The sequence below is a fragment of the Pithys albifrons genome, chromosome 15, assembly GCF_047495875.1.
Source record: "Pithys albifrons albifrons isolate INPA30051 chromosome 15, PitAlb_v1, whole genome shotgun sequence".
NCBI lineage: Eukaryota > Metazoa > Chordata > Aves > Passeriformes > Thamnophilidae > Pithys > Pithys albifrons.
Window position 1 is genome coordinate 1,772,200 of NC_092472.1, and position 69,864 is coordinate 1,842,063.

The window sequence follows — 69,864 nt, forward strand, 5'->3', positions numbered from 1 at the left end:
AGAAACACAGCAAGCTGCACTCATCAATAAATAACTGTCAGGCCTTTAGAGACTCAAGCCAAGTTGAAATGAAATTTTTAACTTTCCCTTTCCCCACCTCATTCCCTCCCAGAGCTCTGCAATGGAAAACAAACTCATTTAGTGCCCCTATGCCTAGGATGGTCTGTTAAATCCAGGAGCTTGCAAATTCACAGGACTCAGAAAAAGGATGAACAGCTTTTCTGGTCCTCCTGCAGTGAATTTACAGACTGACCATCCCAAGGAAGGCCATGTGCCAGTGTAAGGGCAAGAATGCTGAACTCCAGAGCTCATTTCAGATGGGCTAGGTCTGCTCCCTCCCAAATGATGGCAGCTGCACAGTGCATAAGGCACACAGAAGCTTCTGATGATGCACAATCACCACTTTAATGCAAATGAACTGTTTTGGAATAAATAGCTCCTAATCTGGCCAAGTTTAGCAGAGGCAGCACTGCTAAGGACAGAATCATGAGCCTGTTTGTTAAAGACAAGGACCACCTTGCTATTCTAGTCCCAAAGTCCACCCCTGCAGTAGCCATCCAAGGGCAACATACCTGGAGTATCAGTGCAAAACAGCAGCACAGGTCAAGAGATTTGATTAGCAGAAAACTTAAGGCTGCTTCCAAGAAAGGGAAGTGTGCCAGCATCCATACAAGCTAGCAGTTACCTTTGTTATAGAGTTTCAGTCTTTGCTGTACAGATGTAATGGCTCCCAGTACTGAAAGGCGATTCACTCGAGACTTGATGTTGGAGGCGGTGCCGAACTCGTCCGCCAGCATCTTTGCCACTCGCGAGATCTGGTCTTTGGGGGGAATGATCAAGGATATCATGCTGGTACCATTGCTGAGGAGGGAAAGGAGAGGGGTTGTGAGCAGCCAGCAGGCAAAGCAGCAGTGCCTCCACACCACCCTCCCCAAGGACACTCCCTCACTGTGACCAGTGTAATCCCCTCCTGATGGACAGGAATGGGAGACGAAATGAAACAAACAGGCTCTTCAGAGGATTTGACTCCATAACCCACTGCTCAGGTTTGCCACTACCAAGCAAGTCCTCCAAAAGCTGCTTGTTTAACCTGGGATGCTACTCTGGGAAAAAAACAAGATATGTGCAGGCTGAGGGCTGGGATCTGAAGGCTGGGAAGCAGCTCCCAGCAGAGATTATTTAAAACAATGCAGCCACATACTTGAAGGACCATTCCATTTGTTCTCAGACAGCTGGAGCACCAGGCAGCCCAAGTGCTGTTTGAACACTTTGTTTTCCTCAGATTAATACAGAAAACAACACTGGAAGGATCCCTTTGCCTCAGCCAGCCTTTCCTACTTCCCCACTAGCACTCTGCTCTCCAGAGCATCTCTCCAGCTGCTTTAACCAAACTTTAACTGAACACCACTGCTGGTTCACAAGCACCAACCCCAGGCATGGAGTCAAGAGATAAGACCCCGTAAATCACAGAAAAAGCTTAAATTACATGAAAATAAGTTTGATATTCATTTTTCCTACAGCTTTGGGGTAGATCCTGCAGAGGTCCTAATCCCCCAAACTGCCTCATGTTTCAAATCCATCCAAAGCCAAAAGGAAAACTGGGGAAGTTCCCATCTGCCTCCCAGCAGGTACCTCCCATTTGCCATTGAACTACCTGAGATGTCTGAAGTGCTGCTTCTGCATTGTCTCAAATTTAACCAGACCTCATGCCTCCCATTAGAGTAACAGCATAAAAATCAAATACCTCTCTCAAGGGCAAACCAGCTAAGCCCTGTGAAAAACCTCTTCTCAGGATTCTGAGTCAGAGAGCCAATAAAGTGCTTTTCAGACATCAAAAAAGAGGGTTTTGCTCTTTTACATTTCTTAGGGGAGGAAAAGACTAACCCAGTGCCTGCCTGCTGCTGTTTCAGACTGTCATGCACTGATGTCCTGCCTGAAGTGTTTGGGCTACAAGGGCAGCAGGGAAGTGCTTTAAAAAGCATCACTTCATTAGCCTCTTTACAGAAGTTGTACAGCCCTCTCCCAAAGATCTTCAATCCAGGCCAAGTTGAAACAGATGCTGGTAGGTCAAATAAGTGCCTGACCTTAAAGACAACTAATTGGTTTTAATATCCAAGATCCCCACACACACTAATCAAGAAAGTCACAGAGACACTTGCACGCCTCGTTCCCAGGAGCTTTGAGCCACGCTGACAGCTCCCAGGCTTCCAGGTCACACCAGCCAAGAACACTCCATATCCCACTCAATTAAAGCAGTTTGCTACCCCAGTGAATGGCACCAGCCTTAGGAGAGAGATAATGGCCTATCATTCCCAGCAGGCTCCTTTGAGTAGGAGGCTGATCAGAATGAAAGCAACTCTTCCCGACTTTCCTGAAAGTAGCACTCTTGAGTTATCTCTTCCTCTGAAAGAAGAAAGTCTCAGACTTCCCAAAGATTAGAAAGCTCTGCACATCACACCCAACCTCCTGCATCCAATAAGGGCATCCAAGTGCAGCAGGTGGGAATGGGACTGTTATGCCCCTTGGGTGCCCCCTGGCTCTCCTGCTAGGAAGAGATTTCACAGAACTTTTTGTGAATTGAGGACAGGGGAAAGAGCAGACAGAGTTCTGTCACTGGTTGCCTGGAAGAAGAGCCCCCACCACCTACATCTCCTATCAGGCAGCTAGAGAGAGTGATAAGGTCTCCCCCTGAGCCTCCTTTTCTCCAGGCTGAGCCCCCTTAGCTGCTCCTGATGCTCCAGCCTCTTCCCCTCTGTGAAAAGCAAGAAGGAATGCTCAGTATGTCCTCCCAAGACCAATTCTTCAGTAAAAAGCACCAGCCAGCCCTCAGATGCCAGCCCTGGCCTCACGCTGTGTCCCACGGTCCCAGAGCTGAGCACTGAGCACCCCCAGATCCCACCAGGGCCATCAGAACTGGGAGTATTTGTAGCACACACAGCACCTTATCTACAGAGCAGCCACAGCCCTGCTCCTCGGGAACACCCTGCCCAAGGTAACACGGTGGCCTTCACGAGCCCTCGTGATTTATTACTGCAAACAAACAAATGACAAGTGTCTCTCAGACGATGCACTCCTCCTCATTTAAATCTCAAACTAGTTCAACACCACAGTACTGTGCTTGGTCCAACCCTTCAGTAAATTCCAGCACCTTCCACTACCAACATCAAGTGCCCTTCTTGGGTCTGGCATGCTCTCACCACTACACAGCCAGAGATATTTTTGGCTCCAACCAATTCCTGCAGAATCCAGCAGAATAGCTGGATGCAGCTTGCCAGGGGAGCAGCAGCAGTGGCTGGAGCACCTCGTGCCATCCCAGGCTGCTGGCAGGCCGGAGCACCAGGAGCCAGCCAGCCTGTCACCAGTGTCCCCAGGCAACCCAAGGGGGAGCCCCTGCCACACGATGCTGCTGCCACTGCCTGCTGGGCACAGCCCAGCCACCCAAGCAGCTCGTTAGGCAGCCAGGGAATTGAGGGGCACAGTCAGCACCCCCTGCTTGTCTCCCTCAAACAAGCACAAGGGCACTGAACGACCCAGAGAGGTTGAGACCAGCAAGACACCAGCTGAAGCAGATGGGCAGGCAGGAATAAGGGTGGCTGCAGAACTCCCTCACACAGCACAAACACCTCATTATCCTACCATGGAAGAGCACTTTTCCCCCTCTTCAAGCAAGCTTGGACCTGTATGTTACCTTACTGCAAGAGGACAAGGTCTAAAAAACCCTGTGGTTGCATCTGCTAAACTCACCACAGTGAGACAAAACTAAGAAAGCTGCTGTTCAAAACCACTCGGAAATAAGTAGGTTATTCTGCAGAGTAAGACAATTTCCAGGTTTCCTCTGGGTCCTTGCAGTCTCAACAAGAGGACAGGTACTTCTGCAAATCCCATCCCGACATGAGCTGCCACCAGGCTCTGGAGTGCATTTACCTGGGGACAACTAAGGTGTTTCCCCTGAATCACCCTGAGGCCTCCCAAAAGGGGCTTTTCCAGAGAGCAGACCCTGCTCCCAGCAGTGGGATGTTCACAGCCTGCCCCACACGAGCTGCCACACACACCTGGTACTGTGGGGAACTGAGTAACCCACCCAGATGAAGGGCAGTGCTCACCTGGCACCCGGGGATCCAACATGCAACGAGCTGCTGCTTCCCTGGGCCACCCCCAGGGCTCCTGAAGGAAGGCTGGACTCAGTTCCAGACATATCCTGCTCAGCACAATCCCAGTTTCAGGGCACTGCTAAGGTCTCCCCCTGGTTCAGGACAGCCAGAGCAGCTGGAAGCTGATGCTCTCAGACAGAGCTGAGCCAGGGAGATGGCAGCAGGCACAGCCAGTTGCTGTCCCTATTCTGGGCTCAGGAGTGCCTGCACAGCAGGCAGGGAACCAACCCAAGGCCATGATGGATGCTCCGAGGTGTCTGTGCTGCAGGAAGGGGCAGCCCAGCCACAGCCCAGCTCCATGTGTGCCACTGGGCAGGGAGCAGGAACAATCAGGAGCACGAAGGGCACCAGCCCACACACTACAAAGAACCACAGGGGCACTGAGGTGCCAGCCCTGGAAGGGCAGATGCCCTGTGCTGTCCGGCACTGTGGGAACTGCTCACTGTGCCAGCCCTGCCAGGAACTGGCAATTAGCTCAGATCTATCACTGCCTGGAATGAGCAGCATTAGGTATCTCCAGGATCCACTGAGGATCCGGGCTCCAACTTTTCCTAAACACTGCAGGTAGGCTCCTACTTTCTCCTACAGCCTCAGCCTGGCAGAGAGCTGCTTGGGGGAACAGGGGAAGCAAGAACAGGCACATTTTGCTCCCCCAAGACAGTGAGTTCTTTAGAAAATGAAGGTTTGTGTATAGGACAGTCTGTTCTATTATTAAAACTTGGATGTTACTACAGGAATTTCAGACAACTGTACCACAAAACACGCAGCCCTCCCAGATACAGAGACCTCAGAGCAAACGTTAACAATTCCTTGCAGCCAGTGGCAATGTGGGCAGTGCTGAATCCCCACTCACATGGCCCCAAAAGCTGAGGGGGAAAGTCCTGCCACTCCCCCTGCAGGTGGGCACTGCAGCATCCAAGCAGGTCATTTTCCCTGCAAGGTCCTCCTGTGCTGCCCAAGAGGGACCACAGAACCACAGAACGTGCTGACTTGGAAGGGACCTGCAAGGACCATCCAGTGCAACTCCTGGCCCTGCACAGGAACATCCCCAGGAGCCACACCCTGTGCCCCAGAGCATCATCCACGGCACTGGGGCAGCCTCACCTGCAATACTGGGGCAGTTTTGGGCACCACAATATAAGGAAGCTATGAAGCCATTAGAGAGTGTCCAAAGGAGGGTAACAGAGATGGGGAAGGGCCTGGAGGGGCAGCGTGTGAGGACACTGAGGGCACTTGGTGTGTTCAGCTGGAGAAGAAGAGACCGAGGGGAGACCTCAGTGCAGGGACAACTTCCTCGGGAGGGGCAGAGGAGGGGCAGGCACTGAGCTCTGCTCTGTGGGGACCAGGGACAGCACCCAGGGAATGGCTGGAGCTGTGTCAGGGCAGGGTCAGGTTGGATCTCAGGAAAAGGCTCTTCCCCCAGAGGGTGGTGGGCACTGACCAGGCTCCCCAGGGCAGTGGGCACAGCCCCAAGGCTGCCAGAGCTCCAGGAGTGTTTGGATGATGCTCTGGGGTACAGGGTGTGACTCTTGGGGATGGTCCTGTGCAGGATCAGGAGCTGGACTGGATGATCCCTGTGGGTCCCTTCCAACTCAGCACATTGTGTGACTCTTTGAGCAGATGCCAAGTGCCCAGAGCAGGCAGGGCACCACACCTGAGAGGAGCTGCCACGTGTACTCCATCAGAGCTGGCAGAGGAGCCTCCTGCTCTGGGTGTTCATCCTCACCTGCAGGGGTTTGGCTTCTACTTTCTTGTTCATCAGAAGGAACAGCTGAGCAGATCCTTAGACTTTCAGCTGAAAGCAGAAAGTGGCCTAGTGGTTTTCTAAGAGGCTCCCACCCCCTTACACAGCACTGTGCCAGTGAAATGGTTACCTGAACATGCCCCACCAAACAAACCAGCAGCCACAGCTCCCCTGGATTTGGCAGACAAGGGCAGCCACAGCCAGAAGTGTGAGCAGGAACAGTCAGTCAACCTGTCTCCTGCAATTTGGGATATGTGCTGGCACAGGAGAGCATTAATTTCACAGACATGCTATATAAATAGCAGGGACTGGCCTACCCTGTGGTATCAGAGACCTGACAAACAGCAGCTGAGCTGTAGCTGTTCCACAATGAAACATTTTACACTAATAGCACACTGTGTAATGTGGGGACACAGAGGAAAGGGAGGCCAGTCACTCTCTAGGACTCAAAATGGGCTTATTTTTACAGGGCACAGCTTCATGAGCATCTTGCTTTGCCCAGGAACCAAGGGCAGCATGAGGCCTGTATGAGTCTGCCAGAGCCTGGCAGGAGCACAGAGCAAACAGCTTTCAGATAATCTGATCCTAACCACATTCCACAGCCAGGAAGCTTTCCATGAAACAACTGTTGCCACACAGTGCTCCAAGGGATGTTACCTTCCCCAGGTAACCTCTGCTGGTCTCCATCCAGGAGGACTGTGGATTACTGGGCAGGCACAACATATTCCAAGGAGCCCAAGCCACCTGGGCAGCCAAGACCACCCAAGTTATACAATGGCTATACCAGTTCCATCACTGACACATCCACAGGCAGCTGCAAGAGAGGGGCCAGCAGTGCCACCCAAGGCACATGCCACAGGTCCAAGGGCAGAGCTGCTTCTGAACACCCACAGCACTGTGGGCACGTGATGCTTCACCAAACTGGAGGGCACAGTCCACAGAATCAGTGATGTAAGTAAAAAGTATTTTTTGATCCTGTATCTGAGCAGAGACGTCAAATACAGTGCTATAAAAAGGAAGTGTCCTTTGGAATTGGCGAGTACAAAATTGCTGGTTTGGGTTCTGTGACAACACAGAGGCCAACAGGGACTCCTGATCCACCCCAGCCCTGCAGGCAACAGCTCTGACCTTGCCACGGGGAAGCACATGCTCTCACAACTTATGAATTATGGCTGTGAAGACATAAACAGGCCACAGCTGTGCCCTTTAAAGACTTAATGTCTTTTAATAAGACAAAGGCTCAAGTCCACTTGAGATGCCAAATCTAGAGAGACAACAGCAGATGCAAAAGCTGCACAACTTTTCCTGGAAATCCTGTCAGCCTGCTAGGAAAGAGCAGAGACTCTCAGGAGTCTGTGATCCTTCCAGTGCTTCAGAGGCAACACCACCTGGAAGCCAAAGCCTGCGCTGCCTGTGAAAGTACCAGTGGATTGCTCTGCCCCAAACACAGCCAAGGTGCCTCAACCTCTCTGCTGCCTGGGAGCAACAGCCCCAAGATGTCTCCACCAGAAAGAGATGAAATCTGCCCCCTGCTCCTGCACTGGGCTCCAAGCACAGCTCGAGCAGGAGACAAGTGCTGCACAGACACCCAGACACAGCACTCAGCACTGCTGAGCTCACAGTGGGACCCTCCAGAGCTCCTCTTAGTTTAATGTGGAGCTGAGCAAAAGCCACTGTTGGCAGAACTTCCTAGAGCAGTTTCAGCAGGAACCTCACAACCCACACCTCAGTGGTGCTCTGCATTTCACCAGAGTGCACAGAACTCTGGATCATCCACTAAAACGCAACACCAACAGAAGTTGTACCTCAAAGGTTTCCAAGTCATCCAAAACAAGGTATGATGGCAATGAAGAGACCAGTTCCCAAGCAAAAGCAAGGCAGAGTTCACCTCTCTGCATCCAGTGACATCTCGGAAGGGAAGAAAAAGCACAAGATGGGGGCAGAGTGGGTATGAGAAGGGGATTGCAGAGTCAGGAGACCAAGCCAATCTTCCCTCAGAAATCATTTTCAGCATAAGCATTAAATGGAGAAATTGAGCCCCCCTTCCCAGATACCACATTCCTAAGTCTGTGAATGCCACCTCTACCCTGGACAAAGAAAAACCACTTAGCAGCACAGCATGAGACCATGCAGCTATTCCCCCATGGCTCACACAAAGCCAGACTCTCCTGCTGTAGCCCTGTTGCAGAGCCCCAGACAGGAATCTTATGTATCACTTTCTGCTAATGCTGGCAGATTGGACAGAAAGAGCACTTTGTGTAACCAGAAAGAGCTTGAAGGCAAACATTAAGACTGTCCTGGAAAGATACCCTGCCCTCCCACCCTAACCCCCTGACCTTCCCAGGGAGGAAAAGCCCCCAGATGCCACCAAGCTTACTGAGTGGCAGAACCCACCCTGAGGAGAGAAGTGAGCCTGATTCCCTCAGTGCTCCAGCAGGGCAAGCTTCCCACAGGGAGCCAGCAAATGGCTGCTGCAGCAGAGGAGCAGGCCTGGCTGGTGCTCCCCAGGGGTCAGGCAAGGCAGTGCTCCCCCCTCCCAGCCTGGCCTGCTGCCACCATGTGCCTCCTGGGCTCGGCTCGCCTCCCTCCCCGGGGACAGCGCGGAGGGGACGGAGAAGCAGGTCATGGACTTGCACTCCTCCCCAGCAGTCTGGCCAGCTATCATGTGTCTGAGGGCTGCACAGGGAGCAGGAACAGAGAGCCCCTGCAGACTGGCCCACCACACACCACCTGCCCAGAGGTCAGTGCAAGCAGCTCCATGTTCCCGGTCCCCCATCCCCAACTGGAGCAGCTCCAACCCTGCGGCTGCTGCTCAGGCCACCCCCAGCACCCAGATCCCAAATCACTCCAGGGGCAGATCCCAACCTCACCCTGCACTGCTGAAGAGCACTGAATCAGCACAAGCAGATGCTGCACACCCCAGGGGAAGGTGAATCAATGCCACCCCAGAATCCTCGGATCAAAGGAAACAGCACATAATGGCACAGGCATGTTTGGAACAGGCCCTATTGGCTGCATCTGACCTCATGCAGAAAGCCCGGATGCCCAATTACTGGGAAGTGGAACAGACATTTCTGCACTTCAGACATTTGTGACTCACTGGGAGGCTCAGTTTTGCCACAGCGCCCCTGCTCTCCCTCCTCCCTCTCCAATTATTAATGCTCCAAGTTTAAAAGACTTGTTGCATTATGCTAATGGGCCATTTGGGTACAAGATGTACACCGAGGGACTGAAACAACAAATCCAGATTTGCTTGTTAAGATGTTAATGCCTCAGAGCTACGTGGGAATAGGTGGCAAACAGGGGGGAAAAGAAATCCAGTTGCCACCAAGCCAAAAAAGTCTGTCCTCTTTTGAGGTGCTCTTTCCCATCTCCCACCACGTCATTCCTCAGGGGCTCATTCATTAGCTCGATGTGAATGATGATCCGTGCATGAATCACACCCCTCAGTAATGATTCACGCAGTTGTAGAAGAGCTACCAGGCTGCTGAACGACAGGGGGATGAGTTCTGACCTCCCGGCTGGGGTCCTTTTCAACCAGTGGCTGGAGAGCACCCTCCAAACAACACCTCCTAATTGCTGCCGTGATTCAAAAGGAACAGGTAGAACAGAGACCACAGGAAGGGTTTTACACTTGGACAGAGGCAACCAGCAGGATGTCAGCAACCTTTTGGACACCCTCCCCAGCTCCAGCTGCCTTCTCACCTGCCACAGGACAGCGTGGCTTTCTCAGACCACCCACCCTGGAACACAAGACACCACCTTAGCCCTGAGAGGTCTGAGCAGCCCTGCTCCTGTGAAATCCATGTTCACCTTCCAACCTGTGCAGACTGGCAGCCTGGAGAGGCTCCAGCAGTTGGAGCAGGGTAACAGCATGTGAGCAGCAGCTGTACATCCTACCTGGTCCCCTGCCACAGAGCCCTCAGCTGTCCTTCTGCCATGGACTAGATTTCTATCCAGCCTCTCCGCAAACATCTCCTCACAACAACAGAAGCAAAAGGCAGAATTAATATTATAGCCTTTACCTGCTTTAGGAACTCCCCTGACAAGGCACTACTCTGAGGAAGCAATCTGGCTTAGAAAAGAACTTAAATCAGAACCTCTTCCCTAAACACTCCACACTGCAATGGCAGATCATAAAGCCAAGGCAGAACACTCACTGTCAGTAAATTCTACATGCCCCCCTGCAGACCTTCCCCTTCCAGTCCTTGCCCCAGTCATGTCCCACATTCCCATCAGTGTGACAAAGAGCAGGCTACCCCAAGGCTGGCCCAGTCCAAGTTCCAGTTGAAGCAAGACTTTTCTAGAAGAGAAGTCCACTGGACACAGCAGTTTGCAGTGGAAAGATGCTCAAGGCTATGCCATGACTGGCACTAGCAGGACAGACCACCACTGCAACCCAAGAAACAGAGCAGGACTTGGAATGCCAAGGAGCACCTTGACACTGCCCTTCCTAGATGGGCCAGCTCCCCCAGGCCTGGTGCAAGGTCTCCACCACACTCCCTGTTCCAGGGTGAAAGATCCAGCTCTGCAGAAACAGATCCTGTAGTTCCAGCCAGGTGGGGGCTGGTCTCTTCTCCCAGGCACTCAGCAATAGGACAAGGGGGCACGATGGGCTCAAGCTCTGCCAGGGGCAACTGAAGTTGGAGATCAGAAAAAAATTCTTCCCAGAGAGAGTGCTCAGGGATTGGAATGGGCTGCCCAGAGAGGGGGTGGATTCCCCATCCCTGGAGGTTTTTAAACGCAGATTGGCCGTGGCACTGAGTGCCATGATCTGGTAAAGGGACTGGAGTTGGACCAAGGGTTGGACTTGATGATCTCGGAGGTCTTTTCCAACCCAATCCATTCTGTCATTCTATGGATGTGGCACTGAGTGAGAATCCACCACGTCTTGATCTACCACGTCTTGATCCAACCCCACTGTGATCACCAGTCCAGGGCACTCCGTGCCCTGGGCTGGTGATCACAGTGGGGTTGGATCAAGGGTTGGACTTGCTGATCTCGGAGGTCTTTTCCAGCCCAATTGATTCTATGACTCTATGAACAGTTAAACTGTCCCAGAGCCCAGAGCTGAGGCACAGCCACAACAAGCAGATCCTGACACAGAAGGTACAGAAAGATCTGCTGCCAGCTTGGGAGCAGGGGAGGCATTCCCTGGACCAACACATCTCTGGCAGTGCAGCCAGAAACCAGTCACAGCAAGGAAATCTCACACCAAATGCTCCTCCTGGTGTGTGACATCCCTTTAAGCCAAGACAGCTGTGCTGGTACCTGTCTGGAGCCAGTGGTGGTGTTGCACTCACTGCAGCAGAGTACACCCCTCTGTCCAGCGTGCTGTGCCTTGCATGGAGCAGGAGCAGAATCCACAACAGGTTTAATCATCAAATATTCTCCTGTCCAAGTTATTCCAGCACAGCTGCCCCTTCAGCCCCACCAGAACCCCCCACCCACCCGCAGGCAGCGCTGCAGCAGCTCCTCGGGCAGCTGGGAATGTGCTCCCTAATCCAGGGGGAATCCAGCTCACCAGTGCAGCACAGAATTCCAGCACCAGCAGCTTCCCAGGCCTTGGCTCAAAAGAAACTGGGAACAAGGTAAACCAGTGGAGGACAGCCTTGCCACTGACCCCAGTCACCCCCAGAGCACCCCAGCAGCTGGGGCTGCTGCACTGTTAACTGGGGGGAGGTGGGGGCTCAGGACACTTTGGGAAAGGCCCACCATCCCATCAGTGGAACAGCTCAAGACCATCTTGCTTGTTCTCCAGAACTACCAGGTTGTCCAGACAGGTCTCAGTCTTGCCAGCCTGCCTGGTCACAAAGGCAGCACCATCCCAGGACACCCCAAAAAAGGTGTGGAGAAGCACAGCCTCCTGTCCCTGCTCCACAAGGCTGGGAAACAGCAGCAGTGCGTGGCTAATTCCAAGGTCAGGCCTTTCCATCAGGACCAGCAAGACTCCAGATGGACTGCAGGAGAACCCACCTGCAAATGATGCTTTCTGGGAAAAGCAAGTTGGGCAAATCTTTCATGTCCAAGCAACAGGTGACCCTGTCCACCCTCAAGCAGAACTATGTTACACTCTGCCAGAATTCCCAAGTATTTTCAGGCCTCTCTCCTTCCTGGAGACTTTTTATTTCTCCCATATTTGGTTTTTCCCACATGGCAGAATATCTCAACCTGGCAGAATCCAAACCCAGGTAGGAAACAGCATTATGTTGCTTTCCCACAGCTCTGCAGACACCAAGACTTTTCCTTCTCCTGCCATTTCTCCCTCCTCCTGCTTTGATACATTTCTTCCAGTTATAACCAGAATAAGACTTAGTTTCAGCATTTGCCCTGTTCCCCCAACCTCCCAAAATACCTAATTTGGAAAAACGCTTTTCCACACACAGTTTGCCAGCCCAGCTGTGTTTGCAGGCAGAGTCTTCAGAGACACCCCACTCTTTGCCTCCTCCTTCCTGGGTTCAGTAAAATAACTACAGGGTACTGCTCCGAGCAGAGCAAGTTCAGGTAAGGGAGATGTCTCCAGGGAGCAGGTTCCTGAGGGTTCCACCATCTAAGGGAGCTCCACACCTTGCACCAGCACCTGTTGCACCCTCACCCGGGGTCAGGATGCCCACCTGGCCATGCAGGGGTCAGTCCCACTGCTGAACAGAGGTGTTTGCACAAAGAAAGCCACTGTGTCTAAGGCCTGAAACTCCCCAGGCACAATTCAAATGTAACATCTCAGGTCCTCTCCTAGCAAAGAGACTGCTTGTTGTTGCTGATACTTGATTTTGCCAAGCATTTACAGCTTAGATTAGCAAAAACCCCTGCCCATAGCCCAGCTAACTATTCAGCACTGCAGAGAGCAAAGGAACAAAGAGGGATTGTCAGTTAAGCACTGACACTGGGAAACTGCACGAAGCAACAGCAGAAAAGCCCCAAGAGAGGATAAAGGGAAAGAGTGGCTAAAGCTCCTCCTCCTTGGGCTTCTGCAACCTCCACTTGGGCAGACACAGCTGCCACTTCCTGGGGCACAGTGTTTCACCAAATCTGTTCCACAAAACCTGCCTGTGCACTAAAAGCAAAATGAACCCCTCTGCAGGAGAGAACCAGAGATGTCTGATGAAAGTCTGAGCACTCCAAGCTCTGAGATGAATGACAAGGCTGGACTTGTGTCAAGGCCTTAACTGGCTCATGACCAGCCTTTCACCTTCATCTTCTTCTGGCCAGAAGGGTTAACTGCTTGCAGCACCAAACTCAGGCCCCACTGCTGTCCCTCACACCCCTCTGCAGGACCAGCTGCTCCCCCTGCACCTCCCAAACATCAACCCATTAACTTTGCACGGGGTCAGACAGTTTGTAACTCAACTTTGGAAGAGCTGGCAGCAGATAAGAGACACTTCTGGTTCGGGAAGCAAAGCACAGATAAACAGCTCCTTCTGCTTCCTGGCAGCAGAGTCAGAGTTTGAGGTGGGGTTGGGGATGTTAAAAATTATTTTTCATTATTTTGATTTGACAGACTTTTTATGCAGATCAGTGAGAGTCTGCTTTCCTTAGCAGGGCTGGGAGATAACACAGAGCACTCCTGCTCGGATGTTACCTCGAAGTCTGAGGCAGTCCCACCCTCACTGGCCTCCAGCTGATCAGCTTCTGGTAAAGCTGAAGCTCTAATCTACTCCCTCCATGCTCTGACCAAGCACTGCCCCCTCCCTCATCTATCCCCCAGACCATAAAAACACTTCCTTGGTCTCCTGCCCACTTCACATTTTGTCAACACTCTGCAGACTTCACTGGGATTTTACCAAAACAGCTGGCTAAGAGCAGAGGTGCCCCAACCACCACATGCCAACTGAATATCTAACTCCAGCTTCCTCCATTTCCTGTCCTTTGATCCACTGCAGGAACAACCAGCACATGAATCTGGGACACTCTGCTGGGTCACTATTAGGAGGACATGAGTAAGGGCAGGTGGAGACTCCAAGGAGTCCCTGTCCCTCCACATCACTGTTTAAAGGCTTTGCCCCCTAACCCACCCCAAACAGGTCTTCTTACTCTGCAGGAAGAGGAAGCAACTCTCCCAAAAGCCGGAAAAGCCTGTTCCATTGCTCACCCCTCCTGTGCCACTGCTCGCCCCTCCCGTGCCACTGCTCGCCCCTCCCGTGCCACTGCTCGCCCCTCCCGTGCCACTGCTCGCCCCTCCCGTGCCACTGCTCGCCCCTCCCGTGCCACTGCTCGCCCCTCCTGCTCCTCTGCTAGCCCTTCCCGTGCCACTGCTCGCCCCTCCTGTGCCACTGCTCGCCCCTCCCGTGCCACTGCTCGCACCTTCCGCTCCACTGCTCGCCCTTCCCGTGCCAAGGGAGCTGGCATGGGCTGCATCCCTTCTCCCTGCTGGACCCCAGGTGGGTGATTTTGGCCACCCCTCCCTGGCAGCACAGCGGGGCATTCCCACCCACCCTCGCTCCAAGGATTGCTGCCACCAGCAGCCCTGCTCAGGTGGTGCCTCAGCACGTGTTTAACCAAGGACCAGAAGCAGCACAACCACCTCAGAGAGGTGCTGGGGCCAGGGGGCTCAGCTGAACCTCCCACACGGACTCACCGTGCCTGTGCCACGTCCAGCACAACCCCACAGGGACTCACCGTGCCTGTGCCACGTCCAGCACAACCCCACAGGGACTCACCGTGCCTGTGCCACGTCCAGCACAACCCCACAGGGACTCACCGTGCCTGTGCCACGTCCAGCACAACCCCACAGGGACTCACCGTGCCTGTGCCACGTCCAGCACAACCCCACAGGGACTCACCGTGCCTGTGCCACGTCCAGCACAACCCCACACAGACTCACCGTGGCTGTGCCATGTTCAGCACGAGGCAGGTGTGCCAGGGGGCACGGATGGGGATGAGGGAAGGCCCCTGGGCTGTGCCCCCAGAAGCCAACAGCCCCAACAGCCACTGCCCCTCAGCCCCACCTGTGCCAGGAGCTCTCCAACATCAGCTTTAACCCTCTTGTCTGCAACACTCTCCTACCTCAAACAACACGAGAGGAGGGCACACTTCAATTCAGGGAGAGCCAAAATGCCCAGTCTACATTTCCAGAACACCCCTGAGCCTCCCTCAGTGCTGTCACAGGCACCTTTTCCTCCAGCTGCAGTTGGGTGCCCGTGGCACTGCCCTCTGCACTACCAGGCAGCAGCTCTGTGCCCGCTGGGACCCCCCGAGTGCAGCCTGTGCTGCCCACAGCGTGCAAAGGCACAGCCCAGTGAGCAGCTCTGGCAGGCAAAGTCCACTCTGCCACAGGGAAGGGCAGCCCAGGCTCCTCACTCCCTTCTCCCACAGCCCCATCTCTGTCCAGCTGCATCATAAATCAGATTAAAATATATTTAGGGAGACCTGTGGGTCGAGTTCCCCTCCTGCTTGGGTTAGTTTCCAGCTCGGTGATTCCCTGGCCTGTTCTACACACAGAACAGGGAAATGGCAAGGGGCAGCTCGGCTTCTGTGAGGTGCCCCACAGCTTTTGGGGGACACAGAACGGTGCCAGTGGTGCCCCAGGTACAGTAACACCTGTTCAGGTGACCCGAGGAAACTGGAGCCACAGGGGTGGCCAAAGAGTGACCCTTCATTCTTATTTTATCACACTGTATCCTGAGACACACTTTCTTTGCTGTTTTACAGCCCACAACCTTGAGGTCTTACAATTCCTCAAGCCCAAGTGGGTTCCTGACCAATGGAATCAGCCACTGCCGAGTTACCCACCGGAATAGGCACCTTTGGCATGGGGCAGCTGCAGAACAGCCGGCAATTTTACTGCTGGTGGGAAAGAAAAGAAACCAAAGTGCCAGGACATCATAAGTGGGATTAGAGACTTGAAATTTAACACTACCCAAACTTTGGAAGAGCCTGCTTTGAGGGAAATCGAGCCGAGCCCCTCCACTGGAAGGGTGAGAGAGATCAAGTGAGTGTCAGTAAGAGAAGCACTTGGGAAGTGCTGCCTCAGCCCCCGCGTCCCTGCCCTGTGTCCCCGCTCCTTCCCCGGCCCAGCCGGTCCCTGGGGAGCAGCCCAAGGCTGCACAGGGGGCACAGGAGCGTCTCCTCCGGCAGGAATCCGCCCGTCCCCGCTGCCAGCTGGCACCAGACCGGCCAGCGGGCCCGGTGTGCGGCCGGGGGCCCGCTCTGTGCCGGCCGGGCCGGGGGCCCGCACTGGGCTAGCCCGGGACCAGCACTGTGCCGGCCGGGGACCCGCTCTGGGCCGGCGCGCGGGGCGGAGGGGCCTGGCCTGTGCGGAGCCCTCCGTCTGCCGTGCGGGGATGGCGGTGCCGCTTCCCCTGCGCGCCCGGCCCGGCCCTGCCCCGAGCGCCGCCGGCCCCGCGCGGCCGCACAAAGGCCGGGCCGGGCCGGGGCAGCCCCGCCGTGTCCCCGCTCGGGCCGGCCCCCCCCAGCACTCCCGGGGCAGCGGCCCCCGGGCCCGGCGCTCACCCGCGGGCAGCCTCCAGGCTCTTGATGAGCTTCTTGATCTTCCAGATCTCCACGTTGCGGTCGGCGGCGCTGGGATCGTCCGCCATCTTCTCCCTGGTGCTGGCGCCGCGGGCGCGGCGGGGGCCGGCGGGGCCGGGGCGCGGGGGCGGGGCCGGGGCGCGAGGCCGGGGCGGGGCCCGGCGGGGCCGGTGCGGGCGGCGGGGCCGGTGCTGGGGCCGGTGCAGACGACGGGGCCGGGCCGGGGCGCGGCGGGGCCGGTGCCGGTGCCGGAGCCGGGGCCGGGGCCGGAGCCGGAGCTGTGCGCGGGCCCGGCGGCAGGGCCGGTGCCGGGGCGGGGCCCGGGGCGGCTCCGGGCGCGGTCCGTGCCCGCTCCCCGCGGCGCGCGGCGCTGACGTCGCTCGCGGTGCTCGCGCTCCCCCGCGCCGCGCACCATGTGTTGCAATCGCCTCACATGGGGGGCCGCGCGTCACTTCCGGGACAGGGGGCGGGGCTGGCGGCGGGGCGCAACGCCATTGGCCAACGCCCCTCGGCGCGCGCGCGGGGCGTGCTGGGGACTGTAGTCCGGGCAGGGGGCCCCGCGGGTCTCGCGAGAGCTGAGCGACACCGCCCGCGCGCGCTGAGGGCCGGAGGGGGCGGGGCCTGAGGGCGGGGCCGGCCCTGAGCACATGGCGGGGATCGGGGTGCGGGGTCGGCCCGGGGAGCCCCCTCTGGGCTCTGCTCAGAGCTCAGTCACTGCACAAGTTCTTCCTCCTGTCCAGCTGCAACTCCCTGGCCATCAGTTCCTGCCCGTTCCTCTTGTGCCATTGCTGGGCCCCCCGAGCAGAGCCTGGGCCGTGCTCTGCCCCCTCCCTGCAGGCACTGCCAGCCATGGGGAGGTCCCTCTCAGGGGCTGCTCTGGAGGCTGCCCAGCCCCAGCTCCCTCAGCCTTTGCTGCTGCCAGAGCTGCTCCAGGCCCTTCAGCATCTGCCCAGCCTGCGCTGGCCCCGCTGCAGGAGCTCCCTGGCCCTGCTGTGTGAGGAGCCAGAGCTGGGCACAGCCCTGCAGATGTGCCTGCCAGGGCTGGGCACAGGGGCAGGATCCCCTCCCTGCGCTGCTGCCAGTGCTCTCCCTGATGTCCCCAGGGCTCCATTGGCCTCCTTGGCCCCCAGGACACACGGCTGGGCAGGGACAGCTGGTTGTCCTACCAGGACCCCCAGATCCTTCTCCCAGAGCTGCTCCCAGCAGGGACCCCCAGCCTGAGCTGGTGCCGGGGCTTGTTCCTCCCCAGGTGCAGGACCTGCATCTGCCTCTGTTGAATTCCAGAGTGTTCTCCTCTGCCCATCTCTCCAACCCACCCAGACCCTCCTGAACAGCTGCACGGGCCACTCCCAGCTTTGTGTCATCGGCAGAATTCCTAAAGAGGCACCAACTCCCTCATCCCAGTCACTGGTGCACAAGTAAAACCCCCCAGAACTGCTCCCTGGGGGACAGCAGGAGGGACCAGCCCCTGTGCAAGGGATGGGGACCCTCTGGGACCTGCCCTTCAGCCCCCACTGCCCACCCAGCCCTCACTGCCCCAGTTCTGAGTGCCAGAGGCCTGGCTGGACTCCAGGTGGGCAATCCCCTCTGCTCTCCCCTCACCACCCATTGTGAGAGGAATCAGGCTGGTCAAACGTGACTCACCTTCAGTGAGCCCACACTGCCCACTCCAGATCTCACTCTGGGCCACCTCAGCCCCTGTTGTACCCACCACACACGGCCCTGTGGCCCCTCCCAGCCCTGCCAGCTCACCTGGCACAGCACAGATCGATCGTGTCCCCCCCAGGTGCCCTGGCCAGACCCCCCAGCAGTGCCCGCTGTGGGGGGTCCCTCCCTCCCTGTGCCCTCTGCCCCAGGCACAGCCAAAGCCTTCAGCCCATGCTCTGGAAACTGCTGGTGCCTCCTGGCCTGTGAACATCAGTGTTTGGAGGAGGCCAAGCAGGGCAGCAGGCAGGGACAAAGGAGATGGGGGCCCATGGAAGGGTTTTATGGAGCCACAGGGTTGTCTCCCGTTTCTCCTTTCCCTGGAATCATCCCCTCCCTGCTGCCCCATTCCTGTTGGGGGTGTCCGAGGGCTGGGGCCACACTGGCACCCACAGGGGGCTGTGCCAGCCCTGCTGTGCTGCCCCAGGTGCTGCCCCAGAGGCACCAGGGGAGCAGTGACTGTCCATGGCAGGGCAGCAAGGCCAGCCAGAGGCTCAGGAGGAGCTGGAGCAGTGCCAGGGAGCCCAGGGAGGAGGGAGCCAGGGCTTCTCCTGTCCTTGGAGGTGACTGCCCCTGGCAGTCCCTGGGGCCTGGGGGCACATGGCAGTGCCAAGCCACCAAGGCCACCCTTGTGGCAGTGCTGCTGAGGCCAGTGGGGTGTGGGGGCTCACCCAGCTCTGCTGTCTGTGCACAGGGCCAGGAGCTGCAGCCAAACTCCCTCATGGCCTCAGTGCCCAGCTTTGCAAACACACAACCTGCCCTTTCTGCCCCAGAGATTCCGGGCAGGGGGGTTGGGTGTGCCATGGCCTGGGGAAAACCTGCCAGTTCTGCCAGTTCTGCCTCCAGGACAGCCCGAAATGGGACCTGCTGGAAACACAGTGATGAAATGGCACTGAAGCCACTGATGTGTTCCTTTCATTCCGTGTGGCACCGAGGGCACCCTGCTGCCCCCGAGGGGGGCACCCTGAGGGTGCTGGGCACAGGGGGCTCATGGCTCATGGCTGTGGTGTCTCTGCAGCCCCAGGGCCTCCCTGGGACGTGCCAGCTCTGCCCTTTGCCATCAGCCAGGTCCCCACCCTGCCCTGCCCTGGGCTCTGACAGGTGCTGTGCCATGGCATCGGGGAACCGTGTTCCCAGCACAGCAAGTACCCCAGCTGAGCCCACCTCCTGTGGTGCCTTTCAGCTCCCCAGCCCAGCACAAATCCCAGGAAAGCACCAGTGAAGCCCTGTCAGGAGCTGGGTCCAGCTGGGCAGCCCAAACACCTGAGCTGAGGCTGGGCTGGGACTCAGCCCAAGGCTGGGCTTTTCTATTTACCATCAGGGTCATGCAGGGAGGGCGCCGTGAATTCCTGAACTGCCTGCTTGGATTTAAAGTCCTGTTCCTCTTCAGGGGCTGAAGAAGTATTAATTTCAACACCCACAGGTATTTTTTCCATGTGCACCTGGTCCCACACAGCCCTTTATAATCCTCCTGGGAGCAGTAAGACAGTGGATTACGTGTGGCTTTAGGAGCTGATCTGCTGAGATGGAAGTTTCTGTGCCCCATGTGCCAAGGACAGTGTGCACAAATGGGCAGGGGGACAATTTGCCCCGTGCTTCCCTGGCACTCCTGCCCCTCCAGCACAATCCAGGGACTCTGCTCTCTCCCTCCTCCTGTGGAATGCTGCAAGTACTGGGAGGGAGCGGAGCACCTGCCTGCAGGGACACAGCAGATCCTCCTCCTCAGCAGGCACAGTCCCCACACAGGGCCCAGCACAGCTGTCCTGAGCCAGGGGAAAAGGCTCCCAGGAAAGGGAAAGAAGGCACTGCAGGCACGTGGAGATGCCTGTGCCTGGCTGCAGCCTCCCTCCCCTCTCCTCCCCTCCCAGGCAGGCAGGAGCTGGGCTGGGATCTGCTCGGTCCTGTTTGTGGCACAGGGTGGTGTTTGGGGCTGGCAAAGCCCAAGGGCTGTGCCTGGCACTGCCCAGCTCCCACCACCGAGGGCAGGGATGGGGGCAGGTGGGAACACGCACCACAAACGTCGTGTTTTGCCTCTTCCCCAAAGTTCTGCAAAACTTTATTACTGCACACACAGACCAGTAATTTATTCCAGAGCTGCAGCACTGCTGGAACTTCCTGAAAGTGGAAGATGAGCCTGCAAGAACCTTTCTCCCAGTGCTGCCAGTGCCTTCCCAGTGGTGGGATGGCAGCACTCAACGGCTCAGGACAGGAGTCACTCCTTCCACGAGTGGTTCACAGCCCAGCAGCTGCACCTCCTGCCTCCCTGGCAGGTTTTCCCAGCAAGAAACTGTTCTCAGCACGACACACATCACCCCATTTCACTGTTTCCTCCCCAGCTCAATAATTTAGCTTATAAAGGAGGAGCTAAGAACAGTTCATTAATAAATAAAGAACATCTATGAAAGATGTGTTTAAACTGTGACAGGGAAAATAATTCATTGCAGAGGCAAAGGCCAACCCCAATCAATGATTCAGGACCCTGGAGGCAGCAGAGGATCCATGGGCAGCTCCAGGAGCCCAGCAGGGAGGAAATGGGGTGTGAGCAGCTCTCAGAGCAGCCCTGCTGTCCTGGGCTGCCCCAGCCCTGCTGTGGGAACAGCTGGCTGCCTTCGGGGGAGGCAGCAGGAACAGCTTCCACGGAGGATGGTTTGCAAACTGTTTCACTTAAGGACATGTCCTTTCAGCCTGAAACACCCACCTCGCCCTGCCAGAATTCCTTCTCTTTTTCAGGCTGTGGTTTTATCCAGGAGATCACTTTTGACAGGAGCAGCAGCAGAAGGGAATTGAGGACAGAAGTCACCTGCTTTGTAAAGACAATTCTCAGGAGATGCCCAGCCATGTGCTCCTGTCATTGCCAGGCCCAGCCCTCAAGCAGGTGATGCTGTGACAGGACAAAGCACCCCTAAGGCTTCCCAGCTCAGACACACACAGCTCCTGGGAGCAGCAGCTCCCATGGACATGGACATCCTTAGCCACTGTTCCTCCCAACTTCCAGGAAAGCACGTGATCCAAGTACACCCCAATCTGCCACTGCTCACCTGTGGCACATACAGACCTGCCACTTAAAACCCCCAACAGAACAGGGCCCGGACCCACACACTGTGCCCCCTGTGGGAGATCTGTGCTCACACAACCAGCCTGGTGAGAGCCCCCAGGCTGGCAGGGGGCACCGGACCCCCCTCACCCTGGAATCAGCCACAGCAGCGCCAGGATCCCCAGGCCCCGCTGACTGCACTGCAAAGCACTGAAGGCTGGGGGGGAGCTCCTCAGTGCCCCTGCAGGGAGGCAGCACAACACTCTGCAGTGCTGTGGGGACCCCCTGCACACCTGCCTGCCCCCCTGGCAGCCCAGGCTGGCACCCAGGGCACTGCCCCTCCCCTCCTCTGGCTGTGCCAGGCCCCGTCCTCACGAGCACAGGAGGCTTCAAGCTGCCTCAGTTGTAGGTTACTCTCTACTCTCTTCAGTTTTTAAGTCTTGGTCCCTTCCAGTCTGTAACTTAACTGAAAGCTCACAGAATTGGCACTTGTAGTCTTTTCCCCATAGCTTCTCTTTTTTAGGAAACTGCCTAGAGTCAGAAAAAAAAATCTTTTCCTCCCTCCTAAATACTTGAGCTGCCAGGACAAAGCAGCTGCAAACTGTGTCTTTTCTTCCCAGCTGATGACACAGAGACCAAGAGATGGGGCAGAAGGAGATACAGGTCCCTTTACTGTGCCAAGGAGAATGTACCTCTCTGAAAGCCTGAGCTGCTGGAGGCCACAGTGGGCAACTGCTGCTCTGAGCCTGTTTCAAAAGACAGGCCAAGCAAATCGTGCCTGAGGGTGAAGTCCCAGTTACTGCAGTCACAGGACTTCAGGCATCTCGTGAGTGCAGCAGTGACACTCTCAGCAGGGACTGACCCCAACCTGACACCAGAGACCTTCTTTTTGCCTGTGAATGAAGCAAAAGTTCCAGAAAGCTGCATTTGGCTGAGTGTTCTCCCTGGAGCTCTACAGGCAGTACCACACTCTTGTTCTCCATCAAAGGCCAGGATACCATGAACTCCATGTTGGACACTTTTATGCGTTTATTTTAAAAAAATCCAGAATGAATCCAGTAACAGTTTTATTATCAAGGAAATTGTTTTACAATAAGCAGAGAACAGACACAGGATGGAGCAGAAGGCTCAGACAAGTATTTAACTTCCACATAGCCTCTTTTGTAAGAAATAATGTTACAGCTGAGTTTGAAGTTGCCCCTTTCCTTGAGAACAAGGGTACCAGACTAGCTCAGGGCTGCCTGGTCTCTACCAACGTCACCAGCCTTGTCCCTGCTGCTCACAGGCCCCGTTACCTGCCCACAGGTCCTCAGATCCACCAGGAAGGTCCATGCAGGCGTTATTCTCCTCTCTGTTCCAGCAAGACTTCCATCTCCACCCCTCAATTTAGTAACATGGTTTCCAAACTCGGATCTCGGATTTCATACACCATTGTGTCATGTATTAAATGATCAGCGAGGCCCCAGGTGCCTCAGGAGAATTCCTGGGGGCCCAACACCTAACTCTGTCTGGCATGAATTAACTTCCATCAAGTGACAATTTATCTAGCAGACACATCACTAAGTTTATACATTAAAGAATTTTATATATAGAATACTGCAAAAACACAGTAAGTCTGAATTCTGCCCCTTGCTGCTCAGGAAGGTCCCTTCTCTCCCAAGCGTCAAGAAAATCGACCTCTTTGTCATACTCCAGTCAAGGCAAGACAGAGACTTCTTATTGCTTCTCTTCCTTCTGATCCCCAGAACTTCCAGAGCCCTCTCGTTCAGAGGCCATCTGTCAAAACATTGCTTTATTAGTTGCAGTAACAACAAACTGCTCCTGGACACCTTTCCCCTGCTCGGTGCTCAGGTTTGCTCCAGCCTGGAGAGTCCCTCCCTCAGGGCAAGGGGCAACTGTCCACTGCAGAAGGGAACCAACCTCAGCTCTGCAGGAGCTCTGAGAGGGAGGAAACCATCTTCCCATTAATTCTGCTTTCCCAGGGGATGTAACAAGCTTACACTGCAGCTCTGAACGATTGCAGTTTGACATCAGGAAAGCAGCTTTCCACAGGAAGGACAGCTTAGCACCACCAAGGTCACCTGGGCAGTGTGCCACTGCCATCCTGGAGACTTCCCTGGACAGGTAAGGACACTGGCCAGGGTGCAAATGGGTGGGCCTTTCACTGGGAAGGAGATGGAACAGAAAATCCCAATGGCCTTACTGCTGTGGCTTTGGGCAGACTGAACAGGAAGGCTCTTTTACAATCATCCTTAAAGTAAGTTCAGGCTTTGCTTTACACTTCAGGCAATCCATGCACTGAGGGAAAAGCCCCCTCTGTGCTCTTCCTGATGCTCCTTATTAGGAGCTCCCAGCACTTTTCCATGGAATGCTGTACAGTAACAGAAGCCCTGGGCTAGAGGCAGAGCAACTATGGCAGCATGGCCATAACTTCAGGCCTCCAGCTCTCCTTGTCCTTCCACAGCTGCCCCTTATGTGAGGGCCTCTCAGAGGGAGCTGCAGAGGCTCAACACCACCTCCCAGCCCAGCTCTTCCCTGCAGTTTGGTGTCCTGACCCCTCCCAGCCCAGCACTTCCCTGCAGTTTGGTGTCCTGACCCCTCCCAACCCAGCTCATCCCCGGAGTTTGGTGTCCTGACCCTTCCCAGTCCAGCTCATCCCTGCAGTTTGGTGTCCTGACCCTTCCCAGCCCTGCTCTTCCCTGCAGCTTGGTGTCCTGACCCCTCCCAACCCAACTCATTCCTGCAGTTTGGTGTCCTGACCCTTCCCAGCCCTGCTCTTCCCTGCAGTTTGGTGTCCTGACCCTTCCCAGCCCCACTCTTCCATAGAGTTTGGTGTCCTGATCCTTCCCAGCCCTGCTCTTCCCTGGAGTTTGGTGTCCTGACCCTTCCCAGCCCTGCTCTTCCCTGCAGTTTGGTGTCCTGACCCCTCCCAACCCAACTCATTCCTGCAGTTTGGTGTCCTGATCCTTCCCAGCCCAGCTCTTCCCTGCAGTTTGGTGTCCTGACCCCTCCCAACCCAACTCATTCCTGCAGTTTGGTGTCCTGACCCCTCCCAGCCCTGCTCTTCCCTGGAGTTTGGTGTCCTGACCCCTCCCAGCCCAGCCCTTCCCTGGATCCCAACTCCCCCCTCACCACCTGAGCACCCTGGGATGAAGTGCCACGGACCCACCTTCTTGTATGCCATTTCAAAGAGCTTCAGGGAGGCCTGCTGCAGGCTGGTCGCTGCCTGCCTGATGTTCTCTCCTGTTTCAGTATCTTTACGAGCCAGAAGTTCCCTCATTTTAGCGATTTCTTCCTTCAATTTGTTGCACTGCAAATAAGACACAAAACCCAGAGTGAAATGCTGCACTTGGTTGACTGAGAATCTCCATCCTGCCATTCCACCCACCTACTGGCCACAGCAGAACTACCTTTCCTTGCCAGAAACTATGAAGTTAAGCCTCAAACTGAGTCTGCAGGGACTAGGACTGTGCCCAGTTCCCAGTGGGCACCTGTCCACTCCACTGTGTCCCAGTTGGCATTAATGGAGCCTTGTTTGGGTCTGGGCAGAGGTGCCAAGGACAGAGAGCCCTGGAGATCCTGACAGCTCGCCAGGCTGCGCTCTCTCCCTGGCACAGCTCACCTGTGCCTCAGCCACCCAGGAGCCAGGGCAAGGGGCACAGACAGCTGGTTTTCATCGATATTAAGGCACTGTCAGAGCCAACGAGCAAGGCTGCTCAGCACCCTGTTTAAACCCTCTGCACGTGGGAGGAGGAGCAGAGAGGCAAACCAAAGCAGCGTGGGCTCAGCCCAGCCCTGCACCATCTGTCAAACCCCCCGCACAGTCTGGCATTCCCCTGCCAGCCTGGCAGGCTTGGAGGGGCAGGCCTGGCAAGGGGGCTCCTGGGGACAGCTGTGCTGGGAGCGCTTGGGCAGAGCTCTGGTCACACCACAGAGAGGGGAAGAGCAGCACTGGCCTCTGTCAGCCCCCAGTGGCACCCAGACAGCACAGGGCTGCCCCAGGCACTGCTGCCCACATACCCTTGGTACTCCCCCCTCCAAAAAGTTACAGGGAACAGTCCCTGCAGGGAACAGGGGTTTAGGCTCTGTGCTCCTGCATGAGAAAACTCCAGTGACCGTAATCCCAAGGAGCAGCCAACATCCAGTGCCACTGAATGGTTTGAGTTGGAAGGGACCACCAAGACCATTTCATTCCACCCACTGCTATGGCTGCTCATTTAAGCAGGTTGCTCCAAGCCCTGTCCAACCTGACCTTGGACACTTCCAGGGATGGGGCAGCCACAGCTTCTCCGGGCAACCTGTGCCAGGGCCTGCCCACCCTCCCAGGGAAGGATTCCTTCCCAGTATCCCATCTAACCCTGCCCTCTGTCCATGTAAAACCACTGCCCCTTGTCCTGTCACACCTGCTGGCTGAGAAACAGACTTTTAACTGATTAGAGGCTACTCCCAGTAAACTATAATCATGTCCCCCCAGGAACCCTTTTATTCTGCTTCCCAGTCATTAACTTGAAGACTGGGCACCCTGTTCTAAACTTAGCTTTTGAAATTCACAATGCACCACCTCAGAGTGGTGTGAAAAGCACTCTTTGATATTAGAATATCTTCCATTTCACTCCCCAGAGAGAAAAATTGGAGCTAAGCAGATACAGTAATTTTTACTGCCCCCGAGCTCCTGGGGGCTGTGCATGCAGTGCCAGGACAGCACAGCAGCTCTGCCTTTGCCCATGTTCACACACAGGCAGGCACTGCCCATGAGCTCCAGCTTTAGAGCAAAACTCTCACACAAGCCCCAGCACAGTTCTTACCAAACCACTGCAAGGCCAAGCCAAGGACAGAGCTCGTGCAGAAACCTTTCAGCAGCAGCTTCCCAGGCTCTCAGATCCTCAGTGACACTGAACTCACACTTTGAAATGGGACATTTGCCATTACCCAGACCCTGTTCCCCTGAATTCGCTGGTACAGCCTCCCACCAGCCACACTCATCCCAAGTCCCAGACCCGCGGTCGAGGATGTGCCACCTTTACCCAGCACAGAAACATGCCCAGAGCTGGTGCCAGGGGCCAGAGCCAGCTGTGAGTTACGTGAGAATCCGAGCAAGGATCGTGTAAGGAACCTGAGCTGCTTCACACTGCAGGTGCAGGACCCACCCACCTCATCTGCTGGCAGCTGATCCTTGAACTCCTCCATCTTGGCCTCGGTGTCGTGGATGATGCCCTCGGCCATGTTGACGGCTTCCACTCGCTCCTGTGGGGACAGCTGGTCAGGGGCTGCTGCCACACGGCTGGGGCACCAGCTGAGGGCATTCCTCCCCTAACTGCCAAGCTCCACTCTGGTTCCCACCCAAGGAACTTGGCCCTAATGGCAAGGGGGCAAGAGGAAATGCAAGCAAAGCATTTCTAGATGCACTCTGACACCGAGAGGCTCGAAGAGGCCAGTCAGCCCTCACACTGTCACACTCGAACTCACTGCCCTGAAGCAGCATCACTGCTGGCACACTGAAAGGCCAGGACCTTCAGGGACAGCACAGCACACTCTGCTCCCTGGGAAAGCCACAGCGCTTTTGGAAGATATTTCAAAGTTCCTTCAGCAACAAGGACACCAGAGACAAGTCAAATGCTGGGCTGTTTTAGCTGTGTTCCCTTATTACAAAAACGCCTTCATGTGATTGCCATGGCAGTAAAACCACGATCAGGAAAGAGTAATGAAAGAATTTTGACGATTACAGTTCCACAAGTCAAGAGAAGTGTTCAAGTAACCTATCCCCCCTTTCTCTGCAAGTTCACTGGACAGGGACAGGTCCCACTTCAGGACTACAGCAGGGAAGAACTTACCCAGCAATTAAAGGTACAAAGTATGGCAGCAAGAAAAAGTTTTCAGTGCAGCCTCTTCAAATGCCAACCCTCCCACTACATTCCCGTCAGCGATGAGGTTATTTCAACAGTGGGACTTTCACACCAAGGCCTTTGATGGTTTTAGAGGTTCTGAGGCAAGGCAAAGCTGTTCTCCATGAACTTATTCCCTGCTTCTCCCCTTCAGTCCCCTTCTGATCCCTTCACTACTGAGGGCAAGACTCATAGCACTGGCTGAACACCTGAGACAGCTTCCTACAGACTGGTAGAGTACAAAGGGGACCAATTCCATGTGCCAGTTTCAGCAATCACTGAACATATGCTGGTGCCATACCCCAGTCAGCCCGTGCTGTGTCTGCTTAAAAATCAATGCCCTATATTTAGTCACATAATTCATTAGTATTACCCTCATTAAACCAATTAGTTCCAACCATTAATCCTGTGTGTATCACAGGTCCAGTCACTCGACTATGGCAAGTGTCAGTCTTTCCTTGACAGAGCCAGTGAGGATTTCCAACACCTCCTGAGGGCCCCACCTGCACCGAGGGCCACCACTGGGCTCACAAGGGTACAACACTCCAGATGCCACAGCGAGACTTCAAACCCTACAGAAAGTGACTTCCCACTGAGGAAAGACAAGGCTGAGGTGCAGCTTTTTTTGGCAGGTCCTATAAATTAAGCTTTAAAATAAATTCACAGTAGCATAACTATCCTCATACTGGCTCAACCTGACCAGAGCACTGCTGTGAGCACCCAGTGCATGGCCAAGGTAACAGGCACGTGGGCAGTAAAGAGCAGTGATGGCAGAAACATAACTATGGCTGCAAAGCAACAGGCAGGTGAGGTTGCCCACTGCTGCCTCCATGTCCCAGGAATTCTTCAGGGAGCAAATAAAATGTCAGTCACACAGGGCAAGGCACCCAACCCAAAGCCAGATGTCTCTGCAAACACCCTCTTGCAACCTGGGAGTGCAAACTGACTCTAAGGAAGGAAGCAGACACTGGGGTAACAGCTCAAGGGCCCCAGACAGAGCCTCCATCCCCTCAGGGGTGGGCACAGCCCGTGGCACAGGGTGGTGAGGGCAGCAGGGAGCCCTGCCCCGTTACCTTCCTCCGCCTGTCCTCCTCCGCGTACTTCTCCGCGTTCTTCACCATGTTCTCGATCTCGTCTTTGCTGAGCCCACCCGAGGACTGGATCACAACTGCAGGAGAAGCAGCACCAGTGAACAACATGCTCTCCCCTCTGAGGAGAGGATTATCCCCCAAACTGCTCAGAACTCTGCACCTGTGAGGATCTTGTGGGCAGTACAAAGACAGCCAGTCCTTGCAGAGGCAGAGATGCCGCTGGCAGGATAAAAGCCCGATCTCTCAGATCTGCAAACTCCCCAGCTCTGCCAGACACTTCCTGCCCACTGGGCTGCAAGTCACTTTTGGCTGGTCTCCTGCAAAGTGAGGGAGCACCAAAGCCCCCAAACCAAAGTGCATCCCAGGTTAAAACCACAGAACTAAAAAAAAAAGAAAATCCCAGCAGAAACACAACTAACAAAAAAATCCAAAGAGAAGGAATTGTTTCATCAAAGATTCCTTTCCCTGCTGGAAAACAGCCCAGGCTTGTGGCAGGATAAGACAGCACTCTCCACCCAGCTCCTCACACTGCCCTTAATAAGGGAATGTAGCACAATTCTATGAGCAGACTCTTAAAGGTTCCCTCTTTTTTTTTTCTCCTTCCATTAGTGTCAAAAAATACAGTCTAGACAAACGAATTTCTGCAGTAAATCAGAAACCCTTTTATTGCAAAAGGGAGGACCAACGTCCAGGATATCCAGGTATATTAAGATCCTCATATAAAGGAAGTGTTTTATGTAAAATCTCCAGTGATACAAACCCCTGAACAAGGACACACATACATGTGTCCTCTGGATGCAGATGTGGGATAAGCAAACCAGCCTTGTAATTAGGACCACAATTGCATACAGGAAGGCAGATAAACATTCTGGTTGCCTATTATCAGAAGCCTTTTACTCTGCAGCAAAAGGCTGCCACACATCCAAAATCTACAAGGAAATCAAAGTAACAAGCAGTGTGGTTTTGATAAATTGCTGCCAAAAGGCCAAGAGTATGAATAGGAGCAGCACATACACCTTTGAGTTGGGCATGCAGAGCTAACACTTTCCTTAGCTGGAGTGTGAGTGTTTCACTGCCCAAGGGCTGTCTCCAAGAAACAACTGAAGGGCAGTACAGAGGATTCCCAGTTAAGGGAACAAGAAAGATCTATTTTCTATCAGGGGAATCTGTAAATGCTTCAAATTAATTTTCTTAGCCCACAGCAGAGCTTTAGAAACTGTTACTGTGGCATTAATTACCCTGGAACACTGGGCCTAACATTCCATTGGACCACAGAGCAAAATGCACTGACAGCTTGAAGTCCCTGAGGCTCCTGACAGTTCCAGACTTCCAGCCCAAGTGGATGAGATGAACAAGGTGGTTACAGGGAATACCTGCTGCTCAAAAACACTCCTCTCTCCAGACCCCTGTAATGGAACCATTACAAACAAACAGGGTCTTGGCAAGGGCTGAGCTGTTCAGCTGGACATGACACACCTTGGAATCAGAGATCTCCCTAATTTGATTTCTCCCTTAAAAGCTGGCCCCTTCATGCAGGCAGGCTCCCAGACAGCAATCCCTGTGTTAGCACAGGGCACTCCCACAGAACAGGATGCCCAGCAGCACAGCTCAAGAACAACTGGTGTTGCATTGCCAACCTTTGTTTTCTGTCCCTTCAGGGTAACACCGGGCATGATATCACTGCTCTGGGCACCTCAGTGACACAGGACAGCCTGAGAAGCAACAGGAGCACGGCCCCCAAACACCTGTGAGCCCAACACCTGGGCACGGAGGCAAAGTTGAGCTGTGCAGGAAACCCAGGAAACAGCTCTGCTCTGCTGAAATGTTGCTGTAGCAATCCCAGGAGATGGCAGGACCAAGAAAGGACTGTCACACCGGGCAAAAGCACTTGGAATGTGGGAAAACCCTGCCAGTGAGGACTGTCTTGACCTTGGCACAGTTAGGTGCTTCATCTCTGCCTAATGTGCAAGGAGAGCATCCACTGGCAGGAATCTGTTGGCAGAGTGCTGTGTGCTTACAGGAGTACCAGGCACTTCTGTCACTTCTCCCCCTGCCCATCTCATTCTGCCCTCCTTTCCAGCAGAGGCACTGAGGCCGAGATGACTTCAACTGCATCTGAGATGGACTGACAACAGATTGCTTGGGTCACCCTCGCTCTTCATTGAGCCACATGCAGCAGTCCCCACCCTCGACTGGGATGCCCATCAAGGCAGCACTCCATACCCTCTGGAGTCACCTGGTGTTCCCCTCAGTGCCCAGTGTGCCATGGCACCATTGTGACTCCTCCAGGCCTTTCCCCATCCCTGGGCAGCACCCCAGAGCACTTACTCTGCTGTTCACGCCCGGTGCCTTTATCCTTGGCCGACACGTGCACGATCCCGTTGGCATCGATGTCGAAGGTGACCTCGATCTGGGGCACTCCGCGCGGCGCCGGCGGAATCCCGACCTGGGAACAAGTTGGCCACAGGGACACGAGCTCAGGGGACAGGCTCCAGGGCTGGGCACGTTTCCTTGGTCATCTGACACTGAATCAACTACTAACCAAACACCAGAGCCGAGTCCTGTAAATACCTGTTGGCCTGATGTGCTGCATTAGCATCCTGACAGATGTAACAGGATACAGGTTTCTGGCAGGACCAGTGCACAGAAACCACGTGGGAGACCCCCCAGGTTTGGTTTCAAGGTGCTACAGGTTCTGCTGTACTGCTAAACAAGCCCCTCTTCCATGGCAGGATGCTCTGTTTCCTCAGGTCACTGACCACCTCTGAGGAACCACTTTAAGACAGTGGCAGGCAGCACAGCTTCCTTCAAAGGTATAAAAGAAAGGCCAAGCCCTTCCTTTCTGCAGGGCTCTTCCAGCCCTGGCCAAACCCACTCTGGGCAGGGAGCTTGTCAGGCAGCCACACACTGCACACCAAGCCCTGGAGCACATCTGCTCTCCATTCAGCAGGGCATGGTGCTCAGTTTCACAAAGTCTCCACAAGATCCTTCTTCAGAATGATGTGTTGACAGTTAACATCATGGCACACACACTGCAATCCCAGCCAGGCCACAAACATCCCACGATGCTCTGGCTCACATTAACTCAACTCAGGGACTGCAGGTACCCTGGAGCTCCAAGACCTGTCTCTGCAACACCAGAGGAAAGGCACCTTATCTCCATCTTGTCTCCTGGACAGGTCTGGGACTGCAGAGATCTTTTATGCCCAGAGCCCTTTTAGGTCCCCAGGCCCTGAGGCTGCAGTAGCCCCTGTGCCACAGAAGACTGCTCAGGAACTCTGATCTCCATCTTAAATAGTAGTTGCTCCCCTGCCATAGAAAGGCTGTCCCAGAGCCAGGCTGTGCCTCTGCAGGCTGCTTTTTTACTACAAATGGGGTCAAATGTCTTCTGTAAGATGACTCCCCCTCAACACTGCCTTCAGGGCAGCTGAAATGGAGAAGGCTCTGAATGTCTCCAAGAAGGTCAAGCCTAAGGTCATGAATAGAGAAGCCAACATACCAAGGTGAACTGGCCAAGCAGCTTGTTGTCACTAGCCATCTCTCTCTCTCCCTGGCACACTTTGATCTCCACTTGTGTTTGCCCATCAGCAGCTGTAGAAAACACCTATGGAAAAGGAACAGAATGTTACTGTATAGCCAATAAATTGGAACACATGAACTGATGCAGTTACAAGCTGACTGAAGGAATAAAAGGAAGCTACTTGGAACAGAAAGACTGGTTAAATGTTTGTTGTTCTCTTGATTCCAAGGCATCAAGACTAGAAACAGCCAAGCTCACTAGCATCTTGTCCTAATGCACTTGGGGACACAAAAACTGGCTGTGCCAGGGCAGCAGCAGGTTCCATGGCAGCCACACACCCCAGAACATCTGCCACCAAAGCTGCTGGGCTCCAGCCCAGCCCCGTGCCCCAGGCAGCTCAGGTGTTATCAGTGAGAGCACACAGCAGCAGGCCCAGACAAGGCCAAGGGAAGGAGAGGATCACACCCAAGTCTATCAGAGCCTTCCAACACAGGACTAAAGATAATCCCCTCCCAGGCATGCAGCCCGAGAAAGGTAGTGTCCAATGGGCGTGGTGCTCAGCTGAAAAAGGTCTCCACACAATTCTCTTCAGAATGATGTGTTGACAGTTGACATCATGGCACACACACTGCAACAACCCTGACCAGCCACAAACATCCTGGGCTATCTTGGCATCCATTAATTCAACTCCCCTCCCCTCCTGGGCACACTAATGACCAGCAGAGATACTCACTGACTGGTATTAAAGCTGATTTCTACACTGCTTCTCCTTGACCAGACCATCTACTGGGATGCTTTGGGAAGCCTTCCCTGGGTGTCCAAGAGCAGCAGAGAAATCCCCCCATGCAGAGTCAATTCCTACCTGGCTCTTCTTGGTTGGGATGGTGGTATTCCTGTTGATGAGCTTTGTGAAGACACCTCCCAGTGTCTCAATGCCCAGGGAGAGGGGAGTTACATCGAGCAGCAGCACGTCAGTCACGTCCCCAGCCAGGACCCCGCCCTGGATCGCTGCGCCAATGGCCACGGCCTCGTCGGGATTCACGGCTTTGCTGGGAGCGCGGCCGAACAGCTCCTGCACAGTCTGCTGCACCTGAGGGGGACACAGCACAGCTCTGTGTGGGGCAGCCACCACTGCCACAGGAACCTGCCAGCCTGGGCTGTGCTTGGCTCCTGCTGCCACGTGAGCCTGTGGCATGACAGAGACACTGGGTCTGGGCCTGCTCCCTTCATTCCCTGTCTTCCACACACACTGATGAACACGCTCATTTCAGTAAAGAGAGCCCCTTCTACAGGGGCTTTTTTGCCATCAAGTTTGCAGCTGTAATTCGACCACCATCAGTGCTTTTATGCAGCCCAGCCATATTGGGCAGGGATCACTCCAGGCTTATCCAGGAGTCAAGGACTGCTCCCTGGGAACTTGTACAAACCAACGCTGTGCAGAACAGAGCTGTCAAGGACAGCACAGCTGTGGAGGCAGAGACAGGCAGGGTAAAAAAGACATTCAGAAGCACAGTTCGTGTTGTTTGTGTGCAATAAAGGGGAAAAAAAAGGGAATTGTATGAAGAACAGTACTTTCCAACTCTATTTACCAGGCTGTTTCAGCAGAGCACATGTGCTGTGCCAGCAGTCTGAGAGGTGCTGTCAGCTCTGCACTGCTTGGTCTGTTCAGAAGGACTGTGCTCATGATGCCAAGAGATTTACTGCTGAGCCATCCACATGGGAATGCACCAGAGCACAGCCCAGAGCTTCCCTCCCCTGCCCTACAAGGGAGGGGTGTGGGATTTGTGCTCCTCTCCAAGTGCAGCTGTTGGGCACAGCCCAGCACAGGAGAGCACAAAACTGCTGAAAACAAACACCCAACTGTGCACTGCAGCCAGGAGACACCTGCCTGGAGTGCTCATTACAGAGGAACACTCTTTATGTGTAAGCATATAATTAAATGCAAGTCTTTCCCTCTGGAGGCATATTTCACAGAAACATTGCTTCCAACCACCCACGGTACTTCTCCTGGAGTATTGGCCATGGGAGTGCTCCAAAGAAGCCACGTTCCCTCCCAGCAGGGTGAGAGAATAGAACAACACACAAAAGAGAAGGTTCTGGGCTGTGCACAACACACCAGCACTGATTTCAGAGCCAGAGCTACAACTACAGGCACTCTGGAGAGCATTCTGAAAGCTCAAAGCCACAGATGCTAGGGGTTATAATCGAGGGGGGAAGGAAAAATAAGTATCAAAACTTAAAAGTCAGTATTTAAGTCTTGTCTTCCACCACTAAAGGATACATAATGTTTCAGGAAAGGCTTCCTCACTTCTACAATTTGCCATCACTTTATATATAGGTAATCACACCATTTATCCAGCTGTAAGAACAAGGACTTTGGGAATATATAGCAGAGTTACTCCACTGGAGCTTTGGCCAGACCAGGAGCTTCTGTTTTATCTTGCTGCTCTGGCTCCACTGCCTGGGTCATCACCTGCTCACCTCCAGCCACTGGGCTCATTCAGTACAGGGAGGAAAACCCCTCTCACCAAACCCCAGATCAACCCCAAGCAGGACCATGTACACACCTACTGTCCTAGAGAGAACCTGCAAATCACAAATCTTTACAGTAAACAAATAGTCTAAGCCTGATTGATCCCTCTGGAATGAGATTTTGATGCCCTCTGTAGGAAAGGACATGCTGACCCCTGGAGAGAGCAGTGCACACTCATGTTCAGCTCCGGCTTCAGGGAGCTGAAGGCTGGGAACAGGAGCAGTAAATCACCTGCAGACAGCACCTTATCTACAAGACTGTGCATGTCAGCACAGCAGACTTTTAAGCTACCTGTTGGTGCTTATCTCCACAGAATATAAAGGCCAGACATCAGATAAAGCAGTGTCTGGAACAGCCACTGAAATGGCCTTGCCAACACCCAGCCTCCAACTGGTGGCTGATCACACACAACCAGCAGGTATCAGAGCTGTTCTGCTCCTGCTGTTTCGTCACAGCTGCTCTAAGTGCTCTACATGGGGTGGAAATCCCCTGGAGGGCAAAGATTACTGACAGGTGACTGCCATCGAAGTGTACCTTTATCACACAGAGTCCCCAACAGGAGAAAACCCCCTGTACATCTCCACAGTGCTGCTCCTGTCCAGTCCACACCAGAACAGCACAGACTGCAGCTGAACATGCAACTCCCAACACCTCCCACTTGACTTTGTAAAGAGCAACTCAACTACAGTCTCAGATCCCAGCTGAGCTACTTAACAGGGTGAGAGTCCCTCGGCTCTGCTTCCATGGGACTCCTCAGCATGTCTGCTCTGCTCTGGGGGCCCTGGAGCCACCAGCCCCTCAGCTTCCCTCTAACAGGAAGCTCAGGGCAGCTGTGCCAGCTCTGCCTGGGACAGGCACTTAGCTCATACCTTTGGCATTCTGGTCATGCCACCAACGAGGATGACTTCCCCAATGTCACTCTTGCTGACTTCAGCATCCTGCATGGCCTTCTGGCACGGTGCCACCGTCCTCTTGATGAGATCAGCCACGATGCCCTCGAACTGCGCCCGAGTCAGCTTCATGTTCAGGTGCTTTGGTCCAGAGGCGTCCATGGTCAGGTAGGGCAGGTTGATGTCAGTCTGCAGCACGGAGAGACTCAGAGTGAGCACAGCAGTGGCAAACAGGGCTGCTCCACACAGTCAGATCAAGTTACAAGGTTCTGGCCTGTACTGAAGCACCTACGTTGCTGCTCACCCCACAGCCTGGCCTTAAGTAGCAGCAGGCACACTTTGATGTTTGACATTCAGAGAAAAGACAATTATTTTGTTCCACACCTCATGATTACAACTGTTAAGCTCCAATTTGAATACTGTGTTATTGCAAGGTCTTTCATTGTTAAGGAAAACAAATTAATTTGTCATAGCCAGGAGGTAAGAGCTGAAACACTGGATGTGACCACCTTACTCCTGTTCCTTTAGCACAACACACAAAAAAGTCCATCTTCAGAATTCCCAAAGATTCTGCCAACTAACATTCCACACCAGGTAAGCTCCTTGAAGGAAAGAACTCATGGCTGTTTTCTAAGTGCCAATAACTCATATTAACAGCCAGAGTTAATTAGTGAAAGGGACCATAATCCCCACTTCCTATGGCTATTTCTGAATCTCTTACAAATTCACAGGCTGGATTATTAAAACCAATCTTATACTGAAATCATTCACGTGCTGAGTCATGCTGACAACAAAAGACACTACAAACCAAAGCAATTAAAACATTAATGCTTTAAGATGTAGAGATTAAGTTTACACAACAAGAACTAAAGCCATGTTACTGACTAGAGGTGTGCAGTCACTTTTATAAACAGCATGGTCAAAAGTATTAGGGGAAAATGAGGCCAAAAGCAAGTTGTTTTCCCTTCACTGCTGAAGAGTTAAGGAATTCAGTTTTTCCTAGTATGAACAAACTGGATTTGCCAGCTCTTGAGCTCATAAAACAGAGCCTGCTATGTTTCTGGCAGAACTATGCACCCATTGTGACTGGCCTAAACTCCTTGCTATGAGCTCCCCACTGGCCAACAAAAAGACCACCATCAAATAAAATGAAAAATGTTTATTCAGAGCCTAGAAATTGGCAGAGTCCCCATTTCAATTACTATATAATTGACCTTAATTTCACTTAGCCAAGACTATTACACTCCCAACTTGCTCCTTCTCCAGCTCCTCATTCAGTAGTGAATAAAGGCCACGCTTGAATGCATCAATACACAAAGCTGATGGAAAGAGGAAAGGGGGTGTAGCTGCCCATTGTCTACAAAACTCCTCTATAGGCAAGGAAGTCGAGATTACAGAAATTACTACACTAATTAGCTGTTCCAGTGGAACGAGGAGCACCAGGATTTCCTGGGTTTTGGAGCAGCTGGCACGAAGCAGTGGTCCCAGTAAGCCAGCAGCACTGGCTGCACTGAACCCCCTGATGCCCATCATACTTCTGAAATACAGCTGGGAACAAGGGCACATTCCCTGAAGATCAGAAAACACTGCCAGGAAAAGGCAAAACCAGCACCCACTGACATTCTCAGCCCCAACAACTAACTGTGCTCCAGGACAGCCCACCCTGCTCCAGGACTGGCTGTGCCAGTGACGCTGTTTGGTTACAGAGGCTTGTTCTGCCACAAAACAGATCAGCAATGTCAGAGAGCCTTGTAAACAAAACCAGTGCAGAACTCAGTGTACCAACTGTTGTAGCAGACTGCTTGGGACATACCTGCACAGATGATGAGAGCTCACACTTGGCTTTCTCTGATGCCTCTCTCACTCTCTGAAGGGCCATGTTGTCTTTAGTCAGGTCAACACCCGTCTGAGTGACAAACAACAAGGTTAACAGACTCAGCTCCTGCTCAGGAGTCACTTTGCTGCAGTTCACCTTCTTACCACCCTTGACTGTAAAGATATTTCTAGAGTACAGCCTGCTATGTGCAGTTCTGCTGCTCTCTTTGCTTCCAGCAGAGGTATTTAGCATTTCAGATCTGCCAGCCCTCTCTGCTCTGCAAGTGACTATACAGTAAATTACAGATTAAAGCTTGGAAAAGCTGCTCCATCACAGAATATAAAGACATGACTGAATTAGCAAAGGGGCTGGAATTGCATTCCAGTTTCCTCCAGCAGACCCTGTATTGCATCTGTGCTGTCACATTCAACTGCCCCACAGTACTTATTTTGAAAGGTAAGCAGACTGTGTAGGACAGTCCTGCTACATGAGAGCAAAAAGGCAAAGTCCTGCTAGTCCAGGTCTTCCAGGAGATGATCAATCCACCTCAAGACAAATGTATGAACTGGAAGCCAGGCTAACAGGTGTCTAATACTCTTAAATTCCAAGTGTGCTGTAAGTGACAAATCAAGTCCTAACAATTTAAGAAAGTTCCCATTCTTCTATGGAAATTACTTTGAAAAGCAGTGTAACACAAGACTCTGCTCTGAGGAGACACCTTACCTCTCTCTTGAACTCTTTCACTATATGCTGGAGTAAAGCCTGGTCAAAATCTTCTCCACCTAAGAAAGTGTCACCATTGGTGGACTTCACCTCAAAGACCCCCTTCTGGATCTCCAACACGGAAATATCGAAAGTGCCACCACCCAGATCGTAGACTGCGATGCTGCAAGAGGAGAGGCAGGAACACATCACTTTCTGGACAGAGCTGTGTGGCTCAAACCTCACTCCCCCCCAGAGATGGAGTGTGCAGAACTCACACTGCTGCCCACAGAAGTTAAAAGCCTCTCTAAAGACAGCAGTAAACAAAACTCACAGTGTACATATTCCCTGAGCACTGAGAGGCCTCGTGGGAGGGAGTTCCTGGAGCTGTGCTGCACAATGCCCAACCTTGCCCATTATGTCAGAGAGGGCAGTTCCTCCCTCTTCAAAACCAGACACACTCACATCCAACGACAAGGGCAGGGACACCACAAGTATTATGAAATGTGTTTTTCAAAATGTGAGGCTTTCACAGCACTGTCATCTACATCAGAAATGCAGAATCTCTGACAAAAGCCCTGCATTTCTGTAACCACCCGTGACAGCAGCAAAGGCTGAATGCAGGCAGGGGAGCTGCAGGCCATGGACACCTGGCACAGCTCCTGGGCCACCCTCCAGCACCACTGTGACAGGCTCTCACCCAGCTGTCCTCTGCCACATCCAGCACTGCCACCAGTGGGCAAGACAATTAAATTGACATCAGGTTTGATAATTAAGTTGTAGATGCAAGTTATGAACTCTCCTTCTTCAACAAGGTTGGCTGGCACAGAGCAGAGGGGACATTACACAGCTCTGACTCACAGCTGTGAGTCCACCTTGGCAGAACCCCAACCAATGCTCCAGAAACCAGAAAGCACAAGAGGCATTTCCAAAGCAAATCCCAGCACCCTTATTTGAGAGAGAGGAGCTGTTATGCACAGGCACTTACACCTTGTCTTCTGACTTGTCCAGACCATAGGCCAGTGCAGCTGCTGTTGGTTCATTGATCACCCTCAAAACATTCAAGCCAGCAATCTGCCCAGCATCTTTGGTAGCCTGAGGGAAAAGGAGGAACAGTGCTGACTGCTGAGGGAAATTACACCCAATTTATAAGCCCCAATCCTATAGCTGGATGAGTACCTGTCTCTGAGAATCATTGAAGTAAGCAGGGACTGTGATCACAGCATTCTTTGCTGCATGCCCCAGGTAGTTTTCTAGGAAAGAAAGGAGACAAAACAGGAAGTTATCCTTGTAAGAACACCAAGTCATTATTCATAGCATCACAAGATCACAGAATGGTTTGGACTGGAAAGGACCTTAAATATCATCTCATTCCATCCCCTGCCATGGGCAGGGACACCTTCCTCCAGGACAGGCTGCTCCTGTCTGGCCTGGCCTTGGACACTTCCAGGGATGGGGCAGCCACAGCTTCTCTGCCCAACCTGTGCCAGGGCCTGCCCGCCTGCACAGCAAGAACTTCCTCCTAATGTCTGATCTAAACTCACTCTCTTTTAGTTTGAATCCATTCCCCTTTTTCCTGTCACTACATGCACTTGTAAATGGTCTCTCTTCATTACTATGTAGTTTGAAATAATTTTGCTCAACTAACAACACAAGACAGGCTTGCTGTCTTCTGGGAAGATGCAGAGGGAGCTGTGCAGAAATCCAGTCCTTCCACATAACATGGAATAGTTTGTAGATTTTTGACAGCACAGCACCATTTTGGCAGCACCTCCATAATTCCATCAGTGACTGGATGCCACTGGTGTGCATTCATCTGACAGCTTAACTTGTCTGTGCAGCATGCAAGGCTGAAGCTCCTTTTATTTTGAGTGTTCAACATGTGATAAACTTAAAATTTCCTCTTTCTCATCCTGATTATACAATCTGCTGTTGGCAACTTACACAGTACAAATAATGTACATACACTACCTTTGTAAGCACTTAATTAATAACTTCCATACTTACTAAAATAATTTTAGAGCACTTACTAAAGTAAGTTTGTGTTTAACTTTTCAGACAGCAAGTCAGAAAAACGTGTATTACACCCCCATTTAAGTTCATCAACTGCTCTCAAAAAAAGAGAAGGATGTCAGCAAATACAAATCCAGACCTGCTACAAAGTCAGAGTGTGCAGAGTGCAGTGAGGTTGCCCAGACAGGACTCCAGCCCTGCACAGAGCTTACCCACTGCATTGTTCTCTGCTGTGCTGCTACAGAGCCAGACCCTTCCACAGCTGCAGTCATGCAGCACCCAGGCCAAAAGCCCACACCTTTATGGCTAAGGCAGAGAAACACCATCCTCCAAGTAAAAGTCAGATTTATCATCTCTAGGTGCTCACATACCCCATACTTGTATTTTACTCTTGGGTGGAGCTTTAGCAAAGGTCCAGGACCCAACACTGAAAAAACAATCACCTCTGGAGGAGGCTTCAGTCCTGCCCTCCTCACACTTGTCACTGGACACACAGTATTTACCAAGAAGGGTGCAGAAGGCAGCCAGTGACTGTTCACTCTGTATCACTCAGTGTCCTGAGAAACCATTTTAGGAATTGAAACAGAAAAAAAAAGAAGAATCTCCAGGCCAGTGGCTCCTGTCCCCCAGTGAAGATTTCAAGTCACCACAGACTAATTAGCTATTCAGTCAGTCCAACAATGGGGTCCCTTGAACACTCCCTGTCTCCCTACGTGCTCCCATCCAGCAGCTGAGGAAGAACAAAGCCACTCCAAGCCCTGCCTGCCCCAGCTCGTGCTCAGCTGCAGCCAGGGAGGCACAAGGACTGAGCTTCCAAGGGAAAGGAGCTCCCCCTTCTGAGAGTGTGAATTCAGTTACTGTGAGGATCAACTCGGGCAGGATTCAATTCTGGGAAGTTATTTTTTAGGTAAAAGCACTAATATTTTGCCAAAGGTCTGGGACTGAGGAAGGCTCTGATCTTCCTTGAGGCTTCCTAAGAGCCCACCCTGCACCCTTCCCCCATTTGCCCTGTTCTATGAGGCTTTGGTCCCAGAAAAGCACCTTTTTGGCTGCAGCACTTCCATTTACAGTGCACACGAAGACCCAGCAGTACCAACCTGCAGTTTCCTTCATCTTCATTAGAACAAAGGCACCGATCTGGCTGGGAGAGTAGAGCTTGCCATGGGCCTCCACCCAGGCGTCCCCGTTGGAGGCACGGACAATCTTAAATGGAACGTTCTTGCTGGAAAACACAGGAGTCCACACTCAGTTTCTCTGCCAGTAGATAACACAGACAACTTCTGGACAACACTGAACCTGCCAGCAGCAGCCTCAGACACAGAGTCCCAGCAGTACCAACATACTGCTCCTGCTTTTAATCAGCTACATCATTTCATCATAAGCCTGAGGTCTGACCTTACAGCTTTGATTGTAAAAGCCCTCAAGAATGAGAAGAGCTGGAAGCATCAGGAAGACTTTTTCCCTCTTCTCTGAAAGCCTTAAGGTGATCAGCAACTAATAAATCCTGAGATGAGCTCAGCTGGTGCCACTAACATCAGTGTTGTGGGTTCAATCCCTGTATGGCCATTCATTGGAGAGCTGGACTCGATGGTCCTTGTGGGTCCAACTCACAATATTCTGTGAAACCTTGGAGAGCTCAGTGCTCAGACCCGAGGGCAGAGCCCCTTCCCCCAAGCAGTACCAAACAGGGTGGCACTGCCCCCCAGCCAGCAGCGGGTGCCGCCCCTCACTCACATGTCCTTCTTCACCTCCGAGTCGTCGAAGCGGCGGCCGATGAGGCGCTTGGTGGCATAGAAGGTGTTGTGTGGGTTGGTGACGGCCTGGCGCTTGGCCGGCATGCCCACCAGGCGCTCGCCGTCCGCCGAGAACGCCACCACCGAGGGCGTGGTGCGCGCGCCCTCCGAGTTCTCCAGCACCTGGGGCACGGAGACAGTGAGTGCCAGCAGGGACTGCCCCGCACTGCTGTGCCCACAGGGACTGCCCCCCACTGCTGTGCCCACCCTGCCACTGCCAGTGCCGGCAGGGACTGCCCCGCACGGCTGTGCCCACCCTGCCACTGCCAGTGCCAGCAGGGACTACCCCGCACGGCTGTGCCCACCCTGCCACTGCCAGTGCCAGCAGGGACTGCCCCCCACTGCTGTGCCCACAGGGACTGCCCCTGCACTGCTGTGCCCACCCTGCCACTGCTGCCAGTGCCGGCAGGGACTCCCCTGCACTGCCGTACCCACCCTGCTGCCAGTGCCCACAGGGACTGCCCCGCACGGCTGTGCCCACCCTGCCACTGCCAGTGCCAGCAGGGACTGCCCCGCACTGCTGTGCCCACCCTGCCACTGCCAGCAGGGACTCCCCCCCACTGCTGTACCCACCCTGCCACTGCTGCCAGTGCCGGCAGGGACTCCCCTGCACTGCTGTACCCACCCTGCTGCCAGTGCCTACAGGGACTGCACCGCACGGCTGTGCCCACCCTGCCAATGCCAGTGCCAGCAGGGACTGCCCCGCACTGCTGTGCCCACCCTGCCACTGCCAGTGCCAGCAGGGACTGCCCTGCACTGCTGTGCCCACCCTGCCAATGCCAGTGCCAGCAGGGACTGCCCCGCACTGCTGTGCCCACCCTGCCACTGCCAGTGCCAGCAGGGACTGCCCCGCACTGCTGTGCCCACCCTGACACTGCCAGTGCCAGCAGGGACTGCCCCACTGCTCTGCCCACCCTGCCACTGCCAGTGCCAGCAGGGACTGCCCCGCACTGCTGTACCCACCCTGCTGCCACTGCCCACAGGGACTGCCTCGCACTGCTGTGCCCACCCTGCCACTGCCAGTGCCAGCAGGGACTGCCCCGCACTGCTGTGCCCACCCTGCCAGTGCCAGCAGGGACTGCCCGCACTGCTGTGCCCACCCTGCCACTGCCAGTGCCAGCAGGGACTGCCCCGCACTGCTGTGCCCGCAGGGACTGCCCCGCACTGCTGTGCCCACCCTGCCAGTGCTGGCAGGGACTGCCCCCCACTGCTGTGCCAGCGCTCCCCGCACTCACCTTCGCCTGTTTCCCCTCCATGACGGCCACGCAGGAGTTGGTTGTGCCCAAGTCAATGCCAATGACAGCCCCTTTAATGGCTTCGGAGCTGCAAAGCACATCAGGGCAAAAGGAAATTACTGTTAAAGCAAAGAACTGGATAGCAAAAAACCTGCCAACATAAAGGCAGGAGAAAGTGATTTTCCACTCGATGCTGAAGCAAGTCCATGCTGTGTCCTGACCTAAGGCATTCTCTGGCACCCCTGTTCTCAACCAGATCACTTATAGCTAAGTCCTTGCTTGTTAAAATAAACACATAAAATATCATTCTTCACCTCAATATCTTTACTCTGTGTGTGTATTTCTTTCCTTCTTTCTTCGTTTATTTTTTAATTAATTAATTTATACATTTATTTCCTCCCTCCCTCAACAACCCTTATGATTTTGACATAAAATAACTAATTTTGTCCCTACACAGGCAGGACTTGTTTTCTGTTACTTTTGATCACAGTCACAGAATGGTTTGGGTTGGAAAGGACCTTTAAGATCATCTTGTTCCACCCCCTGCCCTGGGCAGGGACACCTTCCACTGTCCCAGGTTGCTCCAAGCCCTGTCCAACCTGGCCTTGGACACTTCCAGGGATGGGGCAGCCACAGCTGCTCTGGGCAACCTTAGTGTTCCAACTTGTTTGGAAACATCCACTGGAGTCAAAATACTGTTAATAAACTGTATTTGTTTATTTGTTATTGGTTAGCATGGGGAGAAGAATCCACAGGATAAACTGCTCAGCCCATGTGGGGTTCTCTGATCCAGAGCCAAAGCAAACCACCTTTTGATCCTAAGGAGCAACACGTCAATTTAATCCTGAAAAATGGGATTAAAAGTTTTTTAATTTCCTCCTTTCTAAGAAGAGTGTATTACCCATTTGGAGACTCAGAGAACCCTGAATCACAGCCTTCCCTTCCAAACCCAGCCAGGCTCTGGGATGGACAAGGCATTCAGCAGGCACAGCAGGACCACATTTATCACCAAGAATCACCTTCTCCCTCCCCAAGCTGCCAGTGGTTCAACTCCAGTTCCAGTAACAAAGCACTGATGTTGGATTTTCAACTGCTCAGGTTCTCTGCACCAAACAGGAACCAGTTTTCCTAACACAGATTTCCCAGTCCATGTCCTGAATCAGCATCAGCCACAAATATCTGCCAAAGTCACAACAAACTGCTACTCTTCTGCCGTTATCTTGCAACAAGATAAAAGGTGATGCAAATGACAAGCTGTTGGAAATGACCTTTATCCCCAGTGAAATGGTGCCAGGCATCACTCACTCCATGGCAGTGTAAAACCTCCTGTCCCACCAAAGGCTGGGGTACTTTCTGCTGTGTTTGGTGTTAATCAAACAAATCTCAACAATCCCCATTCTGTGGGCCCTGCTGGTGGTGGGAGAAGGGGGAAGAGCAATTCTCAAAGTTCCCCTGAAGAAAACCAAGAGATAAAGAAATAGTCTATGAAAGTCACATGCTGAGAGGTTATAGTTTGATTTTGCTGGTTTTGCTCTGTTACTCCACCTCTGGCTCCAGTACTCAGTTCTGGGATCAGCAGGAGAGGGAACACCAACCCCCAGCAGCCCAGCCCCAGGAACACTCACGCGTATCTCCTGCTGGAGGCTGCTCGGAGCACATTCTGGCTGAGGCCATTCCAGAACGTCTGCAAAACAGAGACACCCCAATGAAAATGCAGCTTAAAACATCAAGAGGTGTTCAAACCAAGCCTTTCAGAGGCAGTGTCTGAAGATACACTGTCCCACTGCAAGGTTCATCTTTAAAAACTCAGGTGCAAACTAAGGAAGAATTTAGGAAAGATTCAAACTGACTTAAAAACTTCAATTACTGAACTAATTCATCCACCACGATCCTGACTTCTAGGACCAGAAGGGACCTATTTCCTTCATATAGAACAGTGTATGGATATGGCATCAGACAGGAGACATTTCAGCAAGTCAACTCTGAACCTTCAGCTTCCAGGGAGCAGCAGCACCAGATAAACATTAACCCCATTTCTCGGAGCTTTGCGCCCGGTCAGCAACAAACGCCCTCCTACATCCCCTGAGGGATCTGTGCTCGAGACTGTGCCGCACAGCCCCAGCAGCTTCTCCCTGCGAGCAGGAACACGGCACGAATGTTTCGCTCCTTTCTGGGGATGGGCAGCCCGGGCAGGGCCCCAGCACGGGCGGGATGTGCCGGGCCTGCCCGCCCCACGTGCCTTCCCAGCCCGGTGCCCGCTCCCACCGGCACTCGGAGCGTCAGCATCCACCAATCCCGCCATAAATTCCCTTTGCAGGGCACAGGCCCAGGCATGTCCACAGCCCCTCAGCAATCCCGCCGCACTCTGACCCTTCCAGCACGAAATCCCAGCACTGACTGGGGGGTCGGGACCCGCCCGCCGCCAGCGCGCCCTCCCCGCCCCGCGGTGTGCCCCGACCCCGCTCCCCATCTCCGTTCCCGGAGCACCCCCCGCTGCCCATCTCTGTCCCCAGGCCCTTGCCGGCCGCGCAGTGTCCCCAGGGCGTCCCCCGCTCCCTCCGGGCCCTCCCCAGAGCCTCCCGCGTCCCCGCCGGTCCCGCAGCCGCCCCTTGCCCGCAGTGTCCCCCCGTGCCGGCACCATCTCTGTCCCCAGGCCCTCCAAGGCCTCACAGCCGCGCAGTGTCCCCGGAGCGTCCCCCGCTCCCTCCGGGCTCTCCCCTCAGCCCGTGGTCCCGCTGCCCCCGGTCCCGGTGCCACCCTCAGCCCCGGTGCCCCCCCGGTCCCGGTGCCCCCTCGGCCCCGGTGCCCCCTCAGCCCCGGTGCCCCCTCGGCCCCGGTGCCCCCCCGGTCCCGGTGCCCCCTCGGCCCCGGTGCCCCCTCAGCCCCCGGTGCCCCCTCAGCCCCGGTGTCCCCGCAGCCCCGGTGCTCCCCAGGTCCCGGTGCCCCCTCAGCCCCGGTGCCCGCTCAGCCCCGGTGCCCCCCCGGTCCCGGTGCCCCCTCAGCCCCGGTGCCCCCGTGCGGTACCTGCGCGCGCGGGGCGGGGTGCGCGGGGCCGGCGCGGGCTCGCAGCAGGGGCAGGCTGGCGGCGCGGCTCGCGCTCAGCATGGCGGCACCGGCGGGCTCGGCTCGGGCCCTTCTGGAACCCTCCACCCACGTGGGCCGCGGGGGGGCGCGGGGCGCGCCGCAGGACCCCCGCCGCGGGCTGTCTGGGGCGCCGCCTGATCCCGCGTTGCCCTCCGGGACGCGCTTCGGAAAGGCCGTTCCCCTCGGAGCGGCCGCGCGAGGCCTTTGCGGCACCGGCGGGGAGGGCGCGGCGCCCTCCGGGGCGCGGCGGGGCGGGACGGGGCCGGCGGAGCGGCGCGGGGCGCGCGGGCGCGGCGCGGGGCAGCCCGGGGTCCTGCGGCGGGCGCGCGCTCAAGGTCGGACAGGATAAAGCGCGGCGCGGTTGCAGCGGCCTTGCGTCAGGCGCGGCGCATGCGCGGAGCGGCACGGAGCGGGGGAGGGCGCGCCTCGCTCTGCGCATGCGCCGTGCGGGGGCCGGGGGTGCCGGGACTGCAAATACACCGAGGGGGGACCTGGAGCCCCCGGGAACTGCTGAGTGCCCTTAGTCAGAGACGGGCCTGGGGGTCCTGCGGGACAACCAGCTGTCCCTGCCCAGCCGTGTGTCCTGGGGGCCAGGGAGGCCAGTGGTGTCCTGGGGCCATCAGGGAGAGCACTGGCAGCAGGGCAGGGAGGGGATCCTGCCCCTGTGCCCAGCCCTGGCAGGCACATCTGCAGGGCTGTGCCCAGCTCTGGCTCCTCACACAGCAGGGCCAGGGAGCTCCTGCAGCGGGGCCAGCGCAGGCTGGGCAGATGCTGAAGGGCCTGGAGCAGCTCTGGCAGCAGCAAAGGCTGAGGGAGCTGGGGCTGGGCAGCCTCCAGAGCAGCCCCTGAGAGGGACCTCCCCATGGCTGGCAGTGCCTGCAGGGAGGGGGCAGAGCATGGCCCAGGCTCTGCTCGGGGGGCCCAGCAATGGCACAAGAGGAACGGGCAGGAACTGATGGCCAGGGAGTTGCAGCTGGACAGGAGGAAGAACTTCTTTGTTGTGCAGTGACTGAGCTCTGAGCAGAGCCCAGAGAGGGTGTGGGGTCTCCTCATTGGGGATATTCCAGAGCTGTCTGGGACACAATCCTGTGCCATGTGCTCTGGGGTGGCCCTGCTGGAGCAGGATGTGACACCAGATACCCCACTGTGGTCCCCTGTGCCCAACCCAGTCTGTGATGCTGTGAAATGGCCTCCAGCTGAAAAGGGAGATTCAGATTAGGTGTTAGGAAGAATTTCTTCACTACATTGTCAGGGACTGGAAGGGGCTACACAGAGAGGGTTTTGAGCCTCCATTTCTGGAGGTGTTCAAGAGGCTCCTGGATCTGGTGCTGGGTTAGTGGTTACAGTGGTAGTGCAGGGTGGATGGTTGGACTGGATGATCTCCAAAATCTCTTCCTACCTTGATGATTCTGTGCTTTAGCAGAAAAGACCCCTAGCGCTCAGGAACATGGTCAGGGCCCTTTCCCTGCAGGGAGGTGAACCCTAGGTTGGCCAGTGCAGGGGCTGAGCCCTCACAGAGCTCCTGGGAATGCCAGAGGCAGAGCAGAAGCAAAGCTGTGCCAGTTGGACACTCTGGCTGAGCCCAACCTCGTCTCCTCCCCAGCTGTGCTGATTTAAAGCTCCCTTCCCAAAGGCATGTTCAGCCCAACACCTGCAGCCCAGCACTGGTGCTCCAACCTGCTCCTTGTTTTCCAAAACTGGCTGTCTCTGGGTTTGTCAGGGCACATGGAGCTCATCATCCCACCCCACACATGAGCTGTGGCTGCAGTTCCCCCTGTGCTCAGCTTTGGGATGTGCTCCTGGGCTGGCACTGGGTTGGCAGGACAGGGAATCACAGAACATTAGGGGGTTCAAATGGGCCTAAAGATCATCCAGTGCCATCCCCCCTGCCATGGGCAGGGACACCTCCCACTAGGCCAGGTTGCTCCAGGCCTCACCCAACCAGGCCTTGAACACTTCCAGTGTTGGCACATCCACAACCTCCCTGGCCAACCTGTGCCAGTGTCTCACCACCCCCACAGCCAAGAATTTCCTCCTGATGTCTAACCTACATGACTCTTCTTTCAGTTTGTACCATTCCCCTTTGTCCTGCCAAGACAGTTCCTGATGCAGAGTCTCTCTCTTGTTCCCTGTAGTCCCTTCAGACACTGGAAGGGGCTCTGGGATCTCCACAGCCCCTTCTCCTGTCCAGGCTGGGCAGCCCCAGCTCTCCCAGCCTGTCTCCAGAGGGGAGCTGCTCCAGTCCCCTCAGCAGCCTCGTGGCCTCCTCTGGACTCGCTCTACCAGTTCCATGTCCTCCTTTTGCTGGGGATGCCAGGGCTGTGCACAGCACTGCAGGGCTGGCACTGCTGGAGGGGGTTCATCCCCCAGGGCAGTGCCAGCCGTGTGACCGTGCAAGACCAGCACTCTCCGGTGCCCACTGTGGTGTCCCCACTTGGCTCCCACCAGCCTGGCCTCACCCCATGGGCACCTCTGCCTGTGCACACACGAGTCCCCGAGGGCCAGCTCCAGTCCCCAGAGTGGAAAGGTGCCAGTGCTGTGCCAGCTCTCCCGTCGCCAGGCAGGGGCAGCACCTGCCCGTGCTAGCGCTGCTTGCAGGCAGCTCCTCTGAGCTGCAGCCCGGGCACTGACAGCTTCATTCTGGCACTGAAAGCTCCCAGCTTCTGCCCAGGCAGCCACCAAAAACCTCTCCAGGAGCTGTGTGTGCCCCTCTGGGGCAAGCAGGGTGGGTGTCCCATCCCACCTGAGCCTCTCACCCTGCTGGTACCAGAGCAGCTCAGACAGTGCCAGCAGAGCAACAGGCACACGTCTCAAGTCTCTGCTGACATGGTAAAAAGAGGAGAAAAGCAAAATTATCCTGCTCTGGAGGTCACAGAATCCCCCCTGGCTGTTTCTAAGTCAGATGTACCCAGTGGCCCCAGACACAGCACCCTGGGGTCTGCCTGACTGTGGGTGTCAGTGCCTGTGTGTCCATGTCCCAGCCAGGTCCCTCTGGAGCCCCAGTAAAGGCCAGCACACAACTCCAGCCTCCACTCCTGGAGTGCAAGGAGCTCACCTGCTCACCAAGAGCCACAGCTCTGGGCTTCAGATGGCTCTTTGTTGTTGCCCCCAACCTCACCACTTGCAATGCCCTTTGCTCCTCCACTCTCCCCCCTCTTCCCACACAGACTGATCCCTCAGAGCAGCCTGCCTTGTGTTCCCTCTGCTCCCAAGCTGTGCTCACAGCCCCTCCACAGGCCAAGCACCCCTGGGAGGCAGTGGGCTGACAAGCAGAGCACCCTCTGCAAGAGCTCCAGAGCTCCCATTGCTGCCTTCAGGTGCCCCAGAGGATGCCCTGCAACAGGCAGGATCAGCTCTTGGGCCTTCCAAGGGAAGGGGGACACCTGTGAGGGGTTGGCAGGGAGGGCACTGCAGGGCAAGGTGCTGAGATCCCTCTGGGATAATCCACAGTGAGGACCAAGCACCAGCCACTGCAGCAGGTGACAGTGACAAGCACAGGAGCTGTCCTGGGGGGGGCAAGTAATTTCCTCCCCATTAGCTGTTGCAGACACAGGGCTGCTTTGCAGCACCACAGAGGCTGGTGGGGCAGCAGGGCAGCCCTTTGGCAGCTGGCAGGGCAGGGCTCCACATGATGTCCTGTCCCCAGTCCCACAGGAATCAGCACTGGAGCTCTGGTTTGGCTGCAGGAGCAGAGTGGGGCCGTAAGTCCTTCCCTACAAAGCCTCAAACCACGTGGCTGTATTTGCTAGCTCTGTGGGCATCTGCCTCACAAGGATGTCACTGCACATGACAAAACTGCAAGGAGTTCCACAGTTTTCAGTGGATGAAGCACATCAGAGGCATCTGACGATCCAGAGCTGCCAGCAGCGTGACAAGGCCTGTGGGGAGCTCCACATTAACTCCTCCACCTTCCTCATTTCCCACGGGCAGGGATTGGAGGGCAGCTCCTGCTCCCTGGCTCCCAGCTGCATTGGGGTTACCCTGAGCCATGGCAGTGTGATTTTAGGTGACTGGATGTGAAAAGGCTCGTTGAGGCAGCTGCCAAAACAGTGACACTTGAGCTGCTTTCCTGCTCACTGAAGGGGAGCCTAATGGAAAAAGCAGTGATGGATCAAACACAGCACGACATCAGCCTGCTCCCTGAGTCAGGCTGAATCAGAGTCCCACCACACTCTGCACAGGAGGGGAGAGCCCTCCGAGAATCCAGGGTTATCCTTAGTGAAGGGCTGGCTGGGGGACAGGTGGGCTGCAGTGGGCAGGAGCAGTGGGAAGGGGGCAGCAGGGACAAACAAGCTCATTGCAGGGCTGGGAAGGATGCAGGTGTTTGACTCAGGTATTTAATATTTCATATACACCAGTGTTGCAATGAACCAGCAGTCAGATGCTTGGCCAGGTAACCATCTCAGGGGGAACCACAGCAGGAACAGGAGGGTTTGGGGTGGGCTCAACACAGAGCTGGTCAAACCCACAACATCCTTCCAATCTTCCCTGGTTTCACCCCCACGATTCCAGCAGGGCTGGCAACAAGCATCAACCTGTAGAGCATCACAGAGTAAATCAGCAAGCAGGCAGAAGCAGCAAGCAGGCAGTGTGAGGGCTGCCTGCCAGTCTGCCAGGGCTCCCCAGGCCTTCTTCCTGCAGGGCAGGCGGCAGAGACCTGTCACTCAGCTGAGGATGCAGGTGATGGAGGGAGCAACAAACCACATCTCACCCCACACAACTGCAGCTGCTCTAACAGGGATCTGAGGTGCCTCCAGGAACCATGATAATGAGGGCAATTAGTGCATTACAAATGAAAGCTTCCAGTTGCTGCACTCTGTGGTTTGGGTTTTTTTAACCCGGATCTGAAGCAGCTGAGGCACAAAGCCTGGTTTTGGGGAGGATGCTGGGGCTCTGCAGGCTGATCTCAGCCCTGCTGAGAGGATGGGCTGGCCTGAAGGTCACCCATGGCCAGGCTGTGGGAAGGCTGGTGGGGCTCAGCCAGCCCTCCCTGCAGGCAGGAGGGACCCTGGGGATCCCTCCCTTGAGGGTACACCTTGTATGTGCATTGGCACAATCTGCCCTTTGCCCAGCAGGGCTGGATTCATTCCTTTTCCCTGTCTCACAGTGGGATTTTCCAGCCCACTCCAGACCTGTGCTCTGGCCTGGTGCATCACACACTCTGCACCATCCCAGCACGAGACCCAAACACAGCCCTGTTTCTGCTTCCCTGATTTTTCCCATATCAATGGCTGTGGAAGGATCACTGCCCTGTGACACCCGTGCCTGGGCTGGCATGAATCTCTCCCTCCCTGCTGGCCTCCTGTCCTCCCCAGTCTCTCTGGCATTGGCACAATCCCCACAGTTACAGCTGTGTGCAGCTCTCGTGCTCCGTGGTCCCCTCTCCAGGCCATCAAAGGGGCTGTTCCCACACTATCCCCTCGGAGCTGGTTCCTTGCAGTGCCTGTTGCCCTTTGGTGGTTTCACCTGCTCTCAGTTTCCACCCAGAAGAACCATCACACTCCCCATCCCTGATGCAGCTCCAAGAATGCAAAACTCCCCAACCAGCGCAGAAGTCCCGAGGCAGAGTCTTTGCCTTTTGAGCAAGAGCACAGCTTTTTGTTCTGGAAACAATGCAAATCACTCCATTGATACATCCCTGCTATTCCCTTTGTTATTTCCTGCCTCCCTGTCCTTCCCTCTGTGAGCTGCAGTGCCGGGAGCCTCGGAGCTCCTCTGAGCAAACACACTTTGCTTTGTGCTGCCTGTCTGGATGCAGAGCCAGGAGGGAAAGGCTCTTCCCTGCCTGGCAGAGCCCATGCCAGGGAGCTCCTGTTGGATCAGCTGCTGCCAACGCACCCGGCCCAGGTAGAGCCTGTGATTTATTTAGTACCTACAGTTACAATAATTCCATTTTGAAATCAGCCTCATGAGACAGGCATGAACAAAAGGGTAACATTTGGAGAAGAATTCCCCATTTGTGCTTAGACAGAAGAAATTCTCCTCCTTCTCTGCTACCTTGGCAATAACAGAGTGAGGGAGGAAAACATAAAATCATTCATGTTCCTGACTCCCTCCTCTCCAGTAGCACCAACATATATTTTGAAGAGCTTCAGTGAAGGCTTTTACTGCAGAAAATAACCAGTGAATTGTGTCCCCCCCCAAGCAGCAGTAGAAGAAACATCCTGACTGCCTCCAACCTCAGCTTCTCACCTGCTACTGAGCTTTCCTGCTTGACCACACCACAGCACAGACATGTTTGGCACAAACCAACGCCTTAATTGTTGAAGGGGAAAACATCCAAGACCTCCACATCTTGATTTGCAGGAGCTCCTTCAGTCTCTGCTTACCTGTGGGCAGGGTGTGCTGGGCTACGAGAACTGGGCTTGCTTCCCCAGGCCATTTCCCTGCACTACCAACAGCAGCCCAGGGTGGGCACAGGCAGCCAGGCCAGGCAGGAGGCAGATTAATTTGATTTAGGAAGCACTGCAGCCAATTATGGACCCAAAGTCCTCACATGTGTTTTTCTGCTGCAGGAGAAGCCAAAACCCCTGGGTGCAATTAGCACCTGGTGAGGGCTGAGGGGCAGCCCAGGTGCTCTGAACTGCTGCTCTTGGGTCACCTCCCTTCCCTCAGGAGGAGGTGGCTCTGCTGAGGGTGTGTGGAAGGTGCTGCCTGGCAGGATCACGTACCCACATGTGGCTACCCTGCCCTGTGGGAGCCTGATGACCCCACTGTGGCCGTTGTCCTGCCTGTGAACCACCTGCCAGGTCCAGGGCCAGCCTGGGCTTGGAGGGGCTGGTGGGCATCACACCTGGACCCTGAGCATCCCCACAGAGGTGTCAGCCCTGCTGCAGCAGCCTCTCCACAAACACAAGTCCAGGAGCCTGGGGACAGTGCAGACACCCCTGGCCAGTGTGTGGGAGCCCCACCTGAGCCAGAGCACCAAAGGAGGAGGTGTCTGTGTCCTCCAGTGCCCTGGGCATGCAGGGGGAGCTCTGGGCTGTGACCTTCTGCTCTCAGCAGCAACCAAAGAGCCCCAGGGCCCTCTGACAGCCCCCCAACAGCACTGCTGAGCAAACTGTACCAGCATCTGCTCTCTGGGTGTATTTTTAAAGCAAATGAGGAAACGAGGACACACAAATCACAATTCACTCAAACTCGTGTGGTCGGTTGGGGCAAATTCGACCCGGAGGTGTTTTCTCCTTGGATTGTGTCACTGTGTTTCAGTCCATCAGCCCTGCCTGTTTTGCAGCCTCTTTAATGCTCCTCTGACCCGCAGAGAGGGACACCAGCTGCACCCTGGGCTTACGGGCTTGTTCCTCACTCCTTCTGGGGACCACGAGCCCCCTCCCTGATTGTGAGCCACATATTGGCCTCTTCCACAACAAACCCTTCACTCCCTGAAGCCAGGAGTCTGTGTCCTTGGGTGAGAAAGATCAGAAAAGGACAAGGCAGGGAAAAATACGAGCAGTGAGCTCAACACCAAGCGTGTGATTTCCATGGAGGCATCTCGGATCCTTCCGATCCCCACGTTTCTTGGAGGGAGGGCATCGTTTGGTGTATTGATTCAAATGACCTCCACCATTAATCTTTGCAAGGGTTGGTTTTTTTTTCAATTCCTCCAAGAGAACAGGCAATTTTAGCCTCAGCATCATTCTGGGCGGAGGGAGAGGGACGTGGACAGCTTTGAAGGTACCTGACTCAAAGCCCAAGTTACTCTCCCTGTTTTTCCCTCCCCAACCTCAGCTGCAAGAGCACATAAATTGTGTGTCATAGCTGCCTTTTCATCTGTCCCAGGAGTTATGGACTGCACATATAAGACAATTCATGTTCCTCTGCATAATGAGGTGAGTTTTATAAATCATAAATCTTCACTTAATATGCAGGTGGTGTTTGCTGCCAGGTTTAGGAAAACTGATGCAGTTGCCAAGTTCATGAATGTCATAAATCATTCATGCTAAGGTAGTCTGCAATTGCTCAGTCCTTTGAGACAGACCAATTTCAAGGTGGTTGTTTAACACACAAACACGATCTTCATTGATTGTTTATACAAATATGTATTTTCATTAAGTTTTTCCCTCTCCATTTTTTTCCCCTTCTTTAGATGCCAAGAGCAGTGCCCTGAAGAGTCCCCACTAGTGGCTTCTCTCTCTCCAGCTTCAGAATTCCATCAGAAATCCATTACCCAATGCATAAAAATCCATGGATTTGTAATAAAAAGAGCCTCCTAAAGCTCAGAAAACAGCCTGGATGTCTCAATAAATTCCAATGCATGTGATTAAAGAAAGCAGAGGGAGAGAGTGTGCTCCATTCGTCACAGGGGCACTTTGGACACACAGTATTTCCTGCAAAATTGCCATTAATTAAAGGTGTGCTGATCCCAGCAGGGTTTTCATCGCTGCTCCAGCAGTGGCTGCTGCGTGCACAGAGCAGGAAATGCACTCCCATGGGGAATACCCTGTGTGCTACTGGATTTAGCTTAGCCTACACACCCTGGAGCTGGCTGGGTGCTCTGCAGTCCCCTGGGATGTGCAAGATTCCGTGGGAAGTCTCCTGGGAAAGCAGCTTTCCCGGGAGATCTGCAAGTTTTAGTGGAGTGGAAAATTGGAGCTGTGTAAATCCTGCAAGTACCTGGGAAGAGCCTTCCCCCAAGTGTCAGCCCCGAGGGGCTGAGCAAGGACAAGCCTGCCCAGGGCTGTGGGGAGGATCACCAAGCTCAGCCCTGCTGGGAGATACTGCTCATGGCCTCATGTCTCCCAGACCCAAATGTCCCCAGGTGCTCTCAGCTCTTTGTGCCTCATCTTCCTCTCCCACCACCCCCTGGGCTTTGTATTTTGCTTTCTGGTTTTGGATGACCACATTATTTCTAGGCTGGTCTTACAAGGTGGAAGCTGTGTCCTATCCTGACGTGTTCAGGATCATCTAGGGAGGGCTGTCACCTCCTCTGCAGAAGCAGGACCTTGGATTATCAAAGCCCTTCCCTTCCCACCTGATTTACCTCGTGGAGAGATCCAAACAAACAAGGCACAGTGCTGCTGGACAGAGTAGTAAATCAAAGAATGTTTAAGCTCAGAGTCCCCCAGCACTTGAGAGGGTCTGATATTGAGCTCCACATTAATTTTGAGTGGATCTGAGAAAACTGTGTGGGTGGGAAAAGGCAGAAAATTTTGACTGCTGTTCTATCTTCCATCATCCCTTTCCAGCATAATTAGCTATCACAAATAATTCAGGCACTGAGTTCTTTCTCTTCATTTTCCCTGTTATCAGGCAACAAGTGCTGAAGTTTCTCAAGTTTGTTCCTTGTTCCAAACTACTCACGGAATAATTTTTGCTAATAACTCCCCAGCTGTGGGTTGTTCCTCAGCATCTCACTGTGTGTGCCAGCCAGAACTGGAGATCTGGGCAGGGCTGCTGAGCCCTGGGCACATGGGAAGCTCCCTTCCCTTGATTTGATGAGCATGAAACCTGGAAAAGATGACTTAAAATCTGCCTTGCCACTAATCTGGCATTGCATTGGCTCCCAGCCTGTGACTCCAGTGCTTTTCCTCACAGCTCTTCACACATCTCATGGTTCTCACTGCAGGCGAAACATCCTGGTTTTATTATGCTCCTGCCTGCAAACCAGTTCTCCAGGATATGAATGAAAGCTCAGCCCTGGAGAGCACTGCCAAAGGGTGCACCCTCTCCATTCCAGCAGCTCCAGGGATTCCACCTCCTCACTGCCCTTCAGAGAACCATCTTTTAACTCAAACTGCAGCTGACACTTCCCACCAATTCGGGTTGAGATAAACCCTTGGTGACTCTCAGGAGCTGCAGGACCCTCATGGCTGTAACTCTTCCCTCTGGGAGTATTTATGTTCTCGAGGCTGGTGAAGCTGGGGTTGGGCCACACCTCACACTCCGGGAGGGGCTCTGCTCCTGCAGAGGGCAGCGTCTCCTGGGAGTGATGATCGGGGGTCTGGGGCGTCAGAGAGGGAAAGCTGAGAGCCCACCAGGAATAATTAGTGGTGAAACCTTGCAGGCAAAAATCTGAGCTCACCAAAATCCAATGATGTTGTTCCCACCCCATTTGCAAGAGAAGGGGCTTTTGGGGTGGTTTCTCTAGGGGTGTAGAGGGGACACTCAAACCTTCCTTTGTTCCTCCAGGTCATAAACTAGAGATGTGGAGGATATTTCTGTGCAAAACACCACTGTCTCCTCACTTGGGGCAGCCCCTGGGGACAGGACAGGGCAACAACAAGACACAGATAGAACTGGGAAAGGAAAGAAGTTATGAAAGTCAAATGGAATGAGGGAAGAGAAAAGCTGCAGGGTCCTATTCCCTGCGGTCCCTGCTGGCAAGGTGGCACCCAGGTGGGCACAGCCAACTGCTGGGGCTCCCTCACAGGGTATTATGAATAGGAAACTGCACTTCTCCTGAACATTTGGAGTTAAATAGCAGAAACTTTTCCACAGCCTGGGGAGCTGCACACTCTCAGTGGCATAAAGGGGCTTCCCTGGGTGCTGGCTGAGGTGGGTGGCTCTGAGGACTGCAGGGATGGAGGTGCCAGATCCCAGGGACAGACTCATCCCTGGCAGGCAGGCTGTCAGCAGCGCTTCCTCCCTTCCCTCCCATCCCTTTTGTGCTTGTCCTACTTCTTCAAAGCTCCTGACCACCCCAGCTCTCTATTCTCCCTCTCCTTTCTCAAAGAGTGTGACATTATCACCATCTGTAAAACTGCCAAACAAGCGACTTGCCTTTGCATTTCCCTGCAGGGCTGCACTTCAATTAAAACCTTTTCTTGATGTGTTAACTTTCACCTCCCTTAATTGAGGTTCCTTTTCCCAGCCTCCTCCTCCTTTTTAATGAAAGGCCACAATGCCAGTGAATGGAGTTTGCAACAGGCAGTGCCAGCAACCACCCAACGTTTGGAGGGCAAAGCTGCCAAAGCCGAGCCTGGCCAAGTGTCCTGGAGCCTGGGAGCAAGAGCCAGTGGAAAAATATAGGATCCAGGCCACATATCTAGTGATCCTGCCCTTGGTTCATGCTCATGGGCTCCCTCAGTCAGCACTTCAGCAGCTGGAAATGCAAGGCAGGGACCCACCGAGGTGGTGGAGGTCAGTTGGGCACAGCCAGATGTGGTGCTTGGCCCAAATCTGCCCTCCTGGACCAGCACTGCAGCACTACCACCCCCAAATATTTCAGAAGCATGACCTGGGTTAGGCATAGGGAGAAAAAAAAAGTAAGATTGCACATCCTCTTTAATTTTCCTGCTAATTTATGAGCAGGTAAGCTGCTCCCCTGCCAAGCTTTTCTTCACAGAAAAAAGGTTAGAAACACTTCATAAAAAATATTGAGCACTTCACAAATTCTGCAAGTCCTTCTTGTGCAGGGATGGGGATAATTTCCTGTGAATTACTCATTTTTAAAAAGAAATTGTATGTGTTCAAGCAAAGCAACCACACACCTTTATTTTATGTTCAACCTTGGTTGAGTTCAGGAGGCTCTGATTAGGTACACTCAGAGCTGCTCATTTGTGAAAACCAATCTTCTTAGGAAATAATGAATTGGAAGCTTCCATGGGAATTACCCTCATGCTGCTGGGAGCTGGGAAGGAGAGCAGAGCTATCACAGAGCTTTGCAGGTCAGTCCCTCCTCGTGCCTCTCCTGGCCCGGCCGTGCTGGTTGCTGAGAGTGCCCCTGGGTTGCTGGGGATGCAGCAGCTCTGGGCTGGGATGCACAGGAGCTTTTGGGGCTCATTACAAAGGGTTTCCTCGCTCCAGGAGTGATCCTTGCCTCAGGCACAGCCCCTTGGTGGCTCGTCTTGCCACAGAAGTCCCCCCAGCCCCTCCGCAGAGCTGCTGTGCTCACTGAGCTGCACGTCCAGGTGGTGCCAGAGGTCCTTGAAACGCTGCCAAAGGAAGGGACAAATGTCTGCAAAATCACTCATCCCTCTCTGTCCCGACCATTTTATTCCTTCCTCCACACTGGAGGAAACTGGCCTGTGAAAGCTCAGAGCCTCCTCGCCAGCTCTCCAGCAGTTTTCAGCCTGAACCACTGCACTGAAACACTTCCATGGCTTCAGGTGTGGGGTTTATTTCTGGCCTTGCAACAGTGCATGTTTCTGCTCGCAGGGGATTGGTTGTCTCTAAAAATCATTCATCTGCACCATTCCATCACCTTGCAGAGCCATGGTGTGGGGTTTGGGAAGGAAGAGCAGGAGCTGGAGCAGAAGGGCTGCTCAGAGCCCGGCATGCCTGTCCTGGAGCCTCACAGATGGGGCAGCAGACGCTGCCACGAGGGGAGGGCATGAGAGCTCCTGGATGGGAGCGAGGGAGAGAGGACAGCAGGGCTGGGGAGAGCACAGGAGCCACAGCCAGGAGCAGGGGCTCCCAGACTGGAGGGCTGGAGCCTGCCCACAGGGAAACAGCACATGGCAACACTTACAAGGCAGTGCAAAGCTGTGGGCAAGAGGACACTGACACTGGCTCATCCGTGGGCATGGGACGGGAACACACAGATAAAGCCTTGGGGAAATTCTGCAGGAGGTGCACGTGTATGTTTGAAGACAATAATTTTGGTTAACAGACAGAAAATCAGCTTTATAGGGGCTTTTAGGAGGACATCTGCCAGCATGAATAAATAAGTGCTCTTGCCTGGCTCTGAGGACAGGCTGGGAATGGGGCTGGGGACAGAGAGCCTCAGTGGGCTCAGCGTGTGCCCAGGGCCGTGTGTCCACCACCCCCTGCTCTGTGGCGGCTCGAAGCTGTGTGAGCACCAGAGCCACTGAGAAAAATGCTGTTTTACCCTTTACAGATCATTTAATGCTCTAATGAGATGCCTTAAAAATACAAACGAGCCGCCTGATACGGCGGGATGAAAACCTGTCTCCATGGCAGTGATTTTCCTGAAGATGCTTTTCATCTTTGGCTGCTGGAAGCTTCGACGTAAAAATTTATCGTGCGCCCTCCCCTAATAAAATGTGATGGGTTTACTGTATTTTTTATATAAATGTACATTTAGTTGTGAATTATACCAAGAAGCAGGCGCTGGTTTGGTCGAGCCTGCGACACGCAGCATAAATCACGGCTCCCTAGCAACTTCCCAGGACCATGGGCTTCTGCCTAAGGGTGGGAGTAACTTCTATTGACTTCAGTGAAAGTTTCTGGTATCCAGCAGTGAGAAAACAGGCCCCCAGAGACTCATTTGCTGTTGATTAAAAGCAGGAGACTTAATAGCACAGGGCACCAGGGTGCAGCCGAGCGCTGTGTCGCTTCCCCCTGCGCCGCCTCGGAGCCCGGCCCTGCTGCTCCTGGGAGCCCCAGAGCTCTCTGAAATGTCTTGTTTCTGACCCAGAAACTGCTTGTTTCAGCTGTTATACTCCCAAACAGCCCCCAGTGCCACCCTAATGCTCCCAGTTACCCTGCACCAGGCTGGTCCCTGTGTGTCCGGCACAGACTGCCCATTCTCACCCAGTCCCTGCCCTTCAGGGATATCCCACCCTCCAGCGGACTTCCAAAAATCTCCTGGCGTCGCTCACCAGCTGTGCAAGGCATGGAGAGGCGTGGGCAAGGGTTGATGGGCTCACCAGCTCCCGCTGCCCACGGTGAGGAGCACCAGCCTGGCTGTTCAGTTCTTGGCCAGCGTGTCCTGTCAGAGGCTGAGGGCCCAGAGGGCTCATGGCTGGTGCATTCCCTGATGGAACAGCAGCCTTTGATCTGATGGAGCATAATGAGTGGCACAGGACCCCGGGAGATGCACCATCAGCACCATTAGCCACACACTCCAGGGAAAGGGCTGCGCCAGGGAGATGGGAAGATGACTGGTGATGGAGGAGTAGCAGATGGTGTCTCTCAAGGAGAACGCTGGGACAGTAATTACAAGAGACAAGAGGAGAGCTTCTGGCTCGAGCACAAGGATTTGTCCAAGCAATCACGGGAAGCACAAGTCTCTCCAGAGAGCGTAATGGGGGATGAAGACTTTTGCCAGCAGGCTCCCAGTGCTGCTGCCAGAGCCCACCCACCTCTCCAAGGGGGGCACAGACATGCCTGTGGCTCCCTCTTCACCAGAATAACCATGGGTTTGGATGCTTTAAGCTTGTCTTTGCTTTCTCCCACTCTACAATATCCAAAGGGACACCACGCTCCTTGTCCCAGACACTTCCCAACAGCTCTGAGGCAAAGACATGACTTTGGTTCTTGTTTCTTGTAGGGGACAAGCTGTGCCAGGAGGGATTGGCTGGCTGTGACCTGGGAGCATCACTTCCCAGGGCTGCTCAAGGAAGGAAAAATCAGAGAGCAAAGCTCACAGCTTGCAAGTGTTTTCCATCCTTTTTTTTTTGCCCAGCTGAGATTTTACGCCTTATTGCCCCTCTACCCCGTGCCCTCATTTCTCTACCACAGCTCTCGATTCCCCTCGGAGCACTCCCTGCCAGCCAAAGCACAGCAGAGGTTCCAGGGGAGTTTAATTAGTGCTCCTCTCCCTCCCCCCCTGCTCCCTGTGGCTACCCCAAGCTGGCCTGGGCGAGCGGGGGCCCTGGAAACGGAGAGGTGAGGAGAGCTGTTCCATCCCAAGGGTTCTTATCATGAGGGATTCCCCACCCATATGTACCCCTTGATGCTTTAGCTCTGCAATGCAGCCTGAGCCATAGAAGAGAGCTGCAGGTGACAAGGAAATCAGGGCTAATTAGAACTGCTAATCAGATCTGTGCCGAAGCACCTCCTCTGCTCTGTGCCCGTGGGCTGTGCTCTGGGGTCCCCCCTGCTCCAAAGGGTCCCTCTGCCCGTGCCAGCCCATTGTCAGCACACATGCTGCACACACAGGAGCCAAAAAAGAATGAGAATGCTTTAAAAAGTCACTTGACAAGACTGAAGCATTCCAAGCCATGCTGCTGCTGACTCGGGCAGAGCTGCAGCCTGAGCCCTGCCGAGGGCACTGAGCCAGAGACTTCCAAGGGAGATCTATTGCACTTCCCATTTATCCAGCTCAGCCCTCAGGGACGCAGCTCCTGGGTGGCTGGGATGGCTCTGTACTCCTCCAGCACTTGCCAAAGTGGGGCCAGCAGTGGTGGGGTCTGGGCCAGGGGGAGACCCCCTGCCAGGGCACCCTGACCTTGGGGTTTTGCAGGGAGCAGAGGTGGGATTTTACTCCTTCACACTTTTCCAAAGGACTCCGTAGCACATCTGCCCAGCTCTGGCACCAAAACCCTTCCCAGAGAGCCCCATCCTGCTCTGTGGCACAGGGACAGCAGTGTACAGCCCAGAGGGGGCCTGGGGACAGCCAGCTCCTGGCCCAGGGTACCTGGCAGTGCCAGCTCCTGTGTTTGTGCTCAAGCTTTCCTGTCCCCTTCCTGGCAGCAACAAACCCTCAGGTCGACTCTGCTGCCCCTGAAAGGGTGCTCAGTACCTGGGTCTGTCACCTCCAGGGGGAGAGGAGGGGAGCAGGGGGGAATGGGGGAGAGTGGGGGCACCCCCTCCCCATCTTCACGGTAGGGTTTAAAATGAAAAGCCCCCCAAGACTACAAAGCACAGCCCCCCATGCATTTTGGGTTGGACCCACATACCCACAGAGGGCACCTGAAGCAGAGCCACACTCACATCTTGGGGTCTGTTGCTGTCTCCATGAGTGCTGGTCCCATCAGTGCTGTCTCCATCAGTGCTGGTCCCACCAGTGCTGTCTCCATCAGTGCTGGTCCCATCAGTGCTGGTCTCAGAGGATGAAGCATGCCCAGGGCAGACACATCCAGGGCACTGGGACACATCGATGCCACTGAGCTGTGTGGTGCAGTCACACGCTGCAGGGAAGGGATGGATCCAGAAAGACCTGGACACACATGAGAGATTGGACTGTGCAAACCTCAGGAAGTTCAAAAAAGCAAAGGGCAAGGTGCTGGCTTGAGGCAATTCCAGCCATACCTACAGGGTAGGCAGAGGAGTGATTGAGAGCTGCCCTGTGGAGTAGCACAGCAGGTGATGGATGGGGAAAAGCTCCACATACCCCAGCCCTGTGCTCTGACAGCCCAGAACCCCCCATGCTGGGTTGATCCCACAGTGTAGGCAGCAGGGCAGGGGGGGATTCTGCCCCTCTGCCCCCTCAGGTGAGACCCCACCTGCAGAGCTGCCTCCAGCTCTGGTGCCCCCAATATAAGAAGGATATGGAGCTGCTGGAGCCAGTAAAGAGGAGGCCATGAAGCTGCTGAGGGGACTGGAGCACCTTCCCTATGGACACAGGTGGTAAGAGCTGGGACTGCTCAGCCTGGAGAGGAGAAGGATGTGTGGAGACCTCAGAGCACCTTCCAATACCTGGACAGGCCACAGGAAAGCAGGAGAGGGACTCTTTGTTGGGAACTGTGGGCACACAAAGAGGGGAAATTTAGATGTAAGGAAGAAATCCTTTCCTGTGAGGGTGGGCAGGCCCTGGCACAAGTTGCCCACAGAAGCTGTGACTGTCCCATCCCTGGAAGTGTCCAAGGCCAGGCTGGATGGGGCTTGGAGCAACCTGGGCTAGTGGAACTTGTTCCAGCCCATGGCAGGGGATTGAAACAAGATATCACAGAATCACAGAATGGATTGGGTTGGAAAAGACCTCTGAGATCATCAAGTCCAACCCTTGGTTCAACTCCAGTCCCTTTACCAGATCATGGCACTCAGTGCCATGGCCAATCTCAGTTTAAAACCTCCAGGGATGGGGAATCCACCCCCTCTCTGGGCAGCCCATTGCAATGCCTGAGCACTCTCTCTGGAATTTTTTTTTTTTATCTCCAACTTCAATTTCCCCTGGCAGAGCTTGAGCCCATCGTGCCCCCTTGTCCTATTGCTGAGTGCCTGGGAGAAGAGACCAACCCCCACCTGGCCAGAACTTCCCTTCAGGTAGTTCTAGACAGTGCTGAGGTCACCTCTGAGCCTCCTCTATCTTTAAGGTCTCTTGCAACCCTGTGATTCTGTGATTCTAGTACTGTTTGGTAGGTCCACCAGCAGCTCCCACTAGCAGTGCCAGGGCAAGTTGTACACCCACCAGCAGTGCCAAGGCAGGCTGCAGGGCCCTGATTTACTGCCACACTTCAGCCTGTGCCTAACTTTAAGTGCACAAGTAGATCCATTGACTTCAGTGGTTTAAGGTTCGACATTTGTAAGTAAGTTGCTGAACAAGGACCTACATTATTCATCTGAAACCCCGGGTAATGCATTCTTGGGAAATAACTATAGCAAACTCCACAAATCCCTGCTGAAAGGACATCCTAAAGCTCTGTCTGGATAGAGAGATTAGCTGGGATTGCTTTGTAAACACTGCACATACATACGTACATATACACATTATTTTTAAACCAGGCAGTGCAATTCAGCCTGTCCAGACCCAGCCCTGCCTCCCCGAGGGGAGACAGGAGAGGGCCAGGGCAGCCAGCAGAGCAGCACAGCACAGACCAGCCCTCCCAACACAGCCAGAGAGGGAACGATGCGATTAAGCAAACTAATTGAAGTGCAAACATAGGTGCTTATACCACAGACTCCCAGGCAGCATCAGCCATAACCACAGTTCAGCTCCTCTGTTGCAGTATGAGGATGATATAAAGCCATGTCGAGTTAAGACATAAAGTGCTGAGAGCAGAGAAAGGAGGTGCCTCCCTGATGCCGGGATCCCCTGGAGCAGCAGAGCCTGTACCTGTGAAAAGAGAGCAGAGCCAGACCTGCTACAGCCCAGCCATCCCCACAGTGATGGAGCAGAGGAAAGGACAAACCTGGGGGACTGGCCACAAAGCAGGGCTGGCAAGGCATGAAAAAAGGAGCTCAGCTTAAGTCCCTTAATTCACTCATCCCTCCAGGGTAAAGGGGGATGCCCCCTGTGAGCCAGCTCCCACCCCCTGAGCACCCACCTGCCCCAGCAACCAGAGTCCTGGGCACAGCTGGGCCAGGTCAGACCCCTGATGCCCAGAGCCTCTTGGCACTAGCATGAAGTGCATGAAACCTCCTCTTTCCCCAGCTTGAAATATTTCCTCCAGGATGGATTTGGGGTGGCTGGGAGAGAAAGCAGCAAGGGCATGGCAGGATGGATCCCTGTGGCTGTGCTGCTGTGTTTGTGGGGCACAGAGCAGGGGACCCCTGTTTGCAAGGAACCCAGAGAGGCAGGAACCACATAGAATGCTCTCCATTCCTGCAGCTGGAGTCATCCCTGGGCACCTTTGGAGCAGCCTGGGTGGCATTAGCAGGGCTGGCACAGCACATGCCTTGCTGCCGGCGACCAGGAACTGCCTGGCAAAATGAGCTGCAAGGACACGGGTTTGAGCCATTTCAGAAAATGTAATCGAGAATTATATCCCCGTTGTGCAATTCCACCAGATAGTCAGAAAAACTCCAAGAACTCTGTGGAAAGGATCTCATTCTGCATTCAGCCTGATGAGCAGCTGGAGAAATCTGTGCTGCATCCAGGCGTGTTTGGTGGCATGTGGGATGTGTCATTACACCTTTTCCATGCATTGGGCCGTGGCTGTGCCCGTGGGTGACCCCCAGGGGCAGGGCTGGGGGTGTCTGTGCCTGCAGACAGGGTTGTGTGTGTGTCCCTGCCAAAACTGGGACCAGGGGGAAGAGAGCCATGACTGGGATGGCTTCATCTTCCTCACCGTGCTGCTGCTGGGGAGATTCCAGCACCTCTCTAGCTGGGAGACCCAAACGTTATGGATCCCTCAACCACTGTTGTTTGTCCCCGTGTGCATTGCTGGTATTTTGCATTAAAATATATGTTGTTAAATTTATGCCTTAATATATATATGTATGTGTAATATGGCTGAGTTACAGTTGCTGTGGGAACTATAACTTTCTCTTTTCCAAGAGGCTGTTATATGTCTTATTATGTTGTATCATCTGGAGGGTGGCTGGGAACAAGATTGCTGCTGTTAATCCTTCAGCACGGAGGGTGATTAGAGCCAGGCAGAGCCGAGCCGTGGGCAGCAGCACAGGCTGGGCACTGCGCTCCTTGGGGCACAGGATCCGTGCTCGGGGACACATCGGGGTGGGAAGCACCGCCGGGAGCTGCTTTCCCTGCTGCCCGGGGCTCGGCTGGTGGCGAGGGCAGCTGTGCCTGGGCTGGAACCCACCTCTCCATCCTCGCTGCAGGAGGCAAATGGGCATGTCCTGCGGCTCGGGCAGGGTTTGGGCTGGGTCCCACTCTGCACTTGGGAGCTGGGAACCAGGAGAGGGGCACATCCAACACCCCGCGGGATGCAGCCCTGTGGGAGCACCTGCTCCTGCCCCACCTCCATCCCGAGCAGTTGGCAGCAGCGGGACGTGCCCACGACCCGCCCCACAGGGTTCGTGCCAGGGGCAGAACCTGCAGCCCCTTCCACAGTTCCCTGATCCCAGCACAGCTCCACAGGGGATGTGTCCTCCCGTCTCACCGGGCTTGGGGATCATCTTCATCCCTGCATGCAGGGACAGGGCAGCACCGGGGGCACGGAGAGGCAGCTGGCACCCCATCACTCCAAACGCTGCTGAAGGCAGGATTCATTGCCGAAATCCTGGTGCCCTAACACCTTGGCGAGGTTTGTTTGTGTTTCAGCTGCCGCCGAGGTGCTGATTAAAGGCTTTAATGGGCCATGGAGCGGGTTGATTGGCTGGGAGGGGCTGTGAAGAGCCGGGCAGGCGGGCAGCGGGCACGGCAGGGATGAACAGAGCGTGGGGTTGCTGCCACATGTCCACTCTCCTCGTAATGAAACGCAAATTGCTCACCGACAAACCGCCCCAGGATATAGATGTTTGTGAGAGCCTAAACTGGCTTCTTGGAGTTTAAATATTTATTCCTTTTCTGCCGCTTATTTTTCTTAATTTGCAGAAGCCACCGGTGTTTAAAAGCTTCAAGGTGCAGCATTTAATTTAAAGGGAAGGGAAGTAATTTCTGGCTGTCAAATGCTGCCCCACCAGAGCCCTCTTTGGCTGCTGTAACAGCTGCATCTCCTGCGGTCTCCTAAAGAGAGATTTGGATACTCAGGGGCCCATTGGTATGAAATTCCTGGCGTGGAAAGACAGCACTGACTCCAAACCCCAGCACTGACCCAAGGAGCAGCCCCTCCAGGGCATGTGGAGCAGGACCTGGCTGTGCCAGCACTGGAGGGATCCCCCATCACACTTACACACGTCCAAGCCAGCTGTCAGCTCCCAAACCTGCCTTTAAACTGGGTTTGGAGCTCTGGAGAGCTGGCAGCATGAAAGGCTTTTCCTCCAGAGCCCTAATCCCAGGCAGGCTCAACCCTGGAGCCCATGATACTGCAGCCAAGGGCTGGGCTGGGGGGTTTCACATCTCCCCTCACAGGGCAATGTCCACCACACTGAGGTGTCCTCTGGTATTTCATGGCCTCCCATCACTGTCTTGCTGGAGATGATTGGTGCCAGATATAAATAATCCTCCAACAGAGGTTGCAGGAAGGAGTTATTTACAGAGGAGGGATGAATCCCACTGCAGGCTGATGTTCCCTGCATGACTAATGGTTTGGGTAGCACTATTTTGAGCCTGTCCCCACTATAAGGATGTTGAGAGGCAGGGGATGAGATGGGGACAGAGAGGGTTTGGTTTTTGAGTCCCCAGGAACAGGCTGGTGGGAGCATAGGAAGAACATGGACAGGAGGAGAGGCTTCCCTTGGACTTTGTCCCATCAGTTCAGATGCCTCCCAGGTGAGTTCTCAGCTTTCATGCTGTTACTCAGCCTTCAAGAACAAAGATTTCCAGATGAAATTAAAAGGAAAACTGATATATTTGCAGCTTCAAGCCTGAGCTTCACTGAAGCCCAAATCTTTCTCACCACTAGGGTGAGAGTTTCTCCCCATCCCATTACAGGACAACAGAACAAAAATAACTCAACATAAACCCGAAGACAAAAGGTTGGATGAAGCTGTTGGAGAATGAAGCCATGGCCTTCCTGGCTGCCCCAGTCACGCTCAAGCCCTGCTTCACTCCTGCCTGCCTGGTTGGGCACTGACCAGGCTCCCCAGGGCAGTGGGCACAGCCCCAAGGCTGCCAGAGCTCCAGGAGTGTTTGGATGATGCTCTGGGGCACAGGGTGGGGTTGTTGGGGTGCCTGTGCAGGGCTAGGGGTTGGACTGGATGGTCCTTGTGGGTCCCTTCCCACTCAGGATACTCTGTGATCCCTCCCTGCCTGCACCCCTTTCCTGCAATTCCCTCCCTGCCCTCACAAACACAGACCAGGCAGCGCCGTGTTGATGGAGAAGTACTGCAGTGAAATGACAGAGATTTCCCTTCCACAACACTGATATTTTAAAGTGATCTATGCACTGAATGTCCCAGGGTTGCTCTTGTTTCTGCAGCTCCACTCAGTGTTTGCATGCAGCAGGAATTTAGCATTGAAGGGTCAGTGCTGGGGGTCTGCCTGTGCTGCACCAGGACTGTGGGAGGGAGAAGGTGGGGGTGTCTCCAGCATCCACACTGCCCTTCCCACCTCCCAGTGCTGCCCAACCTCCAGCCAGACCCTTACTGGTGCCTTTCATCAGGGCAAGTGCAGAAATCAAGCTTTGCTCTATAATTTGCCTTTGAGTTGCAGTAAGGGGCAAATGGAGGTTTGGAGAGCTGTTGGAGGGGGTGGCAGGGACAGAACAGTGACATTGGGGTGGCATCTGGAGATGCTCCACTCCCATCCTGGCCCTGAGGTGACTGCAGAGCTGGGAAAACACAGACTCATAAATTACAGAATATCCTGAGTTGGAAGGGACTCATAAAGATCATTGAGTCTGACTCCTGAGCCTCAACAGGACCACCCTAAGGATCCCACCATGAGCCTGGCAGTGCCAGGGCAGCAGTGACTGGAAAACATTTTCAACTGCTGCTGCAAGGGAAGGAGACAGCTCAGGGCAGTGACAGGGAAGGCACCTGGAAGTCATGCTGCCCTCCCCACGCCTCAGTTTCCCCACCTGCAGAGCTGAGCAGCTGAGCTCCCCCAGGGGGCTGTGGGGATGTGTGTGCTGTGTTTGCCACCCCATGGCAAAGGCACCTCCCAAGCCCTGTCTGGGGAGTCCCAATGCTCTGGAGTGCAGGGAGCCAGGGCCGTGTCCCCAGCACCCACCCCAGCTCTGCCACCCCTGGCACAGCAGGTTGATGCACCCCAGGGAGCTGCATTGGCAGGAGCCCTGGCCTGCTGTGCTCCACGGGACATCTGCCACTCTGCAGGTCACCTGCCACCCTTCAGATGGGTTTCTCTCTGCCCTTGAGTCCCGGCTTGGTTTGCAGGTTACCCTCCGCCTGTTGTCCCTCCCTGCAGCCCCATCTGTGCCTGGTCCTGCCTCACATCACCCACCTCTGACAATTTTTTTCATGGGCACTGTCTGGTGTTGGGATTTGCAGCACCCAGTTTGATGCCCCTCGCCTGCGCCCCTCTCCTGTGCTTTCTTCTGCCTGTTCCATCAGTCCTTTCCTTCTCTTCCCCCACCTCCCTATGTTATTTGTTGTAATTTGGTCTTCTGGCTTTCTGCAGGGTTTTATTTTTCTTGGCATCACATCTTTGGGGATTTCACTCACATCATTTCAGCCCAAATTTGCACTGACATCATTATGTTTCTTCTCCTCATCCTGCCCGATCTTCCTCCAGAGCCAGCGCTTGTCACAGTGCAGGGTATGGGGACAGTGCTCTCTGTCCCCAGGGCAGGCTGTGCCCCCCGTGGCTTGCGATGCTCCCGAGCACAGCCTGGCCCCGGGCAGTGCAGGCAGAGCCTGGATTGGTGTTCCAGGGCTCAGAGGGGGAAACATTCCCGAGTCTGTGACACGAGCGAGCGGCTGCAGGAGCCGTGTCCAGCCTGGAGCCTTCCACCAGCCCGGCCCTGAGCATCCCTCCTGCTCCCATGTCCTCAGAACTGTGCTGTCTGAAGGAGCGTGACCCCACCTGCAGAGCTGCCTCCAGCCCTGGGGCCAGCACAGGAAGGACATGGAAGTGCTGGAGAGAGTCCAGAGGAGGCACCAAGGTGGTCAGAGAATGGAGCAGCTCTGCTCGGAGGAAAGGCTGGGAGAGCTGGGATTGCTCAGCCTGGAGAAGAGAAGCTTTGGGGTGACCTGATTGTGGCTTCCAGTGCCTGAAGGAGCCAACAGGAAAGATAGAGAGAGAGACTATTTCCAAAAGCATTATGTGGTTGTGATAGCTCACTCCCACACTGGTTTGTCACATCCCTGCATGTCCCTGCCCAGACAATTTGTGCTGTAACTGTGGGGTTTTCCCAGGGCTGGATATTAATGCTGGTGAGGAGGGACCTGGTGCCAGGAAGCTCCTCAGGCTTTCCAAGCACAGGCAGCAGGTTCAGAGAACAGAGGACCCTGCCTGTGTGGGACACCCTGAGCAACTCAGCTCTAAGCCAAAGAGGTATCACATGGGAATTTGGATCTCTCCTTGCAATGGCAGCAATTGTTCCTGTCCATGGCAGTGAACCTCACAGGGACTAGTCATAGAATCGTGGAATCACAGCATGACCTGGGCTGGAAGGGATCTTAAAGATCATTTAGTTCCACCCCCTGCCCTGGGCAGGGACACCTTCCACCAGCCCAGGTTGCTCCAAGCCCTGTCCAACCTGCCTTGGACTCTTCCAGGGATGGGGCAGCCACAGCTGCTCTGGGCACCTGTGCCAGGGCCTGCCCACCCTCACAAGGAAGAATTTCATTCCAATATCCCATCTCACCCTGCCCTCTGGCAGTGGAAAGCCATTTCCCCTTGTCCTGTCACTCCAGGCCCCTGTAAATAGTCTCTCTCCATCTTTTTTGATGGCTCCTTCAGGCACTGGAAGCCACAATTAGGTCATTCTAAAGCTTCTCTTCTCCAGGCTGAACAATCTCAGCTCTCCCAGCCTTTCCTCCCAGCAGAGCTGCTCCATCCTCTGACCATCTTGGTGCCCCCTCTGGACTCTCTCCAACAGCTCCATGTCCTTCCTGTGCTGGCCCCAGGGCTGGAGGCAGCTCTGCAGGTGGGGTCTCACCTGAGGGGGCAGAGGGGCAGAATCCCCCCTGCCCTGCTGCCCACGCTGTGGGACCAGCCCAGGGCATGGGGGGTTCTGGGCTGGGCCATGTCCAGCCTCTCCCCCACCAGCACCCCCAAGTCCTTCTCCCCAGGGCTGCTCCATCTGCTCATGCCCAGCCTGGATTGGTCCTGGGTCTGCCCATTTATCCCAGCTGCCAAGCACATCCTCCCAGCCTGAGCCTCCTACAAACACATCAAACAGAGGTGGAGCCTTGTCTCCAGATCTCAGCACTTCTGAGCCTGGCTGGAGGT

At 54.6% G+C, this 69,864-nt stretch overlaps 2 protein-coding genes and 2 non-coding genes across 4 annotated transcripts in view; all 4 read right to left on the minus strand.

Annotated features, from left to right (window-relative positions):
• The window catches only part of ETF1 (eukaryotic translation termination factor 1), a 27,545-nt gene extending 11,026 nt beyond the window's left edge, over positions 1–16,519 (minus strand). The window contains exons 1-2 of the mRNA XM_071570248.1: positions 16,345–16,519; positions 686–861 (exon numbers count right to left, since the gene is read on the minus strand). Of these exons, the coding sequence (XP_071426349.1) occupies positions 686–861; positions 16,345–16,430 (262 nt within the window). The 5' untranslated portion in view covers positions 16,431–16,519. The remainder of the gene's footprint in view (positions 1–685; positions 862–16,344) is intronic.
• A 5,586-nt stretch (positions 16,520–22,105) lies between these two features.
• On the minus strand, positions 22,106–45,982 carry HSPA9 (heat shock protein family A (Hsp70) member 9). The gene is made up of 17 exons (XM_071570269.1): positions 45,600–45,982; positions 44,201–44,259; positions 42,576–42,663; positions 41,282–41,463; positions 40,645–40,769; positions 38,714–38,787; positions 38,523–38,629; positions 37,556–37,718; positions 36,830–36,922; positions 34,996–35,205; positions 32,456–32,683; positions 31,573–31,677; positions 30,402–30,519; positions 28,056–28,150; positions 26,252–26,344; positions 24,270–24,410; positions 22,106–22,876 (listed from the first exon to the last, which is right to left on the minus strand). Exons 1-17 carry the CDS (start codon positions 45,678–45,680, stop codon positions 22,817–22,819), a joined length of 2,022 nt encoding a protein of 673 aa, XP_071426370.1. The 5' UTR covers positions 45,681–45,982; the 3' UTR covers positions 22,106–22,816.
• Positions 31,029–31,100, minus strand: LOC139679194 (small nucleolar RNA SNORD63). Its single transcript, XR_011699157.1, has one exon. It is a non-coding gene; the product is annotated as a small nucleolar RNA SNORD63 (small nucleolar RNA).
• LOC139679193 (small nucleolar RNA SNORD63) lies at positions 32,146–32,216 on the minus strand. The gene has a single exon (XR_011699156.1). It is a non-coding gene; the product is annotated as a small nucleolar RNA SNORD63 (small nucleolar RNA).
• Positions 45,983–69,864: the final 23,882 nt, after the last annotated feature.

Bases quoted from the DNA above. Each gene is read 5' to 3' on its own strand.
- HSPA9 (XM_071570269.1), bottom strand. From the start codon at position 45,680: ATGCTGAGCGCGAGCCGCGCCGCCAGCCTGCCCCTGCTGCGAGCCCGC. The intron at 40,770-41,281 runs GTGAGTGAGGGG...TGTGTTTTCCAG, and splicing joins TCGGAGGTGAAGAAGGACAT to CAAGAACGTTCCATTTAAGA. The intron at 37,719-38,522 runs GTAAGTGCCTGT...CTCCTCTTGCAG, and splicing joins GACAAGTCAGAAGACAAGGT to CATCGCAGTCTACGATCTGG.